General features: G+C 39.9%; 2 protein-coding genes across 5 annotated transcripts; both read right to left on the reverse strand.

Annotated features, from left to right (window-relative positions):
* Positions 1 to 5,550: 5,550 nt before the first annotated feature.
* ppp2r5ca (protein phosphatase 2, regulatory subunit B', gamma a) lies at positions 5,551 to 33,855 on the reverse strand. 4 transcript variants are annotated; one of them, XM_034137363.1, is made up of 16 exons: positions 33,814 to 33,855; positions 33,660 to 33,722; positions 32,519 to 32,669; positions 21,793 to 21,992; positions 15,804 to 15,914; positions 15,475 to 15,567; positions 15,253 to 15,383; positions 15,100 to 15,159; positions 14,844 to 14,952; positions 13,798 to 13,851; positions 13,066 to 13,236; positions 12,411 to 12,538; positions 11,570 to 11,671; positions 11,328 to 11,400; positions 9,649 to 9,765; positions 5,551 to 8,142 (listed from the first exon to the last, which is right to left on the reverse strand). In XM_034137363.1, the coding sequence occupies exons 1-16, from the start codon at positions 33,838 to 33,840 to the stop codon at positions 8,008 to 8,010; spliced, it is 1,725 nt and encodes a 574-aa protein (XP_033993254.1). In that variant the 5' UTR covers positions 33,841 to 33,855; the 3' UTR covers positions 5,551 to 8,007. The 4 variants fall into 4 exon arrangements, with proteins under 4 accessions (XP_033993254.1, XP_033993176.1, XP_033993025.1 ...); XM_034137285.1 differs by lacking the exons at positions 32,519 to 32,669; positions 33,660 to 33,722; positions 33,814 to 33,855 and adding an exon at positions 27,646 to 27,840 and having other exon boundaries at positions 9,649 to 9,730; XM_034137134.1 differs by lacking the exons at positions 32,519 to 32,669; positions 33,660 to 33,722; positions 33,814 to 33,855 and adding an exon at positions 27,646 to 27,840.
* Positions 33,856 to 49,788: 15,933 nt separating this feature from the next.
* Positions 49,789 to 52,086, reverse strand: htr1d (5-hydroxytryptamine (serotonin) receptor 1D, G protein-coupled). The gene has a single exon (XM_034124133.1). The coding sequence runs from the start codon at positions 52,065 to 52,067 to the stop codon at positions 50,922 to 50,924; it is 1,146 nt and encodes a 381-aa protein (XP_033980024.1). The 5' UTR covers positions 52,068 to 52,086; the 3' UTR covers positions 49,789 to 50,921.
* Between the last annotated feature and the right edge of the window lie 20,003 nt (positions 52,087 to 72,089).

The following is a 72,089-nucleotide window of genomic DNA, read 5'->3' on the forward strand; positions in this document are numbered from 1 at the left end:
CATAACAATAATCTAAAGTAGATAGAGTCCCTCATCTCAAGGGCATTTTATCCCACAAGACAAGCAATGATTGAAAACAACCCACAATATAATAAACACTATACAATGTCTTCCTGCAGGGAAATAACTGCTGTGTTTATCAGTGCTTTTCAAACCTCTACATACCTGATTGAAGATAATGAGAGGAGTCACATCACAGCTCGGGAAAATGAGAGAGAGAGAGAGAGAGAGAGAGAGAGAGAGAGAGAGAGAGAGAGAGAGAGAGAGAGAGAGAGAGAGAGAGAGAGAGAGAGAGAGAGAGAGAGAGGCAGAGCTGAAACCACCAGCATGGTAATCGAATCGATTACCCTTCTGCGGCTGCCACCCTGGCACTCACCTCAGATGCCCTCTCCTCCATCTCTCCGCTTCCCATCGTCACTGTCTCGTGGTCCAGTCCCTGCAGAGTAACACCCCCCCCCTGTAGGATGAAAGCAAGACTTCAACTCAGTACCTCAAACGCCTGGCTGCCTCCCATGAAGGCTTCTGAGGTGAGTAAACTGCCACGTGACTGGACTCTTTAGATTGTTTTCATTTTAAGAGGAAAACAATTCAGATTTCTGCGGTGAGTTAAAGATCAGGAGACAGTGCCTGTTTTATATATCACAGTAAGTCACAGTTCTTTCCAATTAGAGCTTATTTTTTACATAAACTTTGAAGACAAACTAATTTCTTTGTAAAGACATCACTATTTTTGCACATTTTACAAACAAGTAGAGATTTTATTCATACATTTTATTAATAGGGAATAGCTGAGAGAAAACCATGAGAATACTGAAAGCCTTTGAACTAAATGTCAGAGTTTTTCACATGTAAAGTCAGTTATAGTATATATATTTCATTTTAACTGTTTCTTTTATGCAATTTCTCACCTGATAGGCTCAGATTATGACCATCCTGGCAGCCATAACACCAGCTCTGCCAGATTAAAAAGCCTTCCTTTAATTTTTCACCTGATAGGCTCAGAGTAAATTGCTTTTGTTTTGTCAAACAAGAAGGAACTAACAACAGTGGGATTTCCGTGAGATTATGACCATCCTGTCCAAAGTTACCGGGGGGAGGGGGGGCAAATCCGGCTGCCTTAACACCAGCTCTGCCAGATTTAGAAGCCCCCTGCAATTTTATTCATCATGAATCCAGAGTAAAAGGCTTTTTTGCAGTTTAATTCGCTCCATTTTAGATGCTGCTTGCATGCAATCAAATATACCAGACTTTATATAAAAAGGAAGCAGATGTCTTGCACAACACTGCATAATGATATTCAACAATGATCTGTAGGAAGTCTGTGTTAGTGTCAAGGTGCCTAACACCAGAACAAATCATGTGCACTAAACTTTGTCAGGTTGTATTAGAGTAGCTGACACCACGTCCTACTCAAACAAGTCATTCACATTCAAATAATGAGCAGAGTCCAGAGATGATTTCTCAACATGACAACACAAAGATGTAGCCATTAATACTGTAGGTCCTTATAGGAACATACAGGTCTTTTCGACCCCACACGTGTTTCAGATCATTATCTGAAAGAATATGATTATACTCCACTGGGTCTACCAAAATAAAGTGAAATTAAAATGTGAAAGATCTTTGACAAATCCAAAACATCCTCCATCATGTAATTGCTTAGAAAATTGTTTGACAGCTCTTCTAAAATAAGATGTATTTTATTAATCCCAATTTGGGAATTTTTTGTTGTTGCAGCGGCATAAAACAAAACAAGGCATTGCACATAATAACACATTAAAAGAGTAGAAATAAACCATTCTAAAATAGAAACATCTCAAAATAGAAAAAGAAAAAAATTCTAGTCCTGTAGTTCTGTTGAATTAAAGATGACAACAGAAACAATATAGTTTATGCCGAAATTAACTTTTGTAATCTAAGAATGTGATTCTAAGTATATATGGTTACAATCAGAGCCTCATTTTGGGCATCAGCAATCACTGTCAGATACGGGAATGTAGTTTGTCTGTAATATCATCTTCAATACCTGCTGTGACCTTTGAAATGAAGGCAAATTCATAATCAAATATACTGAAAATTATACTAATGGTAGTATGCAACTTTATGGACCTGTTTTTCTCTACCACAAACTATCATGTGTTCTGCATAGTGATGAACCTTACCAGTGAATCCAGGAGAATATGCCTCCTGTTATTTGCAAAACCAATTGATATGGTATGCAGAAAAAAAAGATTGGATGTAACTACAGTTTTTTAAGGAGCCTCTTAAAATGCAGCTGGGTTTCTAGGAAGCTCTAAAGAAGAACAGGTGAACACAGGTTAAATCAGGCTAATCGGCGAATCAGGTGGACAGACGGTCAGACAGAAACCCAGACAGACAGACAATGCAATATTTTGACTGAGCTGGCTGCTACTGGCTTCCTGTGATGTTCCAGATGGTGGCAGGTTTTCCTTCCAGCAGCCTGTCAGACTTGGCTCGGAGCCACCTGTGAGTCAGGTAGGGCAAGTGAGGACAGCTTGGCAACAAAAAAACTGCGATACCAAAGCCGGAGATGCTGTGGGATTTGAGAAAGCAGCTCTGTACTGGATCAGTAAGAAGTCGTTTTGGGATTTGGTTGTATTTCCCGAACACGTCACACACGTACAACAAGAACGGCTAATTCAATGAAGCTAGACTAGAATTGTCTCTTTTTTTGTCTGTTCATTGTATGCTTTTGCCACGTATACCTTTACAGTCTTTTAAGTCACACTAGAACCCCTGGCAGTTGCCAAATGTACATATGTAATGATTGTATGGCCTTGTTAATAATATAGCTGTCAAAAGGAAACAAACATCACATAAACCACTGAGCATTTGAGTTTAATGGCCACTTACTGTATATGTAGTGATGCAGTCTCTCTGTTTGAAGCTACCCGTCAGTAAAAATGCTTTATAGGTCCCAAAGATAAACACTTAAATAAGGAAGAAAACAGAATGATGTGCTGTCTGCAAGTTCACTTTGGGTCATGGTTAATATGCGGAAAGATGGAGAGGCAGAAATTGCTTTGATAATCTTTCATCATCACCGAGGTCACGGCACATTCAAGCGTTTCAATCAGAGCAGAACGGCAGCTGCACTAACACAGCTGATTCCCCACCGGGCTACGTTAGCTCTTATAACTTTGGTGTTATTGTTATTATCATTATTTTCTTCATAATAGGTTTGGTATTGTTTAACTGTTGTTTGGTCACACTGAATAAGGTTAGGTGACCTCTGGTGAAAGTGTGACTGGATAGGACGATGAGGAGGATGTGAAATAAGCCGATGTCACGGTCACATTACTGGTGGAGGTGCAGAAAGAGACACCTTGAGGCTCGGGTTGCTGGTATAGCAATGTGATTGGTGTCGAATAAGCAGGAAATAGGAAGTAAATTCTAGAGGATAACCAGAAAATGTAACATAAAAAGCTATTTCATTAAACTGATAATAGTAATTTCACTGCTAGACTCCCAGATGTGTATATATTCACAAATAGCAAAAGCCTCTCTGAGAATGGAGCACATTGCGTTCTTCTCGGTGCCTGCAGCTGTACTGTAATTAATAGCAGAGCTCTAAAGAGTAACTTTGTAAAACTTCGTATTAACTCTTCATCAGAAGACGCAATACATTGATATACATAAGAGCATGGTAACTGTTATATTAACAACCTTCACTGTGATAAATACCATGATATTGTTATATCATGAGTCAGGAGGAATGCAAATAAACGTGTAACTAAGGCTAGATGTATCGAGTTCTTCATTCTGTAACTGTCTATAGTTAGTATGTATTGGATATATATGTTTATTGGATGGACAACAGTCTTCACAATAGGCCACAGGGCGCCACAATGGTAACTGTTGAGGACTAGTTTTGCTATGGTGTTTTTTGTAACACGTAATTGTTGATTTATTCATGGTTTTACAGACACTTGTTGCTGACATTTGTTGTGCTGCATGAAGACATCTCACAGGACTAAACATATTCAAATACCATCAAAGTTTGGTTTCCCCTCCCTCCCTTACCTTCTATTGAAGCGGAAGTGAGTGTGGAAATACTTGTGCTTCAGGCCAACTGTGTATTTCAGGGATATTTCCGTCAGCAGTGTCAGCTCAGGACAAGGCAACAGATAAATGTCTGGGAAAAAACTAACGTCAGGCTTCCCCGAAATCCGCCCCTTCCTAAAAACAAACACTTGTTTACAGTTGGCACTGCTCACCAATCCTTTGTGACTCATGGCTTCTCCTTCACCTTGTGTAACATCTAGTTTTAATTATCTCGAATTGGGAGTTAAGCTACTACAGCCAACTGTTACCGAAATACAAGGCCAATGCCATCGAAACAAAGTAACCCTCATTACAGAACCAGGAAGTAATCCATAAAACACATGTTGTAACAAAAAGAGGATGACCCTTTTGTTTGTTCCTTCTGGGAAAAACCGAATTATTCTTCTCTACCCATTAACAAGCTTTGCACACTCAAATCACTTTCTCAAATCAAATCTGCTCATTGCAAAGAAGACCGTCTATTTTAATTATTTTAAACTCCACTAAATTGTTTCATGGAAATTAAAAGCTCTCTCCTGATGCAGGCAATTATTTAGAGTATGTATGCAGCAGTTTACTTGTATTGGTCATTTATAGGTCAATGACTGAAATATGACTCAACTCAAAATATGGCTTTAACTAATAATTATTTTCATTTCGAGCCCCAATCCAAAAGATATTCAGGTACTCTCATATGACGAAACCAAAAACAGCAAATGTTCCTATTCATGATGGCCTAACCAGCGAAATGTTGTTTTATAAACCAACTCAAGACAAATTAATCTTTAAGACTATAGTCACAGTGAAAAATAGCAAAATAGTGTGTTATTGTATTCCCCAAGGGTTGGCGACATATTGGGGTTTTGTGTTTAGTTTCTCGCACTGAGACAACAATTGTCTACCAGTGAACACTGATGACAAACATCTGTCCCAGAACACAAGACAGGCTCACTGTGTCAAACTTATTGAAATTATTTTACAGTCAGATTGTGGGCTGCGGTCATATAAGACTTTCTCATTTAAGGGTGATGCTGGGAGTAAGTGAGACAGACATGGTCATTGCAGTGTGTTTGGTTATTGTGATAAGTTTAGCTCTGTTTGAGATATGGATGATTGTGTTGCTGAATACAGTCATAGATGGGAGGGTTGAGACCTGAGAGATAAATGCTTGAAGTGTGTTGTAGGTGTTATTTCTTTTCATTTTGATAATAGACTTCTGAATTTAAATTCTTTTTCAGTTATCTGGCTCCCCCTTGTGGTCAAAGCAGCCCCCGACAAAGGTGGCAAATTGATGGTGGCATTACTTCTGTTTAATGTATTACACAAAATAAAAGAATACCCTCATTGCTAAAACAAGCCGGCACCTGTGTTTCAGTAGATTGGCTGTGTTTTATATACTAAAGTATGCAAGTATGTGTCAAAATAGGACTTTAAGATGTGCCCTGCCAGTCAAGTAAAGCCAAAATGGATGCATAGTTGAAAATATATATTCAAATAATCTCTTTATTTATACTATATAGTTGTACACCACTAAAGACAGTGATAGGAGCACACAACGGGCATGAACATTTGTCAGTTATATAGAGGAGGGAGGAAACTTTGCAGATTTGATAATAAAAATAACATTTTCCAAATCCTTGTGTTGCTGAAAGTACATCTAAAAACAAAAAGTGGAGAAATAAGACGGTATGTGCCAGATTGACTTCTTTCACTTGCTATTGATGTTTTATTCTGTACAGAGGGACAATTTGTACAAAATTAATCTAGATATATAACACTACATGAAACAAGGTAAATCATATATACAATATTAAATGAATCATATAGTACAGGTCACATACAAAAGGACACTTTAAGTTATCATGTTTTGGAAATTATATGTGAAATTAAAAGATCTGCAAAGATCCTGCAGAAAGAGAACAAGCCACCAAATCATTTTTAAATCATCTCTTGTTTTCACGGCCAACTTGTTTTTCTGCACTCACCTCAAACACCTCTTGACTCAAACTCATAAAACATCTCTCCCAGCAAGCAGGACTGTTTCATAAACGCAATGACCTCGACAACAGAAATCAGTTTGGTGAATGGCATTCCTCCAGGGTAAAAGGTACATGTTTAACATGGTAGTTTTAATTTACATCTTTTTGCATTCAAGCAAATACAGTATTAATACAGTTAACAAGCCAAGTCACAATGTCAGTTTATTTTCAGCATCTGGCATTTTTGTGGCCATTTGATACCAGTCTGTTTCAGCGTGTGGGCATCCTGAATGGCCAGAACAAAAGAAATCCAAAGACCTGACATCCACGCTACTTAACCTCCAGAGACAAGACAAAGAAATACAACACATCAAATATGAAGAAATCTAGCAGACCTCCTTAGTTTAAACAATGGTACAGACTGGAAGATATCTTACCAACCCTTAAACAGCTTCCTCACTGAAACAAAATAACTCACAAACCTGAAACTAGGAATGGTAGCAACAAAAACATATTTTTGGTAGCTTTCATCAAGTGTATTATTCATTTAATGTCAGTATGTTAATAGCTACTGAGGTTGCCAGATCTTATTTTATAATAAATTAATTTCAAAATCTTTACAGCATACAGTACCAATACACCTCCATGCTCTATAAAAAGAAGCACAATGAGCAAAGGTTCTAACTTTGTAACGGCTGATAAAAATCATCAGTGTGTGGAGTTTAAGTGTTGAGAAAGTACAGATCTGTGCCTCTTCTTCCATTCAACAAAACACATATCTCTAATTATATTTCCTTTACAAAGATAATAATCACTATTCATTTTACAGTATATATATAAAAAGCCCACCATTCACCCTGAACACCCCACAAGCTCTCCTCTTTTTATTCAGTATGCAGCCGTGTCATGCATCCAATGGCTCTCCTTGCTACATCCAAGCTATTGTTCCTGCAACTTAGGTAGTAAATACATACAGCTTTCACTCAGGTTCCTCCTCATCTGTCAAACTCAAAAACAGTAAGTACCATTGTTTGAACTGTATAGTCATTACTATGGTCTGGTATTCAAATATTGCCAATGAACATAAGGAAGCAAGCATATCAAAGAGCGGCATATGGCACAAAACAATAAAATGGAAAGAGTCAAGATGTCCACAGGACAACTTCCTCTTTCCTCGCCTCCTCTCCTGGACATTGCAAGGCTAAGGACGAGCCTCAGTTTGGTCTGGCGTGCTAAACTAAAAAAAAATCTTCTATAACACCAGTGACCAAAAACAAAGGCAGGTGTTCCTGTTAAAGTCAAAGATAAAAACATGAAACAAACAAAGAACACAAATGTCTTGGCACTGACAAGATGTCCGTTAGATTTAGCAAAAAAGAAAAGAAAACGGATGACGGGAAAGTATCGTCTTTCATCTGACCAACAGGGTCTGTTTTTGTTCCCTTTGACGGAAAAGAAAACCAAGCAGAGACCAAGAGACGATCCTTAGACAGTGAGTCAGTCAGTTCCTATGTTTCCACGTCCAATCCATTGTGTTTGCAAGAAGGAATGAAGGAACCAGCGTTGTGGCATCCGTACTCCCAGGTTCCACATTTACAGGGACCCACAGGGGGAGGGCGGGACAAAGGAAGGTAATCGAAGGGGGGGGGGAATAATCGGAACGTAAATGTGGCAAGGGCTAAAAAGACACAACAAACACACTCCCACTCTTCTCCGAATAAAGACAAAAACCTGAGAAAGCAGAAATCTGAGGGAGGAAGATACAGGGCTTCTGCACTAGGGCAGCAGGAATGGAGGAGAACTGAGGATTCTGGGTAAACTGATGGTGGGAGGAGGGATGGAGAGCCCAACATGGGTCGCCAGTGTAATTCTGGTACCTGGGCGAGGAGGATGTCCATGGCTGTGGAGGAGGGGAAATGGGGGGGGGGGGGCAGTTGAACAGAGAGCCGGCAGGAGGCGGGACCTAGAGTCCATCGTGGGTGGTCAACATGTCATCAGCTCTGCGGTGGGACTCCAAGGCTTTTGTGGTGTAGATATCCTGAGGCAACTCAGATTTGCGTCGCACCATAGGCCGCTCTTTCCGCTGGTCATGCTGCAACTGTCGGGTGGAGCGAGACAAGAGGAGAAAGTTAGGCTTCATCACAACGCCTCACATTCTCATTTCCTGTCAACATGTCATATCCTCTCTGTTCTGATCATATCTCTGAGATGAGGCAAGACAGCAGGAGAAGCAACATTTAATTTACAGAGGAAAATTAATTAACAGAGGGAAACCAAGAATTACTGTGCAACTGGCTTACTGATACCTAGTTGACATGTACACAGGTATTTATTGATTATTTTTGTTTTATCCTTTTGTCCACACACAAGCAGAGGATATGGACCTTTTGTAAAAACGTTTCCAAGGTGAGGATTGTACTTAAACTTGTCTTCAGTTGTTTTAGAAACAGTTTTTGTGCAGACAGGATTTATTTTTCTTACAATGAAGGAGGAAAAACCCTGTTCTCATAAATACCAGTGTACATATGGTCCAGGCCAGAGCCAGACAATAATATTATAACAACATATAGAGGAAACAGATTTTTTTTGGATCATTCAGTTATAAAGCCCCAAAGTGTTAAAATATCAACTATGTGAGAACCATTAAATAAATCAAGAAAAGTATTACAATTTGTTTTTATTTAACTTAAAGGTGGGGTAGGTAAGTTTGAGAAACCGGCTCGAGATACACTTTTTGTTATATTCCATGGAATGCTCTTAACATCCCGATAGCAATGAATATCTTAAGTGCTTTGACAAAAAATCCATAAAAAAATGTCATCTGTGGAAGCCGTAATACTGTAAAAAGCACGCCCAATCATTTTAGCCGGCCCGGCTAAAATAACTGGATGGCCTTACCTGCCTGTCAGCCTTCCATCTGTGCACAAACTTATCTCGTGCCCTCATTGGTCATGTGCGCGTTCGTGTGTGTTGGAGGAGGGGCTCTGTAAGGAAGTGGCAGATTTTTTCCGGCTGTGTATTTTCAAATTCCAGCGATCTCGAGCTGGTTTCTCCAAAATTACCTACCCTACCTTTATTTTATTATATCATTTATTTAGGCTGTTTTTTTGTGTGTGCTATTTTTACCAAAGACACATTTTAACTACTTTTCATAATGTCAGTTTTTTTCAATGTTTATTAGATAACGCATTTCACAAAAACTGATTTGAGTTTGAATAATTGTATTATTATTACTAGTTAATTCCAATTATTAATATTGTTATTTATTTCATAATTTCTATTTTGTTTAGATTAAATGGAACACTTTGGGGCTCCATACTACTGAGACAACATGCAACGGGAAGCACACCATCAAATAAAAAGCTTGTGATTCCAGTGTTTAGTCCATTGCCAGCTAGTTTATGCGTTTATATTATAATATTAGGTTGGAAAAATGAAATTAAGAAAAAGAAACAAACGGACTACAATTCATACAGGAATTATACAGCAATGATATCTATGGAAATGTAATTTGTAGACTTTGCAAGCTTTAGCAACACACAAGCCTATCTAAAGGGATTATAGGAGGGGGGGTGAATAGAGACAGAGAGTAAGTCAGGTTTACCTGAGTCGCGCCCTCCTCAACTGTCTTTTTTAACCTCTGAACATCTTCTATCAAAGGGACATCCGTCTCCATTGCTACAGGACTATTGAGGTCAGAGGAATCAACATACATAAAGAACTATGTTGAAAAGAAAGAGAAACAAAAACAAAAACACAAAAGGATGGAGAAAGACTTTCAGTCGCATGCAAAGAAGAATGAATCAAGAGGCTCTGAAGTGATTCAAAGAAGCAGATTTACTGTAGGTGTGCGTTAGAAGAACATGATTTTTAATACTGATTTATTGAAATTATGTGTTGACTTCGAAAAAGCAACGGTGTCAAAATATGTTGTGGAACAGTAATGCTGTTACACAGATCTGTATTGTTGTACATTTTAAAAAGGAATGTACAACAATAGAAAAATGTTTTAACATGTTGGGAAACAAGGAATAGTCTACATACAAAGAGCAGGGCTCAGTCTAACAATTACAAAAACCATCCCCTTAAAACTCAGTGATTATAAATTACATATTGTTTTATCTGTACAAAAACTAAATGGTAAAAACATAAATTGCTGTTTGACAGCGGGTTTATGTGCCGGGGTATTTTTGGCCAGGCACAGTGACTTCAGGAAGTCTTTACTGGGTGACAATAAGACTCCGGGGAAGTTACTGCACCTAGCCAAGAAGTAGGATTAAATAGGACGGAGCCAGGCTAGTTTTTCCCCATTGCCAGTCTTGGGATTAAGCTTTGCTAACCCACTGCGGGCTGTAACTTTAAATGTATCAGGAGGACATGATGGTATTAATCTTCTCATCTAAGAAAGTAAATAGGCATATTTACTAAAGCTATTCCGAAGTAATACTGTACTCTAGCGGAATTTCTAAATTCTAATTTTTGGGAGGGGACAGGGTTTGTTTAACAAAGTTACTCTTGGAATTTATCATACACTTCTTTAGAGAACATTTTAGAGCCGTTTGATTCAAGCATTCGCCACAACTACGCACATTCTAAGACTACGACCACTTATCAAGCTCTTTCCATCTTTAGCAGCAGTGTCATTTGGAAAAACATTAAGTCTAGTATGAACACATGAAGTCCTTAAAGGAATAGTTTGGATTTGAGGTAGGGTTGTATGCACTTATCCTTAGTCTGTGTATTATCTACAGTCGATGGATAGATAAGCAGGTATGGCTAAGGGCAGGGAGGCCAAGCTAACGTTTGTACTGCTGTGGAAGGGAGCACAAATGGTTTTAGGCACCTCAAAAGGCCTAAGCAACACTTTAAGTGTATGCTATATTCATCATATTTTCTTTTTCGACGGTAGGGCAACCATACTCCCTTTAACAGTCACTTTGCAAGAAATGCTGTGTCTTTCCGATCCCCTTACTACAGCAGAACATAGCTTAACTCCCCTACACATACTCCTGTGCTTCTCCAAACTAGGGGCATGCCGACTGCCTTTACTGTAGGTAATACACAGACTATTACCTCATACAGCCCCCATCAAACAATGTGAACTATCCATTTAATGGGATAAGATGGAAGGGGAACTAGAATTCAACAACAAAACTGGCTTACAGAAAACACAAGACACTTATTTCATAAAGATTAGTGCTACACACACACACACACACACACACACACAGGGGTAGAAAGGGGGAAAACAGGTGGGGTTAGATGATGGCACACAATGCTCACCTGTGGATTTGACTTGGCGAGGTTCTCAATCTTAATCCAAGCCTCCTCACGTTCTTTAGATTTTGCCTTCTCTCTGTTGAACAAAGCAGCAGAGCTCGGGTCATTAATCTGCTCCACTGCGCTGATAAATGTGAAACCCAGCACTCATTAAGCGCCAGTGTTCAGGCTGATTGCAATTCTGTGTCACTCAATGTCTTTTTTAACAATAATGTCTGAGTGAGAGGAAAGTCTGCGGTGCCTACTTGTTTTTCTCAGCCCTGAACTGCTGTGTGCAATCGTCGAAGAGCTTCTGATTCATCTCCATGAAGAGCTTCAGAGCGTTGTAGATGAGGCCGTGGATGGTCCTGTGAACACACACAAGAAAAAGTCAGACGGGGGTCCAACGCGAAAACACAAGCAACATTACTGTAAAGCCCAATTTTGTACCCAGAAATTATTATCCGGAATTTAAAATAAATCTAAAACATGTGGTCTGACAATTGGAGAAAAGCTAGAGTACCTGAAAATGACACACAAACAATTAATGCATGAGCGGCTGATGGCAACACTTTTAATCCTATTTTATTTTAATTGTTTAGCAGAAATATTCAAATGTATTTTCCATCGAAGAGTCCAAAACATTACAGATATTTAGTACACAGTGATATATAAAAGTAAGTGTGGGTTAGAAATAGCATTTTGCTTCACAGATTATAAAAAACAGTTGCCGATTACTTCTCAATTAACTTTTTCAGTTATATATTAAACTTATTAAATACATTGAAGTATTTGAAAGTCATCTGTTATGCATTAATCGCAGCAAACTTAAATGTATGTATAAATATGTGATTTCTATAAATATATTTCATAAAAAATGGGATTAAAGTTTATGATAATCAGCCTTCCCATGCCTATTTTAAGTACATCTAGTGAAGTGGTTAGCTGATGTGCAGTAGAGTACGCTCTGTGACCAAGCTGACATTTCTACATACACTTGAGAGTTATCAGTTATGTGATCTGTTGTGTCAGACTGGTGTTACATGCAGTGTGAAGAACTTTGAAGGACATTGCGTGTGTATGAACGACCAACGTTTGACATCTTACTTGTTCCAGTGGGTCTTGGAGTTGCGGTACAGAGCCGGGAACATAATGGGCAGGATCTTCGCTGCGTTGTCGCTGATCAGACTCATGATGTACTCGTTGTTCCAGTAGTAAAGAGCTCTCTCTGCCACCTACACAAAAAACCCTATTAATTTATTTCCTGAGAAAATTCTCATCAGTTATATGAAAGCGGTTTCACTTCCCTACCGAACACTATGACTCAAATATGTCCATGACTAAGATAAGACAATGATTATACATCATTAAACACTAACGTTGACTATCAACATGTTATCTTGTCGTCACAAAGGGACAATAACTACAATATAGATTAAAACAACTCTACCAAAATATATTTTAAAGCAATATGAAATGGGGGGGCGTATACTATGAACTATTTTTAAAAGTAGCTTTTCAGTTTTTAGTGCTAAACATGCTATATTATGACTAAAGCAGCAGCAGCAAAGAATTAGAAAAGTCATGAGGACTAAGTAACTTACTTAAGTTAAAGTTAACATTAGGGCTATGGAGATGAAAATGTCAACTGACTTATTGAATAAGGTAAGACTTAAAGGCCAAGACCTATTAAATTAAAATAATTAAAAACTAACCAGGACATTTGACAGAACTGAGACTCAATAAAGAAAACAAAAAGTACCTGGAAGTGCGGGCTGGACACACACTTGGCCAGCTGTCTGAAGAGAGGCTCCTGCACTTTGACAAACTCAGAGGGCTCGATGACGTCCAGGATCTCCTCCAGCTCGTTGAGAAACATCACCTCCTTGGGACTGTGAGTCTTTGGCCAGTACTTTAAAAGGGCCATTACCACCTGTAGGGACGATAAAGACAGATAATTACAGTGATGAATAACTGAGAAGGGAGTAAAAAGCCAATAATCTGGACACTGTATTAATTTAGAAAGTCATAATGTAGTACAAAAAGGTGAACTTCATATTTAAAGAGATTAAAGGTCCCCTATTATACTGTTTTTCATCAATATATTATAGGTCTCAGATATATACAGAACATGTTTCTGAAGTGTTTGCCTCCAAATACCAAACAGATCACCCATTGTAACATCCCATAAACCCCTCTGTTTCAAAAGTGCTGATTCTCTGTCTGTTACTTTAGATGAAAATAATGAGCCACTCCCCACGCCCCTCTGAGAGATATTTGGTTAAAAAGAACACAATGGTGCTCTCATTTTCAGACAGGTTTTTATATAAATGGTTCAGGACAAAAAGTGAGCAAATCTTTTTTCCTGAAACTTTCAGAATATCTTTACACAGAGGGGACACGTATATGTATATGTATAAAATACAGGAAAAAGTGGATGTTGCACAATAGGTGACCTTTAAACATTATTCAACCATGTTTTCATTTGACATACCGGCTCAGTTAGAGTGCTGTCCTTTTCCAAAAACTGCACCACGCAGTAGGCCAGCTGCAAACAAACAAAAACCAATCATTTAGTGTGAAAGTATTTAAATGTATAGAGTGGCGAAGTCACGCCCATCTACTTCCGCCCCATGGGACCTTATTCCGGAAAAATAATGTATTGAAGTCAATGGAGAGAGAAAGATTATCTTTCGATCCCGTTTGAATTGTGCCACGAATTACACATATGATGTTTGTCAATCTTAAATAATAATTTCCATGTAAAAAAAGTCACAGTTTGTCGTAAAACTGTTGAAATATAAGACTATGAAAAATACGCAACTAGAAAGACTACAAATCCCAGAATCCCGGTCCCGCATGCTGGCTCTTACGGAACCGACTAACTCCCCTTATGTGTATGTACAGCTCTCAACATGCCCAGACTTGTAGTGATTTTCACCTCTTTCAATACTTTTCGCCTCATTCTGAAAGAAAGAAGTGAAATGTGCCAACGTGACGGCCGTCTTGGTGTGTGGTGCGAGACGGGAGATGTAGTTCATTGAGCGGTTTCACACAAAAAAAGTGTTACTTCACAGTTTTACGACACATTTCTATTTTTTGGACTTGTAAAATTATCTTTTAGATTGACAAACATCATATGTGTAATTCGTGGCACAATTCAAACGGGATCGAAAGATAATCTTTCTCTCTCCATTGACTTCAATGCATAACTTTTCCGAAATAAGGTCCCATGGAGCTCCCCCGGAAAGGGAGGGACTTCGCCTCTCTATGTGCAAGCAAAGTAAAGGTATGACGGACACGTAGATGCCCGAGGGACAGCCTGGGGCGGACATCAGTCTTTTTACTACAACTTGCACAATGTCTTGCTGCTCTCATGAAAAGATCAGTGTACTCAAAGCAGGTTTGGACAAGAATATTTAAATACACTTCTAAAAAATGTGACCGGTAAATAATTTATGTGCCGTGTCTTGCTTTTCATACATATGGAAAAAAACGAACCACGCACCTCGTAAATCACGTTGTGTTCAACAAACTCACCTGTGGATGGTAGACACTGAGTGATTTTACTTTGTGCAGAGGCAATAAAACCTTCAACAGGAAAATCTTGTGCTCTTCTTTTAGTGGTAAGGCAAATCCATTGATTATGCTGTGAGAGAAACACAAAAGTACTATCAGAACACCTGACAAGTAGTAGTAAGTTCCCTATTGTGAAGAAGAAGCGTTGGTGGTCATGTAAAGGTTGTATAAAAGACACAAAGACATTTCAGCTTTATATAATCGCTCAGGGCCGTACCTTCCAAGTATTTCCAGTAGTTCAGCTATACCATTATGGTGCTCCGTCTCATAGATGAACCTGAAGGAACAAACACAACCAATGATTTATATGTTGACTATCCACCTGGGTAAATATGTTTTAAAAAAGGAGCAAAGGGAGACCTGAACTGACCTATAGAAAATATTATTGATGTGTTTTCTGATGTACGCCCTCAGTCCCAGGAACTTTCCATAGATCCTGTGGAGGGTAGTTTTGAGGAAGTCTCTCTCTCTGGGATCCTCACTGTCAAATAGATCTAGGAGCTACATTGCAAGAGAAGTGTCAAGTTAACATGACAGTCACTTGATATTTTTGTTTTTTCGACTGTACAGTCAGAGTAAAAAATGTTCTTACCTGCATAACAAATTTCTGGTCGATGTATTTCTTCGCTATGTTAGGCTGAAAGTCTGGTGATTCTAGAAACCTAAGGAAAAACTCATAGACGAGCTGCAACAAAAACAAGAAAAACAACAATGAGAGGAATTCATGTTGTGGAGGAATTCAGGCGAAATGGTGCATAAGGAACAGTGTCGGTGTTAAAACCGGTGTAGTACCAAATACACATTTAAAATCTGATACAGACAAACTTAAACTTCCTAATTTCACAATTTAGCTGTGCTGGGAGGCTCTTATAAAAACTTCTCATTGTTTTTAATAGATGATGCAATGATTTAAATGTCAACCTGGAGGTGTGGCCATGCAGCTTCAAGTGTTGGCTCGTCTTCCTCTGGATCAAACTCCGCTCCAGTGGGGTTGGACGATGGAGGCAATGTTCTGAACATGTTCACCGCAAACTGGAAGAGGAGAAGTGAAAATAGTATTGAAAATGTTTATTCCATTATTAAAAGGAAACTTCCGCTTGTTGTTTTGATAACCTGGGGTCATGGTTAACGATGCCAATAGCTCTACCCAGAGTAGGTTATGACAGATTTTCACAGTTTCAAAAACATACTGCAAGACCTGGACTTCCTGTCAGATGTTTCCCACTCATTAATTAATGTTTCCCATCATGAGATATAAACCAAAAGTGAAACCACATTAAAAGACTGCATAATTTTCCTTACATTTTGAAGCATTTCAGTGCACAATGTAGAGAGTTATGTTGTGTATGTGAAAATAAAACGTATTTTATGAATACAAATGCATTTTCACAACATTCCATACAATCAAAGTAACAGCACCATTCAGTTACTAAGGCCTACAGCACAGCCTCCAAAGAAAGTTTGCTCAAAAGGTTGATTATAATGTCCTATGGAGGATTACGGCTCATTAATTCAGTTTCTATCGTTTGTGTTAAATGATCACAAACGCAGGTAAGTGCCAGTTTAATGATTTGAATAGAAAATCTGTCAATACTCTCATTGCTTAAAAAAACTATAGGTTACTAGCGTAACCCCGGTTCTCAGAGTAACATGAGTGAGATGTCTCACTATGGGATGCGCCTCCCCGCGTATGCCTCAGAAGCATCAATCTCATTACGCCAATCCTGATTGGCTGGTGATCTTGACGACTACGTCAGGGAATCCACCCACCCTTTAAGTAGCTTGCGCTACGACGCAGCATCATTCAAAATAAGCACCTCTTCTCGCTTCGCCTCAGCAAGAAGGGCTGTCTGGTGAGACATCTCACTCATGTTACTCTGAGAACCGGGGTTACGCTAGTAACCTATAGTTCTCATTCATAACATTCGTTTCAATGTCTCACTATGGGATATTGAGACTCCCGTATTGCTAGACGTGCTTATCTCGAAAATCACCAGTACTCAACAGGTGGAACTCTGTCCCAACGCGGACCCTGAGCCCTGCATGGGCCACGCTTGGAGCAGAGACATCCAATCTGTAAAAACGGACAAAAGTGAGCAGTGAAGACCAGCTTGCTGCTGCACAAATGTCCTGGATGGAAACACCCTTAAACAAAGCCCAGGACGTAGCCAGGCCAGAGTAGAACGAGCATGCAGGCCCGTTGGTGCCTGCAAACCCTGACTCGTATAAGCCAGAGCTATCGCTCCCACAATTCGGTGGGAGAGTCGCTGCCTGGTAACGGGCTTGCCCTTATGAGGGTTAGCCCAGGATACAAAGAGTTGGTCACTGCATCGAAACTCTTTAGACCCGTCCATATAGATGCGCAAGGGACGAACTGGACACAGCAAATTCGACCACTGTTCTTCAGAAGAACATAACGGTGAAGAAAATGCTGCAAGGTCAATGGGGGTGCATGAGCCAACCACCTTGGGCACAAAAGCAGGGTTAGGCTTCAGCAACACTCTTGCTTGCCCCAGGGCAAACTGAGTGCATGAAGGATGTACAGAACATTACATTAAGCTGACGCTTTTATCCAAAGCGACTTACAATAAGTGCATTCGACCAGGAAGATACAAACTTGAAGAAAACAGAATCATACAAGTACATCAGGTTTCATAGAGCCAAAACATTTCAAGTGCTACTCAACTGGCTTTAGATAAGCCAGTCCTTTATTAGTATATAAGTGCTCTGTTAGCAGTTCTTTGTTAGTAATTCTATCGCTCGAAGTGGAGTCGAAAGAGATGAGTTTTCAGTCTGCGCCGGAAGATGTGCAAGCTATCTGCTGTCCTGATTTCAATGGGGAGCTCATTCCACCATTTTGGAGCCAGGATAGCAAACCGACGTGTTTTTGCTGATGGGAACTTGGGTCCCCCTCGCAGTGAGGGTGCAGCGAGCCGTTTGGCTGATTCAGAGCGAAGTGCACGTGCTGGGGTGTACAGTTTAACCATGTCCTGGGTGTAGGAAGGGCCAGATCCATTCGCAGCATGGTATGCAAGTACCATTGTTTTGAAGTGGATTCTATCAGTTACTGGAAGCCAGTGAAGTGAGCGGAGGAGCGGCGTGGTGTGGGAAAATGTTGGAAGGTTGAAGACCAGACGAGCCGCTGCATTCTGGATGAGCTGCAGAGGTCTGATGGCACATGCAGGTAGACCAGCCAGGAGGGAGTTGCAGTAGTCTAGGCGTGAGATGACGAGAGCCTGGGCCAGAACCTGCGTCGCTTTCTGGGTCAGGTGCGGACGTATCCTCCTGATGTTGTAAAGGGTGTATCTGCAGCAGCGGGTTGTAGCCGCGATGTTTGCAGTGAATAAAAGCCGCTCTGACTGTTCGGGGGGCACTATATTTATGGCCTTTTTTTCTAACAGCGAGAAAATCTCCTGCTCTAGAATACGGGCCGACTCTCCCCGGGCTTGTGAATGCACAATGCCCGAGAAGTGAGGGGGGGTGACAGTGAATTGGAGCCTGGAGCCCCGCGATATCGTCCTCAACACCCAAGCTGAGCTTGTGAGCGCTTTCCACCTCTCGCTCATGAGTGAGAGTGGAAGTAGCCTCTGCCCTGCTGTCGGCTCTCTGTGCCTTTATTAGTTGTGTTATGGGGCCCTCTAGTGTCTGAACACGATCGTACCCCTGACTGACAACCTCATGCGCGAGGTGACAGACTCGTTGCATTGACAGACTCGGTTACCGTCCGCTTGCTGAGGGAGACGGCAGCCCCCCTCAGAACACAGTCACCTGACCTGACTGCTTATTATTTTTCTTGCCATTATTTTTGACTGCGCCCTTGGCTTCAAGCCTGGAAACGACAGTGAAATATGCTTTATTAAAGAACGTGGACATGTGCTTGTGTGACTTAAAACGGGCAGCAGAACTTGCTGTCTCCAACATAAAAAGTCCACCTTCCTCATGGCGCGAACCTGGGGATGTCGTTTGGACATCACATGAAGAGACGGGGAGTCGGGGGCATGGGTGGCCTCCGGAAGGACATTCCAGCGCAGTACAGGTGGGGCTGGAGAACGGGGAACTTCCAGCTCTTCCACCGAGGAGAGGAGGGAAGGCTGTCAGGCCGCTCTCTTCTTCTTCCTCGCTTGATGACCGAAAGTCTGGGCCGGCTGTGCCGGTGCAGCTGCTGTCGGGGCTGGGGACTTCCTTGGCCAGTTCGTCCTCGCCTCATGCCTGGGTGGGTTTTGAACCGGGGCGGGATGTGGCTTTGGCCGTTTCGGGATCTTAAATTGGGAGGGTCGCGAGGCAGCCTGAGCGAAGGTCTGTCGCGGGGCCGTCGGAGGCGGCGGCTGGACCTTCCGGGGAAGACAGAGCTGGAGAGCCTCATCTTCTCTCTTTTTGGCCTCACACCGCTGCTGCATCGAAGCCAGAGCGGTGCCGAATATGCCTTCGGGGACAATTGGCATGTCCAAAATGTCCTCTTTCTCCCCGTCTGGTAGGTTCGTCAGGTTAAGCCACCTGGCTCTCTCCTGCACTACCATCATCCCAAGCGATTTACCCGTGGCTTGGACCGCACAGCGCTGCACGCGGAGGCAAATGTCCGTGATCGCGGTAATCTCGTCCCACACAGCAGGCTCAGGTTTATTCGCCATGTCCTTGCAAAGCTCTGCTTGGTAAGCAGTCAGCATTGATGAGACGTTGAGCGCCCTGACAGATAAAGCCGCCGCTTTGTAAGCCCGTTCAGTCATTGCTGACTGAAAACGATTCGCTTTTCCGGGCATGTTCCAGCCCAAGGCAGGACGAGCAGACCTGGTGCGAGTCCGTGCTCGATATTTTATACCCGCAGCCGCAAAGTCGAGCCTCAGAGCCTCCGTCTCCTCTGGTGTGAGGGAGAGAAGGGTCCATCCTCGATAGCCGGAGTGCCGACTTGGAGGGACGGAACAATAACTGGTATGTTACCATTCAGAAAATAATCAAAAACCTTACCGTTAAAAAACGGCGGGGCAGAATCGAGTATTAACTGGTGTGCTAATATTCGAATCTATGCGAAGCAAGTGTAGCCGGCAAGCGTCCGGCGACCGAAAGTTAGCTTAGAGTGGTTCAGTCTATGGACAGTTAAGCTAGCCAGGCTACTGATAATTTAGAGATGTGCTCCGAAGCGAGAAGAGGTGTTTGAATGATGTTGCGTCGTAGCGCAAGCTACTTAAAGGGTGGGTGGATTCCCTGACGTAGTCGTCAAGACCACCAGCTAATCAGGATTGGCGTAATGAGATTGATGATTCTGAGGCATACGCGGGGAGGCGCATCCCATAGTGAGACATCGAAACGAATGTTATGAATGAGAACAGCGGGGACTATTTATTTCGTTCCATTTAATTAAATGTAAGTTGCGTTTGTATGTCATTTCTATTAAGGGTCCTATTTTAGACATTCTTAAAAACAAAATCTTAAGAGGTTAAAGTTAAACGTTGTCCTTGCAACTGGCCTCCAAGGGTTTGATCCACAATAATCTAAGTGTGTTGTGTTTCTGGTCTCTCGCAGTGTCAACTGACTCCCCTGTGGGCTCTGCTCCCTGGCAGGCAGATCATGAGACAGTGCAGGTGGCCTACTAAAACACTGAGAGCCTTGTTTGAAATATCTACAAGGCTACAAGGTAGATAGATTAGCTGAGCTGTGCTGCACTTCAACCCAGAACAGGCTTTGAAGATGACTTTGCAAAAACGGTGCAGTGGAAACTTTAAATGGAAAAGTCAAAACTGTGATTCTAGCAGATCTGCTGATGGCCTTGACAATAAAAAGATAATAGTTTGTAGTCCAGTAAGATGCTCTTCCTTTGCCATGTTTGTATTGTTATTTATGTATCCTTGCACACCAAGGCTAAAATGGGATGAGCAGAACATCTATCAGGATTGTTTTTGGTTTGATGGGATTCGCTGATGGTGAAGTTTAGTCATAAATGATTAATAAAAAAAAACAAAGAAAACAAACTATTACTTCTGCTGAAATAAAATATTGATCACAACCCTTGGACCAGAGGAGAGCCTTCCCTGGGAATTACTAGAGAAGGCAATTGTTTAAGTAATTGGTTGTAAATGCTGGATGTTGAGAAGATGACAGTGACCTGCCTTGCTGGCTTAAATAAAAGTAAGCTCTGTGACGATGTACTTATGAACAGCCGAGCGTGAGCTAAATGCTAATGTCACATGCTATACCCTATATGCACTCAATGACTATGATAGCATCCTTACGTTAAGCTTGTAATACAATGTTCACATATTGGTTTAGCATGCTAGCAAGTTAGAATTAGCTAATTTAACAAATTGCAGCTGATGCTAATGGCTCTGATTTTGCATGTATTTTTAATTAACAAAAAAGGTATTGGACAGATTTAACTGTGATGATTTCTCTAAATGAAAAGTCCAGTTCACTAATAAACAAACACTTGCATACATTAAATCTTGTAGATCATTCAAGCTTTTGCAAAAGTAAATGACATCTTGTTTCTGTTTGGCTTTAAACCATTTTATTCTGAACATTTTTTTTTTTTAAAAAGGTAATACTCTGAGCATATTCTCTTATTCTCTGAACAACTGAATATCATTTTTTTAGGCGACTGAATAGACACCTTAGGAAAGCTGACTTCTGCCCTAAGCAAGTAGCCCCCTCAAAACCTGATCACAACACAGCTATAAATAGACATTGCCCATAAGACATTCATACCCGTGTTGTGCCTCTGAACAGATGGCTGTATTGTATGATAACACTTGATCAAAGGAAATAAGAATAAGTTTTAAAAAAAGATCACAAACATCAGCTGGAACACCGAGCTCAGCTCCTACCCGCAGCTACAGCCTGACCTTATTCTTGTCCCAAGTTCCACCCTCATCTTTAGCTTCAACTGCAAACTAACTTAACCCCCTCCTGGTTTACTGACCATGTGCACCACCTCCGGGTAGATGGGCTCTGTGATGACATTCCTGTTGTGGGTGATGTACTCCACCATCTCGCTCAACGCCGCCCGCTTCACTTCCTTCCATTTCAGGTCGCTCAGCGGGTCGGACAGGAAGTCAAAGAGAACGCAGCACTGCCGTAGCTTCTGGATGAAGAGCTTCTCCTGCTCTGCGGGGGCCACATCTGAGGAGACAGAGGGGGGTGAGTGAGGTTTGTAAGTTAAGAAATTAAAGAGTTAAGAGCATTAAGACGTCACAATGCTACACAGTGGTTATTGAATAAAGTGGTCGGGAATAAAGAGAGAATGGAGCCATGTACAAAGAGTGAGGGGTCAGAAAAAAAAGGAGGGGAGGTCTAACTGTCAAGCACGAGTTGAAACCAGCAATGGATAGCAAAAGGAATGAGGCATCAAGAGAGAGATGAAGGAAGGCAAATGAGTCATGAAGACTGCATGAGCGAAAGGCTTAGATGGTCAAAGCCCAGTGGGGATACAGAGGAGAGGATGAAGAGGGAGGATGAAGGATTTGGGAACTAGGTGAATGGTCACAGTCTAGCCATTTGACACACACGCGGAGAATAAAAAAAGAAAATATATTTTTATAGAAGAACCCCAGCTATTCAAGTCTGTCATTACAATTGTCCATTGTGGTTTGAGGACTTCCTCTTTTCACTTCGTTTCCACTTTTCGAGCACTCAAGAGCCGTAAACAAACAGAGCCCACACGTCACACTTGACAACACAGACAGAAAACATCCATCTCGGTTTCTCTAAATTCCTACCTGCTCACGTGGTGCGCACGAAAAAGTCACATTGGAGGACACTTAACACAGCTCTTCAGCTACCCAAGTAATCGCTCATTAGAGCACAATTTGCTTAAATAATATCCCCATTCACTTGTTCTTCCTTTAATATGAAGCTAGTCTTTATGGTAATCTAAGAACCGCTTAGCATAAAGATTGGAAATAGGGGCAACAGGTTTGTTTGTTTGTCAGCAGGATTACAGGGAGTCAGTCTACTGACCCAAATATCATGAAACTGAGGAAATGTGTAGATTTGGGACAAGAACCCATTACACTTTAGAACTGATGAGGGGCGGACACAACATATTTTTGTTAACAATGTAGGATGGCGGATAGGCATTTTGTGCTGCATTCCTGTGGTGTGGTTCTTTCTGCAGACACAATCAGGTTTGTGGTGGTGTATAGTAAGTTGCAAATAAGGCACTTGGAATCATGCCTCAAATTTCATTCACAATAACCTCTATAATACAATTTATAGAGTAGATAGTTCTCAATTAAATAACAGACAAGTGTGATAATCTCAAGTTTTTTTTCCCTGATTTAAATGGATTTGACTATAAGCCCAACCAATCGCTGTAATGAAATAGGTGTGAAGCAGCTACATGCGACACAGATAAGAGGTCTGTCCGATCAAGTGATTTACAATGGCCCAACAAAACAAAACTTGAACGGGATTAGTTTGCTTAAATCATATTTATCTTTTCATTAGTGTCTCTATTTGAGTAGTTATAACTAGGGATGCTCCGATCGATCGGCCGCCGATCAATATCGGCCGATACTCACTCTCTGCCGATCGCATGACTTAAAATGATGACGTAAAATACATGACACTTTTCTCTGTGCGCGGCTAAACAAGCTCGCCAAAATGGCTTCACCAGTCTGGCAGTATTTTAAGGTGTCCGAAAATGACAATAAAATAGCGGTATGCAACGTGTGTGAAGCAGAAATCCTGCAGCTCCACCCGCTGTGACGGACCGGTGAGCGAAGCAAAACACACACTAAAAATTAGACCTAACACACTTAGCTATTTGATCTACCTCTGGAACAAGCTAAACTAGTTATAAATATGTTTATTCTTCACTGTCAGGTCACTCATTACTGGATCAGTGAGCTGCATGAGATACTGACGGGCTGTCAGGGGGGAGAGAGAGAGAGAGAGAGAGGGGGAGAGAGGAAAAGAGAGCGTTTCCGCTCATTTCTCCCGTGTTATTATCCAAAGTTAATGTAAACTTGAATAATTTACTTCATTTGAATGTAATAATTATGTTGGTTGTTGTTTGTGGAAGCGTCAGTGAATGAGCCCCATTAACTGAGTTTTAAACATCACTTTAAATGAAAGATCCCCATAGGCCCCGCCCACTCGATCGGATCTGCGATCGGTATCGGCCGATACTGATTCCTGCGATCGGCCCCAAAATTGGCGACCGGAGCATCCCTAGTTATAACAATCACTGCCAACACACAGCACATCTACAGTAGCTTTACATAAGAGTATGCAACTGTTCTTATGAAAATCACATTCTACTGCTCTAAATGGAGGTAGGGGAGTGCAGTGTGCAAATTCAAATAATCCTTACATGAAGCAAAAGCTGCTCTCTTCTATACCCCATAATTACTAATCAGTAAAGGGTGTGGCGTCCACAATAGGCTTGCACGCGGGCTGGGAGGCTGTGTCTGCACATGAATGAGGACGTTGGCGCCATGGGTGAAGTGAATTTGATCAGATGCGTACAGGGAATACACATAAAAAGCAAACATAATAGATGAATCCCATTTGTCCTCAATGACGGTAACCTGTGGGCAGAACACTTCCAATTACGGAGATAAGAACATTATGTTGTGGGACAAATTATGATTTATGAATTTGGCATAGGGGTTCAAACAAGGAAAAATAATAAATAATAACAATTTGTTGATGGCAAACAGAGCACTGCAAACATACTAAATGAATGCAGGAATATATATATATGAAACCCAATTATTCTAAAATAAATGAATTTGTTCTTGGTGGCTACCTTCTGTCTTGTTTAATTTGAATGAAAGTAATGAGAAAATAAACAAACTAATGCAGGTGTGTAACAGGAAGGAACAGTGCTGGAACAACTTGATAAAAACAGAGGGGGGAAATAGGCAAGTAAAGTTTACTCATGCCCCAATTTGATGAATGTACACAGAGTGACAGAGGCCAGAGAAGGCCACACACACACACACACACACACACGTGCTTGACATTCTTGCAAATAGGCAGATTCTAGGTAAGGAGAGAGATATCCTATTCAGACATAATGGAGACTTGGCTCGGGGACAAACAAACACACACACACACACTTCTTGCAGTGTCAGTTTCAAGGCGGCCAATTTATCTTGATGACAGTGAGAGGTTGGGAATTCCAGAGGAGAGGGTACGTTTGTGAGATGCCATTAACGGCCATTTCCATGAAGATTTGGGGGCTAAACGCCCTGTCACTGTCACACACAGCAAAAACACTACCAGTGCCAGCTCGCCTGACACATAAGAGATTGATGTTCATTCCACACATTTACCATTATCATAATTGTCTCTAAAGTTGACACATGCATTAGATTGAGGTCTACTAGGTCAACTGAGGTGCACCAGTTTCAACCCAGATAACTAACAGAAACAAGGGGAACAGCAACATTAAAAAAAAAGTAGAGTATAGTTGCAATTATTCATTACCATTCGCCAACACTCTTTGGCAATGAGTGTTGTGTTTTTCTCGCTGGTTGCACTGGGACATGAAGCTGCACTGGAATGTCTTTCCATGCCTTCCACCCCTGACCTGTCGGACTTACGTTGCTCCTATTACATAAGTCTGTCTGCCGGTTTTAGGGAGTTCCAGTTCTGCTAAAATATCAAGCAGGTTGTTGTATAACAAATAAAAGACCCAGTGTTGTGATCCCAAAATGGATCTTAACCACAATGTGAGGACTATTAATGGAGCCAACAGAAGCCTTAGGAGGAGGACAAGCATGTGCGTGCAACACACACAGACGCATATCTTGTCTTGTGAAGAACAGAGAGAGATTTATCTTAATGTTCAAAACAAAGACAACATATAACTGGAGTCACATTGATACAACAGTTTCTATTTTTTCTCTAAAATGGGTCAAATGAGCAGCTGCCAGTCGAGTGGAGTTAGGACTGGTTTGGCATTCTGCTTTATCGACAGCATGTTATGATCAATGTAAACATTGACCGATTACTATTTATATCCATGTACAGGGACAGTGTGTTGCAGTTTAGAAATCATATGAGCAACGAGGTTGGCCACACTCATGTATTACAGTTATTTTGGCTGCATTGTCTGCAACATATGAGAAAGCATCCAGGATATATACGGGTATAAATCTTTCATGAATCGTGTGTTGTTTGAAAATAGTTTCAAAGATGCAACATAGACACGGTCATGTCTGCAATTCGGAAGCTCCCTTGTGACTGACAATGGCAACCAAATGCTTCGCAGTGCCGGTTATTAAAATTGATGCTCTGCATTCAAAAGAAACACACAGGCAGCAATTGAGATTCACAGGCCCTGTTCACACAGTGCAAAAATGTATCTTTGGTGACAAAATGTGTCCCCCAAAATGTCTGATAACATGCACATGGGCCTACAAGCAGGCATTAGTGCACTTAAAACATATTGAGGTAAATGTAGGGGTGTGAAGCCTGAGAGGTGGCCAGGGATTCTTCTGTCTAAATAGGTAGTGTATTAGGAATGCAAATGCATGCATTAAAGGCCCCTGAGGCTAAATGTGTGATATTGAGCTATATAAATAAAATGTTCTTGTATTCGTTCAAATGCTGAAGGGCCACCTAATCATTTGTGTAGTGTGTGGAGCTCCCAGCTATACAAATCCATTACATGTTATTGGTTAAGTAGTAGTTTCAGTTCCCCACATCAAAACCAAATGGGAGAAGGGAAGTTAAAACAGTACGAGTAGTGACTCTAACATTTACACGTTCAGAGACCAGGTTTCAGTTTCAGCCAACTCTGGACACAATCTAGAAAGATCTGGGTAACAAGACATTTGGTCAGAACAGGGTCAGCGTGACAGAGAAACACAAAGAGAGGAAAGAGGCTGAGAGAGTGTGATTGTTCATCAACACTGAGTTGTCATTCAAGGCAGTGGCCTCTCTGTGGCTCAATAGAGTGTGATCAATAATTGCCTGACGCTTCATCTAACGCTGGGCTGCACCCGAGTACAGTGCTAACAGGCTGGGCCTTTCAAACATGACTGAGTACATTGTACACACATTAAGAGGCAGAGGACGATGTTTAAATCCTCAAACACTGCTGCTATGGCTGGGTCTTACTGACAGCAGCGTTATGTTGACACGGATATACTTATAAAACACATTCGGCTTAAGTTTCATGTGTGTAGCTTGGACAGAAACGTGTCTAATGTGCCTAAATGTAGCTCACAAGGGTAAAGGCTGGGAAGATGGAGGTAGGGGCTGCTTGCTGCAGAGCTGTGTCTGGCTACAGCCTACACACTATGACCAATTTGTGCCCAGATGAACTGGAGTGTGACAAAAATGCCGGGCTGGGGAGAGCAGCTAAGACGGGAATGAAGACCAAAGACGATATATCGATTCGTTTCCTCAGAGGCTTTACTTGATAATTGCACGCGTAAATAAAGAATCACACAAAAACAGTCAAACATGAAAAACTAAGGAGAAGACCCTTCCCTAGGCTCTGACCTCACTTCCTTTGACATCACAGCTTGGCGGGGGGATGGGCAGAGAGCAGCTAGCTAGTAAAACCAGATTTTTATGTAGCTGCCGCGTCCCACATTAATGCACACAACCCATAGGATAACCGTTCCCCGGTTCCTGTTTTAAACACAATAAAGCGGCTTTCCACGGCACAGTAACACTGATGTTATCACAAACGCGAAATGCCTGAATGCTGAGTAACAAGCAGTAACCAGTGGAGGGGAACAGCAGCACAGCAACACACAGCTCTCCTTAATACCCTAGCACCATACAGGAGGAATATTATATCCTTACGTACCTCTGAAGTGCATAAGAGCCACCGGCTGAAAAGGCCCATTGGAATTAGGAGCATCCACAACCATCCTGTCTCCAGATTTATTGCATGTCAACATCTAAACCTCAACCAGGAAGGCGATCCACTCAGGGCGAGAGGCCAGCCTCCATTTTAGCACAAAAGCAGATCAGAAAATGAAGCTCTCTGCTGCTGGAGGGAACTGGCTAGTTAGTGATGTAAGCAGTGAAGGAGCCAGCTGATTGGCTGAGGTCAAGCTGCTCTGGAGCAATGGAGGCAAAGGCTGCTTGCAGAGAGCGAAGCTGATTGGCTGAGAGGTGCGTCGGAGGCGGGACATGCATTGGAATTTTCGGTGTGGCTCCTCCTCGCCACTGACTGGTCTCTGGTGACGCTCTGCGAGGCAGGCCCTGCCACAGATCTCAGATCAGATTGATTTAAGTCCTTTCCACAGTTTAACCATTAGCAGGGGTTTCAGCATAATCTGATTTAGGATAAACAGCTGGAAATAACTTACTCCGAGTGTGCCCAGAGAGAGAGAGGCCCCGGCTGAATCTTCAAAGTCTCTCATTGTTTTCTCCTGTCATCTCTGCTTGGTGCTTTATCGGGAGGTGGAGGAGAGGGTCAGAGGGGGCCTCAAATCTTTGGATTCAATGAGGAACAGGAGGAGACAAGAAGAAACCGCAAGAGGGGCTGAAGACAGGCTGAATGTGGACTCAAACAACAGAGCTCTTCAGTGAGGAAAACCAAAGAAATTCAACAGAAATGTGTGTGGTTATGCACAACACAAGATGAAAGACCATGTAAATGTGTGGCACAGTCATTCTGAATATGAGCAAATAATATGAAGTCTGAGAAAGGATTAGATCCATTTTTAAAAAGACATGAAAAAGACAGTATTCCACAATAGGAACTGAATTAAGCTTCAATCAGCCCTTTCGTAACATAATAATGTATTTTGAGAGATGGCTTTCTGACTCACAATGTTCAGGGCAAAGGCAGACTTTGCTGCATTATGTTATTCTGGGTGATGTACAGTGCTTAACAAAATTAGCTGTAAACAGGAAATGAAAGCGAGGATAGAAAAATAAATTGCACGGGCACACAGCGCAGGAAACTGCTGCAGCTCAGAGCAGCATTATGCAGCATGAAAGTTCATCTAGGAACTTAAACATCTCTTTAAAGTCAAAAATATATATCATACAAATTGAATATCACAATATATATCACAATAAAGGTTGTGTATATTTAGACTGACCATTATTCCAAGAATCTACACCAAAAAAGTAAAACTCCAATGCAACAAATGCATATGATCTGCATTTCATCTTTATATAATGAAGCAGTTGTCCTTCTCATGTGATTCATCAGAAGACCCACGAAGTGAAACCACATTCCCATCACAAGGCCGACCACAGTTTTTACAACAGTGGTGTTAAAGAGCATTTTCACCGTCCTTTCACAGTCATTTAATGACAAAGGGAGTGCGCTGTTTTCCAACAATAAGCAATGTCAGGCATGTATTTCACAACTAATTAATGTTGGCCAATTAGGAAATTGTTACGAGTAAGTAATGTTTCAATTACTAAGCACTGAGTTCTATTGAAGTTTGAGGTCTGAACGCATTGTATAAATGATCAGTTTTGAGAAAAAAATATTATGTTTTATAGACATATTACCCAAAATATGTGTCTGGATTATTTGGCAAGGTTTTTTTTGTCTCAGCAGGTGTAGTTATAACTTCATTGTGGATTGAGTTTTTTCTCAACGCTTCTTTCTTTTTTCTCGAGGTTAAGGGAGGAGAGGACAGGAGAGGAAGGCCAAGTATCACTAAGCAGTTCTCACTTGGCATTCTCTCACTGAGGGGCCAAAACCTCTCCAAGAGGTGCCATTACATTCCTCAGTCATGACAACGAGCACCGGTATTTTCTAAAAGCTGCCACTTACTTCCTAAAGAGAGGACAGGCTCAAAAAGTGTACCGGATCAGAAATACTCCAGGACGACTTCTGGATTTTTATATGACAAAAAAGAGTATTCTGGCGATGTTATATTTTTTAATCGCTCTAACAAATCTCAAGTAGACCAAAAGCCACCATGAAGGTATTATCCAGTATTATTAGTGTAGTGTGATGCCATTTCTCTGTGCCATACACCTCCATTACTTTCCAAAATCATTACAAAACACATCCCATAATAGTAATTTGAACACAGGCTTTGAAATATATTTTGAGTCAGGCCCACACACACGCCATCCTGATCACGTAAACACTCACTAATGCACCAAATGTGGATTAATCTGCACTTGAACATGCTCCCCATTAATTGTATTATTGTATTGTTTATGTTTTGGACAGTCCTCCATTGAAAGTAATTGCATCAGAGTAACTTATAGAAGCAAATGTTGCATCTGCTTTCACTGGGCTGGTGGACAACCACAAAACAATAAAAACATTACAAATAAATCACTAAACATAAAAGTCCATTCGGGTGAGATAATTGCAATATAGACAGATGACAAGCTGTTCAAGGAAATTAGTGAGACTTTAATGAAGACAAAATAGTTTGTATGTGTCCCAGGATTAGGGATCCATGTATTTTCTATGAACAAATGATAATGCAGTTAAGTGCAACAGATGGAGAAGGGAAGTCAGAAAAGTATTGAGAGTTATAACATCTTGTTTTTTTTGTATTTTCAATAGATTTGTGGACATTAAAAACACATAACATACACTGCCATTATTCATCTAACAGAGAGAAACAATAGGTTAACTTTAATTAAAAAAAGGCTAGACATTAAAGGTGGGGTAGGTAAGTTTGAGAAACCGGCTCGAGATACACTTTTTGTTATATTCCATGGAATGCTCTTAACATCCCGATAGCAATGAATATCTTAAGTGCTTTGACAAAAAATCCATACAAAAATGTCATCTGTGGAAGCCGTAATACTGTAAAAAGTACGACCAATCATTTTAGCCGGCCCGGCTAAAATAACTGGATGGCCTTACCTGCCTGTCAGCCTTCCATCTGTGCACAAACTTATCTCGTGCCCTCATTGGTCATGTGCGCGTTCGTGTGTGTTGGAGGAGGGGCTCTGTAAGGAAGTGGCAGATTTTCTCCGGCTGTGTATTTTCAAATTCTAGCACACTCGAGCTGGTTTCTCCAAAATTACCTACCCCACCTTTAAAGGTAGGGTAGGTAAGTTTGAGAAACCGGCTCGAGATCGCTAGAATTTGAAAATACACAACCGGAGAAATGATTGGGCGTGCTTTTTACAGTATTACGGCTTCCACAGATGACATTTTTTTATGGATTTTTTGTCAAAGCACTTAAGATATTAATTGCTATCGGGATGTTAAGAGCATTCCATGGAATATAACAAAAAGTGTATCTCGAGCCGGTTTCTCAAACTTACCTACCCTACTGAAAATTCTCCACAATTTACTGTAAAAGTTCAACCAATGAAACAACAGTTTTCCCATTTCCAGCCAGAAGATGGCAGCATAGGCTGAGCTATTTGTCCAAGAGTGTCTGCAACCTTTGTCTGTAACATGAGCCCATCACTAAATGTTTTACTGACACTTGGAACAACACACTGTTTACTCCTCTACTCAAACATGCATTGTATTTCTATTGACAATATGTTGCCCACGGCAGCAAGTAGGACTGTTGTCTGTAGTCGCTTGATATTCAAAATTAAAAAAGGGAGATAAAGTCTCAAATTGGATCCATGATCAAGACATATACGTTGCATTTATATTTGATGCTGTCAGGGTACACACTTACAGATCGACGTGTCCTTTCTTTCTCTTTTAGTATTTGGTCAGATATAAAGGGCACACATTTGAATCCTGAAGCCTGTGGCAACAGTTTTAGCTAGAAACAAAAATCAATTTGTCTTCTCTTGTATTTCTCTCTGTGGCCTGATTCATCTTTCCAAGTTACTCACAGAAATTGTTTATTTAAATGAAAAACCAAACTTTTTTTTGTATTTATTTTTAATTAATTGTCACATGCAGTCAACTGTGACCGTGTCTTCCTCAAACTTGCAAATCCTCTGGGCTGTACACCTCAATGGTTCCTCTGTAGTGTCACCAGGCTCATCCAGGTATGAGAACAAAGCTGCGTATAGTTTACAGGAAACCACTTAAGCCAGATCCTGCCTGTAATGTGGTGTGTAAACAAAGAAGCCATGAAAGATTGATGTAGATGTTCAAACCTCAACCTCACTGTCTCGTCTCAGAATCAGCATCAGTGTGATACGTAATGATACATCAACATGGTACATTTAACAACTTACAGTATAATGATGGTTCTGTTATAGTAACTACGCTTCCAGTTATTTCTACATCTTCATCAGGCTGTATTTCCGATTAACCTTATTTTAAAGTGCAGTATTGAAGTGTATTGAAGGCCTTTCAGCTGCCTGATGCTCCAACACATGTCACCAGTTAGGGTTCATGTTTAATTTGGGCTTACATCTTGTGCCCAGATTCCACCACTGACCATTCAGTCTGAGTCAGAGTTATCTTACACGAGCGAGTCCTTCCAGGGCAATATCTGTTTCCTCCACTGAACGGCTGGAGATGCAGCTGATTGCACATCATTTGCATTACAGATAAAGCTGATGGGCAGTCTGCTTAGCTATTAAATTATGTAGTAAGCAAAGGTTAAAAAGGCAGTTGTGAGGATCCACCAAGGCCATGAATTGTTAATAGCATTCCCTTCATCCATATAGGCCAAACATGCAATCTAGATAAAGGTCAGCTAGCATTTTCCAGGAGAAGGGTGACCGCCTATCATTGTGTCGTCACAGAGGAGGGAAATGTAGTGGAGTTGCATAGAAGATAAAAATAGAGAAACTTTATATTTAGTTAGGCATACCTGCCAGTGCAGCCAGTTTCTGTAGCTCTCTGTTAGCACTGAGTGGGAAGGAGGAAGTGCTGAACCTCTTCTCCCTCTTGACGGCCGAGTGTGACCCCGGCTGCTTCACCCTCATCAACTGAGTTGCAGGAGGCACTTTTTTATTGGAGCCCTGCAGAAACAAGAGTTGCAAAGGAAGAGCTCCCGTTACTGGAGCAAGGTAGAGTGAGGTAGTTCCTGCACCCAAAGGAAATAGCACAGGAATCACTTTACTCAAGTGTCACCCTGGAGTTCAAAGGAGGAGAAGGAGAGGAGAGGGTCAGGACACCCAAAGGGAGGAGGGGGAAAACATAGGACTTGAAGGGAAAAGAGAAGGAGTGAGGCTGTTGTGGCTAGGGTCAAGTTCCTTTCCGAATCAGATCAGGTGATTCTCAGTGAAGCAACCTGATCATAGTTGGCGGTGTACTGCACTGCATCTGTTGACAGTGTTTGTGATGGACCTCAGTGGACAGAATAATTGAGCATGGATGGAGCTGATAAAGCTGTCATTGGAACAAACAGGAGGCCAAGCTGTCAATCAATCAGGTCTCTTCCAATCTCAAAGCAGGTTACTCAACATTACTGATGCCTGCCAGAAATTATAAGGACAAAAATAGCCGCTACAATGGCTCGTATTATACTCAGAGCACAAGTCATGACGGGGAGGATTGAATGCCACTGTTTTCCGAGAAACTAAAGTCATAAGATCATGCTGAAATGTCACATGAGCAACTTTGCCTTAATTCATGCTAAACATTTTCCACAAAAAGGTCAAAAGAAGTTTACAGTGAACCTCCTAAGCGCTATCAAGGCTGTTTGTTAATTAGGACACCCAGTAACACAAAAGACAAAATATATTTACTTTATAAAATTCACAACAGCATAAAAGGAGCTTGTTTCCTATAAAAATAAATGTAACATCTTCATTAGAGCAAATAAAACTTGTGTACACTGACCTTGCTAAGGGTATTTATTGCAGTACCCTGTGGTGTCTTCACAAAAGGCAGCACAGGTTAATACTTTATCTACATGCTAGTAATGCATTTTTATGTTTTGCATATATTTAAAAAAAATAAGCCAATGTAAGTTCTGTCTGGACAGAGAAAAGTAAAACAATACTTACATCTTGGTCGTCTGCAGGCCCATTTTTACTTCCAGACTTTTTAGATCTTCCAGGTTTAATTTCCTAAGGAGTGAAGAATCAATGAAACACATTAACCCAAATTATATAATGGTAACATGTAATAAAGTACCATTGCATCAAACATCCACTTTACCTTTTCTTTTTTGCTCTTGTGAGGCATGCTGAGATGGGAATCCCGGTGTCAGCAGGTCTCGTTGAAACTGTGTGTGTCACACACTGACAGCTAAAGCCTGGTGAACGCGTCTCTACCACAGACTGTACAGCTCTGCACACACTGATGTGTCTTCACTGACCATGCAAAAACCATGTGACTGCTTCCGAACCACATTCAAAATCTCAACCTATTTCCACGGTGGCTGCATAGCACAACAACTTGTTAAAAACGTACAGTTCATGATTAAAGAAAATACCGATTGTGTTCGTTGTCAGCGCCCAACTTACTGCTGCCGGTGGGTGGCTGCACTTTCTGATAGCCGTGTGTCCTCCACCAGCCTCACCGAGAGATGTGTGCCCTCTGCCGGCTGTAATGCTCTGTGAGTGCCGCAGGAGGGCAGTGTTGGATATCAAAAAGAAGGTGGATTTACAACTTCAGGGCAATGGATTGAAAGTGTTTCTCTTTAAATTAGAAGTATGTAATACAATTATACACATAAACATCTTTCAAATTAAACTGACAAATACATAGATATTGAAGCTAAAAAGGCGAATAAATTGATAGAAAAGTCAGTTTTAATAGCTTTTTAATTGTTTTGCTAAATGTTTTTTTCTTTATGGACAATAGTTAATTCTTTCATTCGGATGTGATCTTTAACTTCTTCAAATTTAAATTCATTAATGCAAAACTTTCATAAATGTTCATTCATTAGTACAAAGGTTATCATGACTTGACCTGATTTGGACCATGGTGATGTCAAGTGAATAATAACACTGTTACACATAACTAAAATAGCTAAATATATGGAAACATGTAAGAATGAAAATTAATAAACGTTCACAAAACAGTAATGTTTGATGTTTAACGCTGATGCAATGATTCAGATCCTCACATGAGCACCACAACTCCACTGATTTTGAACACCACACCAAAAGCATTGAAAAGCATATATTCAAGTTGAAACTACAAATACATTTTTGTATTGATTCAAGTGTGATACTATTTATTTTACTTCCTTAGTTGAGCTTATCAATGAGAAAGTGTTCTTCCTGGGTGATTTTCTCAATATATTACTGTTATTTTGCTGCAATACGTAACTTGGTCCATGTGGTGGCAGTGTTGCATGCTTTTCAGCTTTGTGTAAATTGATTGTTAAGAGTTTCCATTTACCTGAAGGCAGGTGTACTCTATAAATATAAATCTATAAATCTTACATTAAGTACCAAGGAGTCTGTAGAACATTCTGTCATATGAGATTGCCAAGATGCCACAATGCATCTTCCACTACCCTTAAAAAATAAGAAAACTTACACCACCCACATAATCCTTTAATACTCTTTTACTTAAAACACTTTAAATGAGATGAGGTCCTTGAATTTCTTCACCTCTGTCTGTGGGTTGATAGGTCATGAACTCCCACATATTTCTGATGGTTTAACTATAGTGTACCTCTGTGTTTTACACTTGTTTTGACATCTAAAGGGTGCACACATGTTCTTATCATGATTAAAAGAAGTAAAGATTGACTCGAGCAATGAATGGATGTGTGGGCTACAAAGAGAGTGGGATTGTTTTTCTATTCTGGTTGTCAATGCTGAACACTGGTGTGTATTGATCAGGCTGTGAGAGTGTGCTGTTCGCATTGTGTTTCCATCTCTCTGTGCATGGTCAGAGCTTCTTCATCAGCACTCAGTTATTACTGGCTGATACGGCTCCCTTCATTTCCTGTCTCTGCAACAGCAGTGAGTGCAACAACATAGAGGGAAAAAGTTTGTTGTGTGTGCGTGCATGTGTGCGTACACAGTTGGGTGGATGGCTGTGTGTGAGACAGTACACAGCGAAATGCAATAAATAATCTAGACTTTCACAGGCAGCTGTTTAATGAAGAATATCAGTGATGTGAGGGAAGATTTGTATTTCTTCCATTCTCCAATAAATACATATTGTATTCCTCCACATAAATCTGTCCAATAGACTTTTTTTGATCCACTTCAGGCTCAAAACTAATTTCTCTCTCATATTTGTTTATTTTCCTGACTCTCATCATTATATTTCTTTAAAGCTTTCTTTGAGAATCACCTGGTTAAAATTCTTTATCCTTTGCCATAACAATTAATCCTCTTTTACGCCAGAGCTGAAATGTGAGTTGCGATAACACCAGCTTGTTTTATAAGACAGCCGTCCGGCCAATGGGTCCTAATGAGCAGGGCAGCTCGACAAAAGCTTGTTTATTTGTCAGGGAGGCAGAGAAAGGGTTAAGGGTAGAGAGAAATAGACAGCTTGTTGTAGTGGAAGAAGATTGCTGGAGAGAACAAAAGAGGGTAACAGGGGAAAAGATGGCTTGGTTAACTGTAATCACTGTGCTGCATCGCAGGTGCACGATCCCCAATGATAAGACATAAATGTGTATTGATTGTGACACAATCTGTCACACACAGGCTCACACTTGCATGGGGGTCTGTTTGCCTTCTTTCATTGTGAAAGGGGACTGTCATGGCTTGGTGGATTGATTTAGAAAGGATTGTATTTCATGTTTTTCATCACATTTCGAATGTGAAAAACAGGACACCTCACAGATAACTCACAAATTCAGGAAGTAAAAACAAGTTAATGTGAGCAACAATATTGTCTTTAAGTAGGTTACCAAATGTAATCTGAATCAAAGATAAAGCAAATGGGCTAAATGACAGATGTTTCTGCCAGTTCAGAGGAACAGTTGACCTCTCAGAGTTTAGCAGTAGCTTAGATGAGAATGTTAGCATCCCTGTGTGACTGTTATTACAGTCACACAACAAACATTTTAGATAGACGATTTCTAAGAACTTTTCCCCTTTTTTAACAAAACAGTCTCGCCTCAAGATCTATTGAGTAGCTTTAGCTTTCTTCACATGCTTTTCATTAGCAGATGAGGTTTTCGAAGTAGTCGTTGGATAGTAAATGTCATGTTTAAATGTACTTTTTTTTCTAAGGGCATTAAGAACTACTTATGTTGGTTAAAAATAATCTTGCCTCGAGATCCAATTGGTAGAGATTTCCACAATATCACATCTTGATCAGCAGAAGAGTACTATTTAAAATGTCTTCTTATTACTGAATGTTAAAAGTACTTGCTGTGCTAGAGAAAAGGATCCTGTCATCAGCATGCCACTGTTAGCACGCTGCCATGCATATTATAACAACTAGGATGTTGGAGTGCTTATATTTATCATTATGGAGCACTCTCACTGAGAACAGAGACAACATCCAGGTGCGCTTGTCTTGCCTCAGCAGAGAAGATGTTTGAGGCAAGAACATCGTGTACAACTTGCCTCAGGAACATCGTCCTTTGGGATTTAACTTTCCAGTTCCTTCAAAGTGACCTTATAGTCTTTTAGCCTGTAGCTACTTTCTGCAGTCACCTTGCTGTTTCATGCCAACTCCACTGGAACTCACCTCACGCTCTGCAACCCCCAGCTCTGCTGCACCAGCTTCAACCTCTTTTCCTTTCCCCTGGGTGTTGGAGCGCTCCCCAGACTGCTCTCCCCTGTACTCTACCCTTTGCATTTTTATTTGCAGCTTTATTTCTACCTTTTACAGTAATGTTGTGCTTGCAGACAGCTTTTAACAATCACCCTGAAAACATGAATGTTTATTTCAAATCTTTTTTGTATTCCTTTGATGAAAAAGACCAGCATTTTCTTTATATTTATTAGCGTTAACAGAGTACTTTAAATGCTCTTTATGTATGCTAAAGTGTAAGTTACATTTTAGGCTGTTCAAAGGACTCTAAAATACTCTGTGCACCTCATATAAACAAGGTTCAAGGTTCAAGGTTGTTATTTTGTCATACGAACATAGCTACAGTGTAGTTATGACGATGAAAATCTTAGGTCACAGGCTCCTCCAACAGCGCAACACAATACAACAGATAAACAGATAAATATAGTGCAAGTAAATAGTAAATACAAAAAGAAAAATAGTTTAAGAAAGTGAAATAGTGCAATAAGAGTCTATATGCAAGTTATTGGAATATGATATATTAGATAAATAGATAAATAATGTCTAAATAGCAGCCAGATGAATGTTATGGATGTTGTTTCAACAGTTCAGGTGTTTAACAGTCTTATTGCCTGTCGGATGAAACTGTCCCTGAGTCTGGTGGTAAACATTTCACATGAGAGTTATACATAGCTTTCTCTTATTTTAGATTCCTATATAGCTAGATGTTAAAAGAGAGAATACAACGGCAAGGTTCTTGGAGAGGAAGTTTGTTTTTATTTTCAAGTCATTATGGTTAATGCCAGTCAAGTCATCTCTAATCCAGAAGTTAATTAAAAACAATTACGTCAACCATTCAGCTCTGACACAGACATAATAGCCATTGATTGGCTGACTTGTTACACTTTTTTTCAGTAGGCCACCATCCTCGCCTCTGTCTCGCTGAAGCAATTAAAGGTATTTTCAGAATCAGTACATTCCCTTTTGCTCCATGGTATGTGACCTGCTCATTTACCAGACAAAGGTAAAGACCCACCGTTCACAGGGCACAGTGAGGGCTACATTTTTAAATCCTGGTTATGCAAGTAATGCAAAATGGGACCTTATTTCCATTTATTTGACATACTTCAAATTGAAAAGAGCTAATCTCAAAATAAAGTTTGATCTTTCAAAAAGTTCCCCTTTCGTCTATTCAAAAAAGTATTCATTCATAACTGAATTTAAGGCTGTAACTAAAGACTTTCTTGGTTTTTATATAAAATCCTACAAGTATAGTACTAGAGGATAAGAAACATCTTTTCAACAGATTCCAATTTAAATTCTCTCATCAGCCTGAGAGCTCATGTCTGGATTGTGGTAGGTCAGAGGGGCCGGGCTTTTAAGAAGGAAAAGCCCTCAGGTTTTTTCATCTCTCTCAGAGAGCACACACATGCATACAAATGTGAACACAGCTGGCACATCAAATGCTCACACTGCATACAGTTACAGTATGTTATGGTTTACAATGTGCATGTTTTAAATAAAGCATGTTTTAGTGGTGAATCTGGCCCATACTGAGTCAATGTTGGATGAAATTGTATTCTCTGGCTAAATCATTGTTGCCAAGCTAAGACTTGTTTGAAAAGCTGAAGTCCTAGCTTGTCAACACTGATTCAACTTGAGCACTGAACTGGGACTGAGATGAAAATGTGATTTTATTTTCCTTTTGTCTATGAGGATTAGAGATCAAAGGCATGTAAGATTACAGGAGAGGAGAAAAACCAGTAGCTCTGAACTGTCAGGTAAAACATTAAAGAGAACTGTCATCCCACACGTGTATTCCCCACCTGCCAACATACATTTGCATGCAAAAAACATAAACAGGCTATACATATTAAATATCTGTGATGCAGGGCACATAAACATACATTAGAATCAATGCAGCATCATGTGAAAAGGCTCTGTTTGTTTATAATATGGTTTGCAATGTAAACAAAAAAAAGGTGTTATCATGTTTTTTAAAGGTATTTCTTGACATTTTTGGAAATGTGCATTTTTGCATTCTTGCCGATAGTTAGGTGAAAAGATCATTGCTTTTTTAATTTAATTTTCTTAATATGATGAAGTGTTCCTTGTTTGTCCAGAGTAAGGCCATCTGTTGTTCTTCACTTCGATTATATATGCTCAGATGAACAGTTTCTTGTCTGATCGTAATATTGAACAGACTTATATGAGAGTGGTACAAGTTGGCATAAAACTCTTTGCAAAAAAGCGAATAAGCACGATTCCCATTCCTCTTGAATTTAGCGGCCCAATTTTAGGCACTTAGCTTCATCCTTATAGAAACCTCACCTCCAGCCCATGATGAAAAATGAGCTAAAAGTTTTGCAATATACTAGATATAGTATCTCTGGTGAGCATCTGAATGTCCTAGCATGCCTGCAAGTATAAGAAAATAATAGCACATGCACCCACAAACATCCTCTTGGACATATCATAATCTATTTGACAGACAACGATTATGTTACAATGCAGTACGTAAAGGTACAGTGTAAACTCTTCACTCTGGCAGTTACCTCAGACAGTATCTGCTGTCATGTGTTTGTGACTGGCTCTGTATGATGGATGAGAAACACAGTTTTCAGCTACAGCTCTCATGTCATTGCGATATCGATGCTAACACTGTGGTTTGTCAGTCCTGGGTTGAAATGACTTGTTTAGAAGATAAGGTTAGCAGACTTATTTCTTCTTCTGCTGCTTATAGATGAAATCTGCAGGCTTTTCGAACACTGTGGGGGACAAGTCAATAATGTAACTGAATCCCCTGTGTGCGTGGGTCGGATCCTTCTTGTTATCTTTTGTTTTTACCTCCCTTTATCTTTCATTAAAAAAAAAAGGAAAAGGGAATGAAAAGGCCTGTCACAGCTGCAGCTGTCAGTCCAGTAAAAGGAAGAAGAACAAGTGAGGAAAGGCTGAAAGAGGCAATGGATTAAGAGAGAATCTAAATGTAATAATCAGAATTAAACATTGCAGAGATGTATTTCATGATTGATTCATTTTTAGTTGGAAGTCAAATACAAAAGATAACTTGGTATATTAACTAATCTTTTCTTATAGACTTATCTTTTCACCGACAGTTGCTGTGATTGATTGGTTGACAACCCAAAGACAGTTACGTTTTTACTTCCCACGCATTTGTATTGTTGCTTGTAACCAGACTGGAATTTTGTCTTACATAAATGAAAGGAAAAATGGGTTCATATTATGTAAGCTGTGAGAACAAAACACTGAATTTATGTTTTTACAGCTTTATCTTGGAGGCATTTGATCAAACCTCATGACAAACTGTTTCTGTTTTTCAGTTTTGAGATAATTTCTTTAAAGTGAATGATAGATATTAAGCATTGCTCTCCAGTAGCATTGTCAGACTACCAATCGACCGTTAAAATAAAATGGTTGCAGCCAATTCAGAGATACTGTCTTTTTTATCCCAGTCATTTTATTTTCTTGTCAAAACATGGAATACACATTACCTACAATGCAACTTGACCACCGGCGGCAGCAACTTGACAAGCTGTTTTCACATTGTAATACACATTGACCACAGCCATTTTCAAACATGACCTTTTGATGTGAACTACACCTCTGTAATGTTCTTGACTGAATCTTGCACAGTTGTAGTGATATCTCGATCCCACAATCTGTCCGCAGACATATAAAAACATTGTGAGGTACTCAAAACTGCTCCTGGGGTCGCGTTCTGCCACGTCACCAATCCAGAGACGACTTGTGATGGTTAAGCTGTGTCTGCTTTGCTGATGCTAAATATAAAAATGTGTTGAGATTTGTACAGCCATAGAAAGAAAGCATGACAATAAGAGTTGGTTTATCTTCTAAAGAACTATCTGTTCCGAAAACTAGTGGATCATGAGGGCTTAAAAAAAAGTCTGCTCTCTGACTTTCATCCTGCTTTCATCCGCTGCGTTGCATTACAGATAAAATACTGAAAAGCTTCTGAAATGAAATAACGCTCCTTCCCTCTGTCAGTCAGTATTCTGACCCCTCTCTTCTATCTAGGACCGGCTTTTCTCTCTCACTATCCATTTCACATTTCTTCATACTATGTCCTCTTCTGCATTCTCTCTCAGCCTGGGCTCTCTTCCTCTCTGCTGGTGAGGTATTCAGGTCAGAAAATGAGCCAGCTGCCCGGACTAATCTGGGGAATACAGGCGGCTGGAGACCGAGACAGAGGTTGACAGAAAGGCCAGCTTTTCCACATCGATAAAAGGCTGTGCTTGGGCCTCAAATCAGATAACATCTAACTTGACCTATAAATGTACTCGAGCTCCAAAGAAAAAGAAACGCAGCTTCATGGGCGGCTCCACGCCAGACACGAAGTTCAAAATAGCCTCGCAGAAGAAGACATTTGAATTTAACACCAGGACCTGAGATTGATGGAAAAGATGATGCTGTGTATTGGCAGTTTTGAAGAAAGAAGAAAGAAACCATCAACAGCGGAATAATACTTCAAAGCATTTCACATCAATCATCCGCCTGTAAATAAACAGCTTTTTGAATGGGTAATTACATAATTGCATGTTACTACATGTGGGAGTTGTGGATGGCTGATCAGGGTTTTGTTAATTCATCCTTCTATGCCTGCAATGAACTTGCTTTGGGCTCTGCTTCGAGGCTCAAGGCACACATTCAGAAATGTAAAATGTGATTTCTGCCAGGTATGGATTTGCATAATTAGAAATTACTGGGGTATTTCAAAATGTGCCGAAAACCAGACTGCACGTTTTGCCATGCCACAATAATTAGTCCCACTGTTACTTTGTGGAATTAGAACAGGTATGGAAATAACTTAACCATTTTATCTCGCCCCATGGTTGCATGGCAGCCATTTACAAAGAAAGAACATGGGGATTTAATTATGTATCTGGCAAAGTTAGACAGTGAGAACATTATTTGAGGATTGCTGGTGGTCTTTTGGTAGAGCAATGCCTTGATGTCTTGATTTCTGTCAAAAAAGTTGAATGTCGAGGGTGGGAAAAAACATATTTCCTTATGCAATCATTTATTTACTACAATAGTGCATTTTATATTTACTGTAGCTTGTTTATGACAATGTAGGATGCTTTCTGGTGTATGTAGAACATTTAAAATAGCAACTTTTAGAGGAATAAATGGAAGTTATGTTATTAATACGTCCATGCTCAGTATGTTACCAAGTCGCTTGCATGGATAAAGGCTTGTAGTCATGTTGAAATGTTTGTTATACTAAAATACAAGTGAAAATATCATTATATATTTTTCAATTCAAAACACTCAAGTTTTTTATGGCACAACTTTTAACAAACATAAGCCCATTGGTTGCCTTAGTCCAATCTTTATTCCCAGATTGGCAACTTATTAACTCTTGAAATATTTATAGAGAAAATATGACAAACTCCACTGTAGACTTTGTTGTGAGTTTTGAGTGACAAATCTGCTCCAGTGTAGGTCTGAAAAACAAGATTTATTTTAATTCCTGGAGGAGCTTTCTGAGGGAGAAGCAGCGATGAAGTATTTATTGGATCTGCCACTGGACAGCGTAGGATGGTGAGATGGTTCGGTCGGTTGCTCAGCAGAGATGTTGCAGCCCACCACTGATGGCAGGAGTCCTATCCCAAGAGCTATTCCAAGTGTCTGTAAAGAGGATGGAGACCAACATTCAGTCACAGGAATGCCATCAAATGTGTATTTCACAAACTCCAGATAAGAATTCTTCAATTTAGTTACAGACAGGAAAACATATTCTACTTATACAGCATAATAGTCGACCCAGGGTAAACAACATTTATTATTGAGATATTTCATTTATTATTCCTTCCTATAAGAGGAATTATACATACATGTACAATCATTTGTTGTTAAGATAATGTTTAAATAGTGTAAAGAGCTCTTGTGATGCGAGGGTCTGACTTTAAAATAATTGCATCTGAATAATTAATGAAATATTTTCTTCTTCTTTCGGGAGTTATTTTTATGAGAAAAGGATATCAGGGTTAATGTCTCCTTTCACAATGTCTATTCATTGATTACAGAGAACTCATGAAAGCTGCCATGTATTTGTCTTGTTGCAGCCCCAGGTGTTCAATCTCTTAGTGTGAGCAGTATGTCAATGTGGCTGTATAAGGCATCTATCTGAAGGTAATCATTACAAGGACATGTCTTCAAGCAGGTTAATAGCCCATCCTCTCCAACAAATAAACAAATAAAGGAATACAAATGATGTTCACATTTTTTGGGAATATTACTTGATTTGCTTCTATTACCAACTCTGTGTGCACAGACTTTGAAAACATCTTCTTCAAATATTTTAAAACATAATTAATTAAATAAAGAAGATTGCCATGCCTCATCCCATTTGGGTTCAACTGTGGTTCATCAGCTATAAACTAGATAGATCACCGGCTGTAACAGACAACCTCTGGGAGGTGTGTGTGTGTGTGTGTGTGTGTGTGTGTGTGTGTGTGTGTGTGTGTGTGTGTGTGTGTGTGTGTGTGTGTGTGTGTGTGTGTCTTTCCTACACCCTCCCCATTTCTCTGCGCCCCCCCCCCCCCCCCCCCCCCCCCACACACTTGAAGATATTGCATTTCTGTGCCAGGAGATCCGTGATTAACATTGTTGTGAGCCGCAGGAGTTGTTATGGAAGCCATCTTGCCTGTTTGCTCATTAATCTGTCTTTGTGTCTCTGTATCTGTGACCTGTGCATGCAGCTCGCCTTCTCACGTCACTGCATGGAAACATTTGCATGTATGTACAAAGGTATATTCAGTTTCAGTCTCTTTCTCTGTTGCTATGGTGGCTGACATTATTATTATTTTTCCAAACCCATCACCTACCTGAATTAACAGGCGGGTATATTTCACATTAGGGGTTCATAAGGTTAATCTGCCTCTCCATAGTGACCGCCCATTTCCTTTACCTGCCATGTGTTTGCTAATTGCGGAGGCCTGTTGACCTTTAGTCACCTTTAATATCCTGACCTTTTCCTGTCCAGCACCCCACAGTAGCCCAAAGAGCAGAATATGAAAGGCTTATTGTGTCAAGGCAATGTAAAACTTCATCATACTGTGCAACTTGAATGCAGCATTTCAGTTGCCTTGAAGCTCTATAAATCATCGCAACAAACTCTGCAGAATGATAATACCATTAGATAGATTAGATGATATCTGTTAGTACTTTCATCAGTCATTTTTGTTTCAAAATGAGATTTTAACTGATTCATTGATGATTGATTGACTGTAGAGTTCTTTAATTCTTCATCAAAAATCCCTCTCTTCTAACCCACATGTTTATTTTCTGCATCCAAACGCTATCTGCTTTAAGCATCAGTTTTCTTCTCCTCTCCTCTTGCTTCAAAGATTTATGAACATCATTATGAGTCTCCTCCCCGACTGTGGAAAGTACATGAGACAAGTCTAAACTGCTCTATCATAGAGCTATTTGAAGGAAGAGAAAGAGGGGAAGGAGGGACAAAGTGTTCCCAGAGAGTACTCACTGAATATTTACTTGGAGATTTGGAACTTTTAATGGAATACATTTCAAAGGATAGCGGGTCCAAGTTGATTGTAAATGCAGCTGAAGAAAAACTTTTCTTTGAAAGTATTTAAAAAGTGTCACAGACTGAAATTGGACTGAAGAGATGAGAAACCTCTGAGCAAAATACCCTCTTTATAAAAGTGCAAATACAATCTTATCAATGTATGAGAAGAAAGTGGAATTAGGAGACTTTGGTCCAACTTCTTGGACACCTTCTAATTTGAAAGAAATAGAAGGGCACTATTTTTGATGAGTGATTTCATATTGAAAATGGAAAATCAAACTAATGATGTATTAACTGAAAGAAATATTTAAACTTTAAATACAGTGAAGGATTACATTTTAAGGATTGCCATGGAAGGTAAGAAAATAATCCAGCAGCAGATTACCCCCCTGGGCTGCTGCTCTGTTCTGTGCTGCCATTCTCTCAGGCGGATGCCACTGGGACTGAAAACATAACGAATGACTGGTTTTGCAAAACAACCCACCAAGTTTTTCCTTGGTGTTGGGGCATCGTTGTCAGCTGTCAACTAAAATATTTCGCCTCCAAAATGTTTGGCTGTAGGATCTCACAAACATCTGAACTTCACACCATACTTCAACGGCTCCAGATTTGCGCTTCTGGGTTTATTTGATTCTTGCTGAATGATTTTCAGACATAGAAAACTATAATATCTTTCAGTGAAAAACTGGTACGAGTGAGTTCTGCTTTGCTCAAAGATTACCAGAGAGATTTACTCACTTCTGAATTCTACCCCTGCAGCTATTGATCACATGTTCAGTAGTTCAGCCTGCCAACCACGCTTTTCTTGCTTGGTTAACCTTCAGTCCAATCTGTAGCTTTCTTGTAGAATCAGCAAATACTCAGTGCTTTTCCCCATACTCCCTGATTTTGACTCTTTCTCACCCTGCCCCGGGGTTGTAAATTGCATAGCTGGCATAAAGGTTTCTAGTAAACTCACAGCAGTGATGACTTTGCGTTATACTTCAAACCACATGTAGTAGATGTCTAGATGACACATGGCAGAGGACGCTAATGTGTCTGAGGCTCATGCATGTTTTAAACAAATGTTTTTAAGGACCTCTGCTGCTCCGGCTTCATGCATAACAAATATGTCTTGGTTTGTGTGGAATATCAGTTGGCTGTGCATGTACACAGAGAGGGAAAAGAACAACATATTTGAAACAATCTTTGAGCATTACTTATTCATTTGTATTTTGAATGCCGCCTTAAAGGAATGAGTATACACAGGTGACACTGATCTGGGTATTGACTTAGCATATTTGTTTTAAACACGGCTATGATTCACAGCTTCCCTGAGAGTTTGGGAGATTAATTTAATTCACTAGATTGATTACTTCAGTTTATGTTGCGGGGGCGGTTTTATTTATCCTTCAGTAAGTCTCGTTGAACGTCTCCCTGGAGAAATTGATTTCACTCGTTCTGGATGAAATATATTTATGCAGTAGTTTTTGTGTGGTATAAATAATTTCATAACAATTTCAATGGAGCCTGCATGTTCTTTTCATTTCATTACCACTCCATGCTGTGCCTTACCAGTAAGGGAAAGGATTTGAAACCACTGTCTTACACAAGGCAAGAAGTCTAAAATATTCATGTTGCCTCTTGAATCATTCATGTTCCGTGTTTGCGATCATGTATGATGAGTTAGCAAAGGTGTTTTTATGAGTGTGTGTGGATTTGTATACATAGGAAGCCTATAGGCCACACTAAAAATGCATGTCTGGACGCACAGACAGAGTGCAGTTTAATTGTCTCTGTGTGAGACGACTGTCAGATTGCATAATGTGCTTGTTATTCAAAAAGTCAACTCGTTGTGGACAGCACTCTGTCTCATGTTCAGAACGACTGCATAATTTATATTCTGTATCCTCTCTTCCTAGTCTACTGCAACTCTTACAGAAAGTAAGAAAGGAGCATTTTAAGAAGTGTTGATTCATTTCTCATTCATTTCAACAATATGTTCTAAAAAAAGGTGGCAGACTTAACACCATCTACAGGAGTTGTATTTCTCTCTTCCAAAATACACGTATGGGAAGTGACTGAACTGCACAATTGATTCTCAAACATTCCCACAGGACTTTTTTCCTTATTAAAGCAGCCGAGTATATATATATATCTGTAGGGTTTGATATTCTTAAGTTGCTAAACATGTGTGATAACATGTGAGATTCGGAGATTCGGAGACAGTTTCTTCCCGCGGGCAGTGAGACTGTTAAAAAATTGAACTGTTGAAACAACTTCAAACATTCAACTGCTACTCAGTAGTATGTATCTAATACCTAATATATATATATCATTCCAATAACTTGTATATAGACTCATACTGCACTATTCCACATCATAACTTTATTTCATTTTTATAACTATTATTATTTTTGTATTGCTCATGCTCTTATTGTTATTATGTTATGTTATTATGTTGCATTGTTGGAGAAGCCTGTGACATAAGATTTTCAACTGCATAATTACTCTGTAGCTATGTCAGATTGACAATAAAGAACCTTGAACCTTGAACCTTGATATATATGGTGGAGTTGCACCGTATTGCCCTTCATCCTGACTTGGTTAGCAGGCCCGTTGGACTCAGTCTCAGGGGGATGAATTTGTTTAGTGGAGAACGAGTGGAGAAGTGACAGTCCTCTTCCCGAGAGGTTAAGTGCATCCTGACCTTTTGGTTTCCCTGCTCCAGACAGCCTAACATTTTCTGAAGTGGTCCCCCAGCCAGGCTGATACCAAGTGATACTACTTGTGGCTCCCCTTTTGTGCAGTTCTTTGGCATTTTAGTCTTTATTTGATTTGAGTTAATGGAGGAGAAAGACACATGCAGCCTGATTTAAACCCAAGATGAACCATTTGCTTGACATTTGCTTAATCAACTCAGCTGTAAAGATTATTCTATTGTGTCTTTTGCAGATATTCCTTTTTTGTTTGTTCTGCACGTGCTAGCTAGTTAAGACACCTTTGCACGCCTCAGTTCCCGAAGGCATTGATCAATAGCTTATGGGCTACACTGCAAGGGTAATGTGACCTCTTTTCACAGAGCTTGATATATTCACGGTGTAATTAACTTGGTTACATTAGCCGTTAGCTTCCATGTCTATGGATTATTTATTTAAAGCTGTCGCTGGTATGCTAAGGAAAAGTATGAATGTCTTTGCCCTTTTTTACTTCTGTAGAACTTCGTAGCCGTGCGCAACTGAGCGACAACTCTGACCGAAGGCTGATGTATTTTACATTGCAAACTATTACAATTAATCCTAAAAATTATGTTACGTATATTTCACATTCATTTTCACCCAATGTTGAGATAAGTTTCTGAACTTCATTGATGAAAATAAAACTTACCACATGTATACTACCATCTGTATATCTAATATATATGTGTAAATACTATGTAAAAAGTATTATTTTATGCTAGGAAAATCAACCAATACTTTTGACATCTAAAATGTCATCTATAACATATTTAATGCTCTATACTGTTCAATATACTGGGCTAGTGATTCAACTGCAGCCATGGTTGAAAAAGTATACAAACAAGTTGCACATTAATAATTCATTTATTTTATAATTTAATAATCAGACTGAATTGAGTCTAATGCAGCATTGACCACATCTCCACTGGTTCATTCAGCCAGTCATTTTCAGACCAGTGGGAGACACTGAGAGCAATGGTCGTGGTATCACAGAGATGCATGGTGTATGCATGTATATATAGATGTTTAGTGTACAGCTGGCACTCTGAGAGCCAGACATGAAGAATTGATGGCAGAAACCATTAGGTCACTCTGTGCTCTGCTCTGGACGTGGTAAAGGTGGACACTGAAGTGCATCAGTGGGCTGAGTTAATTTAAGTCACTCAGACTAAACTAAATCTCTTGTCCAAACAGAGAAAATATGTTATAGTTCTTTAAGTGACTTTATTCTTTCTGTGGGATTGATCAAATAATCTTTTAATACATTTCTTGGCTCATATGAGCGGCACATCACCAGCCTCTTGAACTCCTGGCACGCACAAACATGCGAAGGTTATCCAACTTCCTCTGTTTAACGCCTGATTTCTCTCCTTTTTTCTATATTTTTGAGTCTCAACGTTAATATTTAAAGTGTACCTTATTGATAATCAGGGATGTAAATAAGATATTTGCCACAAATGAATGATTAAATTGACCTGCAGCAAATTTTAGTAGCATTCCAGTCACATATTTTCATTAAAGCTCTCTTATCGTTACTCCTACTCTCGGGCATAATATATGATTTAACGTTAGGGAGTTGTCTTTCTGTTAAGTTTCTTATTTCCTCAAACAAACTCACATTCACTTCTTTTTTAACACTGTCTCTGTAGTACTTATTTCTGATTGCATTTCCCTGTGCCTGTCACACATACAAAATGAACCATGGCTTTCATGTGACCTCAACATGTTGTGGGAAATCTGTCCTGTGTGTGACCCACCATAAAAACCCATACACTACATTTCTCATCTCGTCTGACATTTATTGTAAAAATAGCTTTGAATTTACACCCCTCCTGTTCTGTCTGTCACTTGGAATGAATGTTGTAAAATGGTAATTTGACTTGTATTTTGCATTAAAGTGGCTGTTAACAGTACATCTGATGGATTCAGCAACATGTTAAGCAGTCAATTATTCAGTTACTTTTCTGCTGCCTAGACCTGAGAAAAAAAAGACATCATGGTTTCTGGGGTGTTACATTTGTCAAGGAAACATGTCTCTAACAAGGGAAACTCATATTTTGAATAGAGCCATTTAATATACAATAACTGAAATAATGTTTTTGCTTATTTGAATAAAAAAAAACATAAGCTTTTTGTTAGAACTATTCTTTGGATTATTTAAACAAACGTTATAACTTCTCACAACTGTGTTTGGCATGTACATTTCATTTTAAGTTTGCATTTCTTTGTTTGCCATAAACTTGTGCACTAACTATGCAGTGTGTTATTCATTAGCCAATCGGTGGCACTGATCAGTTTTTCATATGGAAGTAAGTAGAAGAGTCGCTAGGAAAACTGCTAATAGTATGATTTTATCCTGAAAACACTTCTGCAGAGGTTATACCATCTGTCAATGATACTCTTTTACTGAACTGTAACACAGGCATTAACATTGAATAAACCAAACACATAAAATCGCAAAAATAGATTCCAATTTGCCCTCAGAAGCCGCCACTCTGATCCCTGTCCTCATAGCAGAGCACATCATTTCATAATGTTTTTGAATGGGTTTATTTGTTGCTATGGCATTGGCTGTTACTTAAAATTCAGAGGCAGAGTGGAAATGCTGTTTCCATTTCTGTCTCTGTAACGACGAGACAAGCCTCACTGGGAAAAGCATAAATGTCAGACACTTGACAAGCCTCCCTTCCTCAAACACGCATATATTACAGTAAATTAACTACCTGTACCCACACATACAGTACACACACACCCACACACATACATACACACACCACTTTCAAATATAATTGCATGAACATGGCAACATATACTGAATCTCTGGAGTTTTGCAGTCTTTTCTAAGTGCTTTACTGTACCACAGAGACATGTTATGGGAGCAGCAGCACACAGAATAACACAGAGATTAAGACAACATATATTTCATGGCTTTTCATTTCCGCTGGATTAAATCCAGTCCTTCTGAGTTTCCTCGTCCCACACCGTCACACCAATCCTTGTTTTTGATCTCTGCCTTTGTCAAAGAAAATAACACAAGTGTCCCATTGACATTTAAATGGTCTTGAAATCCTCTTTCTTCATCTTTGAAGAAGAGTTCCACCATTCTTCGGGATCAAGATTTCCTTTTTATAGCATGCATGATTAAGCCTATATGGATGATATGCTTTAGGGATCTAAAGAGCTATGGCACAGAGCTGTTTGATATAAAAAAAAACAAGATGGGACATTTACGTGTACACAGTACTTCCATTATAATTATCATGTTGTTTGCTTTTTCTCTTTCACACTCACTGTTCTTTAAAAGTTTGAATCAGTTTTTTTCAGTGGAAGCGTCTGCATTTCATGAGTTTCTGGAAAGCTTGTTTGAATTCATCGTTGAATACGGTGTAGATAACAGGATTGATGAGGGAGTTCAGGTATCCCAGCCAGGTAAATACATCAAAAAGCACTGGATCAAACCAGCACTCTTTACATATGGCCGTGACGAGTGTGCCCACAAAGAACGGGAGCCAACAAACAATGAAAGCGCCCAGGATGATGCCCAGTGTCTTGGTCGCTTTCCTCTCCCGAGCCGCACACAGGCGTTTCCTCTCCAGCACGCTGTCTGCCAGCTTCACTTTCACGCTATTCATGAACAGAGGTGATCCTCCCCCACCTCCCACATTGCCAGAGTGTAGGTGGGCTTCCTGGTTGGAGGCAGAATTTAGAGAACAGAGAGAGGAGCCTGCAGAGGTCTGGATGAGCTGTGCTGTGGTGAAACGCTTCCCAGAAGACGACGGCGTTTTAAAGATGCGGGAGCGGGCGGCTACATAGATCCGTCCGTAGAGGATGATGAGAAGCACCGTGGGGACGTAGAAGGCGCCGAAGGTGGAGTATAGGGTGTAAGAGATCTGATCTGTATTCACCAAGCACTCTGTGAGCTCCTCGTGGGCTTTGGACTGCCGCCAGAAAAGTGGAGGCATGGAAATAGATATGGAGATCACCCACACTACCCCGACCATGACCGCTGCCCGGCGCATGGTGCGGCGTTTTGTGTACTCCAGTGCGTCTGTGATGGCCCAGTAGCGGTCCAATGCAATCACACACAGGTGCAAGATGGAGGCCGTGCAGAAGGTGATGTCAGACGACAGCCAGATGTCACAAACAATCTGCCCCAGCGACCACGTCTTGCTGACAGTGTAGACGATGCTGATCGGCATTACTAAAATAGACACCAGCAGGTCTGTGACAGCCAGGGAGCCGATCAGGAAGTTGGCAGGTGTGTGGAGCTTCCTGGTCAGATAGATGGTGGCGATGACGAAGGCGTTTGAAAGCACGGTAGCCAAGGTGACGAGGGCTAACACGGCAGAGAGGGAGATCTGGAAACCGAGAATTGTTGCCTCACTCCAGGGTGGAGCTGTAATGGTGTCAGGGTTTTCTGTGGAGTTGCTGGTAAAGTAGTCCAGTGAGCTGTTATCCAGCTCCATCTCGCCTCCGCTTCTTTTAAACCCTCTTTTTTTCCAAGGTTTAAACCAGCCTCATTACATCAGTTCAGGCATGGCGCTTAAAAAGGCTGTACAGTGACGTGGCATTTTTGGTTAGGGCTGAAGAAAAATGCTTAAGCTTGTCTTTTATGCTTCTTATTTCACATTGCAATATCCCTCGTATTGCTATTTTATATCAACCATATAACAATCATCTAGTTCCATCCACAACTAATGCTTCTGTAGTTTAAGCCGGCTAATATGTCCATTTAGTCTCTCTCATATTGATTCGCCTCACTGGTGTAGCTGCTGGAGAGAGGAATCCTAATTTGTATTCAGCTCCTGTCAGGCTGGCACTCCTTTTCTCTCTTCCCAACGCTCTTATCTCATCTCCAGCCAGCAGCCAGCCGGCAACAACACCTTCAGACCAAACCTTCCTATCTATCAAATGCTTTAATGGACTCCTCCTTTTCAATAACGCTATGCTGGGAGCTGCATGTAGGAAGATGATGACGAAAGATACACAAGGCTTGCTTGTTGTCTCTCTTCTTATCTGTTCCCTGTCCACGTGAAGCCTTCTAAATTGAGATTTGTGCTGAAACTTGGCTAGTGTCTTTGATGATATTAGAAAGCCAGAACATTACAGTTACATGATGCAGAGGAGGACACACATCCAGGAGTCCTTTGGTTGATTTTTAATCATCTCGTAGCTTTTAGCCGATCAGCAAAGCCTTTTTTTCAGGTACTAGGTGTGTGAAAGCTTTCCCTCTTCACTTTCAGAAAGCCTTTCAGAAGCAGCGTCCATACAGCGAGGAAGGATTTGTCATGGAGCTTTCTCTGCAGCACGTTCATCCTATAGGTGAGATAAATAAGAGAAGAGCAAAATAGAAAAGACAAGATTAGTTCTATTGAACTTTACCATCATCCCCTCCCACGTACTGGATACAGGCATCCACAAACTCTCCTTCTACATACAACACATAAGGGGCAATAAAGGAACCTGAACAATGGAAACTCAACAGCGACCTGTAAACAGAGCATTATGACTTGATACAGGGACTTAACACCCACTCACTTCCAGCTGTTTTGTAGATGTATCACATTTCACCAAAGTTACACAGTCTATACTAAAATTATTATTTGAGATTGTTGCGGGAATAAATTATATGTTTTGCCAGAGCGACTACTTTCCCTAATTGACAGTTCCCAGAAAAATGAAAAGCATGTTGGTTGACTAGTTCATCATTTCCTCTCTGCTCCATCTCTGTCCGACTTCCTCTGGATTTAATTTGGATGGACTGGAAATAAATATGTAAGAAAAAAAATTGAATTTCTTTTTTTAAAGCACACAAATCTCATTAACCAAGAAAACCGTCTTTCTCATTTGGAAAGCCTTATGGACTTTTGGACTTGTGATTGATAAACTCGACTTCCTTCACATTTACTGTTAATGATGCTCAGGAAATACAAAGACACTGACCATATTGCCTCCAGGTAACAGAAGCTGACTTACTTTCAAGTTATAATGAAAGAGATAAGAGCTGAAATGTGGAAATGGGGTATGGTGCACCAGTGGGCATAAGGACTGTTAATCACCATAGAAGGCATTCCCTTTCCTCCAGCTTTCCATATGTTCGGTTTGCTTTAATGTATAATTTAAGAGCAGCAGAATGGATAATAACCACTTGTAATTCAGAGGAAAAGTAAAAAAAAAAACGTAATTCAATTACACTACTACAGGATAAGTTTTGTAACCACATGTCGATGTATTCACTGCAATCTGTAAAATAGGAATAGATTAGGGAGTGTAATGTGATTATTGGAATACGGTTTGTATGAGTGTTCATAGGACTGCTTTTTGTTACACATCCACAGAGTAACGTTGAGGAACAAAGCTCTGCCACAAACATAAACATTTTTCTTTGCTTTTACACAGTCAACACATCCTTCTGTTGGCACATTACGAGTGTGACAACTGATTTCCGAGTGCATGTTTGTTCCCGATACAACTCTGCAAATCACCTGCATTAATAAAGTGTTGATAGGCAGCCTTCCCTTGTGGGGGATTATTGTGCTTCGTGACAATAAATATGCTTAATAAATAATAGAGTATAAATGAGAAATCAGTTTAGCGCATTCTATTACTGGCTCTCAGGAGAGCATTCAAATGATTACAAACCAAACTGCAGTACACGTACAAAGAAGCAGGCACAGAATACTGATGGTACGCATCCAGGCGAAAAGGTGCAGCGTACTGGAACATCCACACAAACAGTGGTCCAATTTATAACTGCGATATAAAGTTAACTAATGCTGCACAACAGGCATGGCACTTTATCATTTCATTGTAATGGCTTTACCATCACACAGTGTCAGTAAACCAGTGCTGCCTCCTAAACCATATGCATTGGTCCTACTCTGCTCTGTAAAAGTAAATGATAGGTTGAATGCCTTCTTCCCTCGTTCACAACTATTTTAAAGCAAAGGAATATGTTCTGTCAAGCTCAAACTATGGAGGAGCAGTGGTTTTTAGAGTTATTCATTTGCATTGTAAGGCAAGGCAAGGCAAGTTTATGTATATAGCACCTTTCAACACAAGGCAATTCAATGTGCTTTACAAAAATGAAAGACTTAAGAAAATGGCATTTAAAAACAGTCATTAAAAAGCAAAGATAATAAAAAATAAAAAAACATGAATAAAAGTTACAGTGCAGTGTAAGATATGAATAGTTCAATTAAAAGCAGCGGCAAAAAGAAAAGTCTTCAGCCTGGATTTAAAAGTAGTAAGAGTTTCAGCGGACCTGCATGTTTCTGGTAGTTTGTTCCAGATATTTGGAGCATAATAACTGAATGCTGCTTCTCCATGTTTAGTTCTGACTCTGGGGACAGAAAGTAGACCCGTCCCAGAAGACCTGAGAGATCTGGATGGTTCATAATTTAGCAGTGGGTCAGAAATGTATTTTGGGCCTAAACCATTCAATGCTTTATAAACCAGCAGCAGTATTTTGAAATCAAGTCTTTGACACACAGGAAGCCAGTGTAAAGACTTCAGAACAGGAGTGATGTGATCCACTTTCTTAGTGTTAGTGAGGACTCGAGCAGCGGCGTTCTGAATTAGCTGCAGCTTTCTAATAGATTTTTTAGTGAGACCTGCAAAGACACCATTACAGTAGTCGAGTCTACTGAAGATAAAAGCATGGACAAGCCTTGTATAGGATTATTAATTGAAACTATTGAAGATAAGGCTGTGGTTTGTTCATACCAATAGCTGCCTAGACTACAACTCAACAGTTAATCCATTTACATCAGTTTTTATCACTGAGCCATTTGTGTTTAGCAGTACTCAGTCCAATATCAGAATTAAAACTAAGTTGTCCAATCATAAGTGAAAGTGTGACAGGTACACGCAAGAGTTTGGCATGATTTGCTAATGCTTATTTGAGAGCACAAATTAGGCTTTTTCTTTGAAACCATGGACTATTAATTGTTGTCGAGTCCTGTCAAATAAACCCATCAATTTATAGAACAGTATCTAATAGGCTAAAAGGTGTCCAGTATTTTTTAAAGTGATGTTCTTTCCCATGTACTGTCTGGGGACTACTCAAGCAGTAGAGGCAAAGATAGACCTTAGTAAGAGTCACACAAACAGAAAATAGATACATAATTCCTCATAATGCAACTGAATTGCTTATATAATTGAACCTCCACGCTTGATTAATGCCTCCAATTTTCAGAAGTCTTAAGCCAAAATGTAGACAACCATGGTAATATCACTCAGATGAAGAAAGCTCCCTACAGAACCGCAGAAGACATTGAGTGTCACATTAAAACATTTCTCAGATCTCAAAAAGAAACCTTAACGTGCAGATGTGATACAGATAACTGTCACTGACGGCGGGTGAAGATTACCCAGGCGTGACTACCTTACAGTCACGCCTCATCGCATCAGTGGAGAGGAGATTGATATATTGATATTGACACACTCCACACAGTGAGCTTAGTAAGACGATCGTCGTGGGCAGCATTGACCACACACACACACACACACACACACACACACACACACACACACACACACACACACACACACACACACACACACACACACACACACACACACACACACACACACACACACACACACACACACACACACACACACACACACACACACACACACACAGTATCATGGTTGATAGATGGCTGAAAAGCTTATCTGTATACACATCAAACAAGTCAAGGACAAGGCTTATCTCCTCTGGGTCTGGTTTACAGCACAATGAGGTAATGAGGTTCATAATGAATGGATGAGAGGAAAAAGATTTTCAATCAAGAGCAGGCCCTGCCTAAATTGGGCTGTATAATGTTTGTGTGAAATATGTTGGCTTCTACATCTGGCTTTGAAATTGAAGATCTAATTCAGGGAGGCATCTCTCAGCCCAATGAAAGGAGACGTGCATTTATCTTCGTTTAAACAAGGGAAAAAGTTGGAACAACAAAGCATGATCACAATGATATAAAACACAAACATCTGATTGTTCTTGTGAGTCTTTCGAAGAGCATGACTGGAGAAGAAACACAGTAACGCAGCCCTGCCCAGTTAGAATGCATCACAAACCCATTCACTACAAATCCAATTCATTCCTCTCAGGCTTGGGCCAAATCCAAGCAGATGCTGCAGTGTGTGCGGTGTTTTTATGTCTTGGTGAAACAGTAATACCCTCTGAACCCAGCCGGCCTGCAAACACTGCACGGCCCCACTGGAGATAGACGAATTGATTTAGCCCAGAGAAGGAGACATTGCTACCTCTGCTGTCATGCAGCTAATATATGGTGTTCTCTCAAGCGTGCAGTAAATGGGTGTGGTTGTGTTTGTGTGTGTGTGTGAGGGGAATTTTACTTCAACATAAAGGGATGCTGGGGATTCATGATGGGGTAAATTAAAGAGGGCTTGGATAGCAGGAGTCATGGGAATAGACAGTTGCAGCTTCATTTTGTAACCAGGGGGTCATTTCCAATATTGAGTGCTTTGCCGGCTTTCATTTCCCTCTCACTGTAGGCAGCCTGAAAAGTTTCAGTTTAAGTTGAGTTTTTCTGGATAATAAAATGTTAAATTAATGAATTCATAGTTAATATTCTCCACAAAAAAAATGCTTGAATTGATTAAACGTCAGTGAACTCTTTGTAGAAGTGTCATCAACACATTTACTGTATGGATTCAGAGAAATGCTTTCACCTACACACAAGCAAACACACTCGCACGCGCACACACACACTTGGAATGCCTTTTTTCCGTCCTATAGACAAGCTTGCTCTGCCAGGGTTGTTGGCTCACTTTGCTGATCATTACAGTCAGTATGCAGTCCATGTTGCTTGTTCAACACAATGGAGTATTCATAACACCATGCAGATACTGAATTATAGATAGCTGGGCGGCATCATGTGAAGGAAAGTAAAACTATAAAATATAGATTACTAGGAATGTATGAACAGTCAACTCAGAAGTGATCTCTGTCAAAGTGCTGCCCAAAGGTTAAAGTGCAAACAATGAAAACAGACAGTGGAGAGATGGAAACCACGTCAATAAATACAATAAAACAACAGCAATTCCAGTATGCTATGCAGATTAATAGAGACACATTTCATGAATGGCTGTCATTTATACAGTGGCATGTTGGCATGTCACGCTGCATTTCAGTAAATAGCAATGAAATCCAATTGTGTCTCAAAGGCTCAATGATTTATCTTATCTCTGTTGTTTGCAGCTGCCTGGAACAATGAAGAGTGTTTTGTTCAGCCTGCGTGGGATGCACATGGCACAAGCATGCACATGTTTCACACATACTGTCCATGCACTATTTGCACCACATAATGAAACTATATGCAAACAGGAAATACAATGAATCCTCGACTGGCACTGGAGGACATTAAAGGGGCTTCACAGGTACATGCTAATTTATGGTGAATAAATAAATTGCAAGGAGGGAGCTAATGTTACCCAGCGACACATTCAAACCTCTGGGTACAAACCTCAGGACTCATTATAGAGGCTGGGAAGGATAATATCAGCTCTTCTCTAAGCTGATAGAATGGAAATAGATTGTAGGAAATAGGACAATTCAGCCTCTTGAGAAGTAAGATTTTTGTGTTAACAATTTACAGGTTGCACAGCAGTAGGTTAAAACGGTTCAAAACACAACCCATCAATTTCTGCCTAAACTTTTTTCCACACATGAAAGCCTCCTACTGCTGAGGCAAAGTTCCAATCAGTGTTCTTTTACACCACTCCACTGCAATACACTCCTCACTGTGTGTTCATGATCCTTTGAAAGATGAACAGATTATCTGTCAGTGACGTGTGCGTGCGTGTGCGTGTGTGTGTGTGTGTGTGTGTGTGTGTGTGTGTGTGTTTGTGTGTGTGTGTGTGTGTGTGTGTGTGTGTGTGTGTGTGTGTGTGTGTGGAGGAGAACAAACAGGAAGATGAGTGTCTGGTTTAAATCTGCGGTGATGAAAAAAGAGCTTGCAATCAGAACATTGTTCGTGGTAACTATGTAATGTAACAAAACAAAATATACGATTTCCCTCCTGAAACGTGTGATCTGTTTACAGAATCAACAGTATGTGCATTGTTTGTGAGAGCTTTCAACTATTTTTAACCCTGAACATATTTCATCAATTGTTCCAATAACATGAATGCTTTTGAATACAAATATACCAGCTAATTTCCGTCCACCCATCAGGTCAAATACACTTAAAGTGGACCATTAACAAACCAATGTTTTCATGCCTGAAATATTTATTTCCCCAGTAAATCTTCACAGAAACTCACAGGCGCTGAAACGCTTTCAAAAAGCTTCAATAAGTAAATATCGTTCCTATTCTTGTAACGGAATTGAAAACATCTAACCTTATACTCAAGGTAATAACTATAACCACACTACTTTTATGTTAACCATTTTATTCCAGAATAACTAAGGCCGAAAGTAATACTTGCTGTAGTAGCAGTACAGTCTATCATGTACAAATGAGAACTGTTCTCGAAAACATTTTTAAATTCTTTGTAATTTTCCAGGATTTAAATACTAACCATGACATACAAAATGGATGTTTATTTTGTTCAAAGTTGTTGCAGGCTGAGTTGTTTCTGGCTTTCAAGTCCCGGCGCTCCCCATATTAATCCCATGTGCATGACAAGGTAATTATTCATTAGAAATGTTAACATTAAGGGCATTTCCCGAAAATTCCCCACTTCAAAGGCGTTCTGTTGTCGCTACCATGGCCGTGTTTGTCATAACTCTCCACCTTAGGTGAAGGAGACGGTTACAGTTGTTGCTGTACTGCCAAAAAGACATTTTTATATGAAGACACGTAGGGAAGACTGCTGAAAACAGACAGTGATGTAGAAGTTAATTTTAGGGAGGCTGAGCAAATGTATGGGTCTGAAATAAACTTCAACAGCTACCAATTAGTCCACATATTCAATCATTTTCCTAAGTGTGTATTAATAATTCTAACATGATCATTTGCTAAGTGTGAACTACTCACATAAAGTCATAGTGACTTGAGAATGTGTTAATGGTGAGCAACTGGAATTAATGATACCTCCTGCATTAAATCAGAATGAGCATGCATTACTTATTATTTGTCCTCTTACAACCAAAAAACGACTGGCTTGATTTCCTTGAAACTTAGAGGAAGGGTGAAGAAAGGGCCAAGGAAGAACCCACTAAATGTTGCATCTGATGTGAATCACGTTGCGGATACACCGATTACTTTTCCACCCATGGACACCGCCCTGGGCCGGGGTCTGCGCTCTCCGAGTGCTCTTCCAATTATTAGGTCTTACCAACTGAAGTGTGAAATTGTAGTTTTGTGAGCATCACTTCTGGGCCGCAGAAAACACATATTTAAAGAATCACATAATGTAAAACAAGCCTGCCCACTCATGCAGTCTCTGTCTGTCTCTTCTCTGTCCTACTGTTGTTTCAAAGGACTCAGATATTCTGTCCCAAAGCCTTAAAATAGTTTTAATGACAACAAAACTAAACCGTGGTAACAGGAGCATCAAAGCCAAGCAAAATACTTTGAAGGGATAAGAAGAATAGATTCAAGATTCAAGGCTTTTATTGTCATGTGTACATAGCTACAGTGTAGATATATCAATGAAAATCTTAGGTCACATGCTCTCCAACAGTGCAACACAATAAAACAGATATAGTTAAAATAGGACTGATATATTGGTGATATGCATTTGTTAACTAAGTTTTTACAAAATCTCATCAAAACAAGCTCTGGATGCCACAATAGAAATATACAACTTGTTTGACCAACAATATCAATTTATATAATTATGATAAGTGTAAGTGAGGAAGCTCTGCAGTCGGGATTCATATGAGTGTTTGATGATGAGCAGCAGTGGTGAGTCATGAAAGTGAAGGGGCAGTGGTGTAGCAAAGGTTTGGAAACAATAATCCCTCCAGGAGGAAACAGCGGATGTTTAACGGAAGCACTGAAGAGGATAACATGAAAGGCCTATTACAACTTTAGTTTTTTAAAGTGATGATACAAGGCATGAAGAAAAAACAATATAGTTAGCATGACTAAATATAACAAGGAACAAACTGTTTTACAAACAAGATATCTCTTTATAAGAGGGAGTAAAGGTGACTTCATGGAACATGCATCAACAACATGATCACATGGAAAGGTGTACAAGTAGCAAACCACTTTTATGAAGATGTATGTGTCCCGTCTACGCTTTTTAAACTATCACTTGTCATTTAACGCCTGCTTGTCATTCCCAATTCATTACATATCAATGTACCATCACAGTTTTCTAGCTAAACTAAACTACTAGAGCTAAACTGCCTGTTTAGATAAATATCCTGTTTTGGGTAAAATACGTTTGTTTGTTACAGGAAGTAAAGTTAAACACTCAATGTGAATGAGTCAATGGTAAAAGTAAAACAATTGTAGTGATGACTTGAAAATGACTTACGAAATTGGAGAGTTATATTTGCGCCATTTGGTTAGCAAGCTGGCAACAACAGCCGGAGCTAAATACTAAAGCCAGCTGAGTTGTGTGGTAAATGAGTTTGATCGAACGTGGATCCATTGCCGTTCTCATTCATTAGGAAGAAAATTAGATGTAAAGAGAGTTTACAGCACATTTATATAATGAGACCAAGAAACCAATAGTCCTATACTGGATGAAGCACTCAATATTAAGTGGATTGAAAAAGGTGTTAGCACTTTAATTGTAACACAGTGCATCTTTACAAGACAGGGCTATAAGATGAAGTTATAGGAGGAGTTAGTATTGCACTTTAGTGGTTCATCATCCAGTCAATTTTTACAAGTACTGTAATCACATTCCCAAAAAATGACTGAAACAGCTTTGTTGGGTAAACTCCCGTATTATATCTGCTCTCTGATAACACAGAGAGTTGCAAGCAGCTATTGTCTGAGATCGCATGATGTAGTATTGTTAGATGTGCCAAGAGCAGGGACTGTCTTAGGTAAGACAGCTTTTATGTGCGCAGCTCCACTTGCTTGGAACAATCTTCAGCAAGAATTGAAACTGAGCAATCTCATTCCTCTGCATGTTTTTAAAGCTATAGGCTAAATGAAATGCTCGTTGATACTATGGGCACTTGTAAATGTCTATAACTATGTAAATGTATCCTGTAAATATAATGTATGATGTCCTTTATTGTTTTATGTTTCATGTGGAACCTATATGCTGCAGGTCTCCCTTGAAAAAGAGATCTATGATCTCATGGACCAATCTGGTTAAATAAAGGTTTGAAATGAAATGAAAATGAAACAGTTTCTGTGTTGTCTTTTCTACTTTGTGTCTGTCAATAATACTTTCACTTTTCCTCACGGTATGTTCAGACGGAGAAAAGTAATCAAATTTCATGCTAATACTGTATGTGTTGTTTTTACCTTTGAGAAGGCAACATTATTTTTCATTTAATGCACTCGTAAGTAGATATTTTCTGACAGGAAACACATGTAAATATAGCACAATGAAAAAACATTGACTTTAATTAAATCTATTAGTTAGTTGAAAGCAATATTGTAAAATATACCTATTATCATTGCTTTCAACTAACTAACCTATAAGAGTTATGTGAAATCTGTCTACATACTAGATTTAATTAAAGTAAATGTTTCAGTTTGCAAGTGCACAAACTTAAGAGAGATTTCAAGAGTTTGGTTCATATCTCTTGGATTCAAAAGAAGATGCAACATTACACTCCTGATTATAAGACATGCCTACGACGTGGTAAGAGAGAAGCAGGGCTTGTCATCAACATGGCAGGGAAATAAAACAAAAAGATTGGATGAGCATGTACTAAAATTGGAGCAGGAATTGAGCCCTGCAGCACAGCATGTTGTGAGGAAAATGATCTGCAGTGGTGAGCGATTGTTCTGTATCAACAACAGCATCAGAGGATCCAGCACAGTGATCTCAGCAGAGACATTAACATGTGGGTTGATCTATCCACTGTACGCTTTCTGCCCAGTACACACACTTTTGTGTTTTCCGTACCGTTAACATGATGGTTATAACTCCAGGCATTCAATTAAAAATGTGAATGAGTATTGTTGAAGGATTAACATTTGACATAAGCCTTTGTTTACTGACATCTGAAAGGTAATTAGGGACTTTAAAACATGAAGTGTTTAATTTCTTAAACAAGGAATACTTGAAATGTTCTTTAAAAATCAATGTCAGATAAGAATAAGTCGTTTTAGGAGTTTACATTTAAATGTCAACAGAGTATTACTGTTTCTTTAAAAAAAAGGGTTTAATGTCAAAAGTACAGACGTCCTACAATATTTTTTCTTATTTCTTTGTCTTCTACCTGATAAAATACCTTATTCTTAAAAACGCACATTATACTGCATGTAAATGACCTGTTTCTGACATGAAAACAGGTCGTAACTTAAAACTACAGTCCTTAAAGTTAGTAGTTTAGGTGAGTTCATTAGTGTTAACTGACAATTCTAATGAGATTTGTCAAGATTGTGACTTTTAATCAAACTAGTTTTGAATATTTCTGCAGTAAAGGGTATTTGGTGAGTGCTCGACAGGCAGCTGAAACTTTCATGGAGATAGAGTATGGATTTCATTGTCAATTAAGAAGGATGGATCCATATAGCATTGCAAATCCCTAGCGAAATCGTGTGGAAGCCTATTTATAAGTGAAAGAAACAGAAACTCTGAAAACTTGACTCTGAATTTGGAAGAAGGGTTGAACTAAATTAGAGGCAAGTTTCAGACAGAGAGAAGGAGCTGTCAATTAATAACACAGACTACTAAAAAAATGACAGAGGCGCTTTCAACTTTTTGTTAAGAGGATTGTCTGAATTATAACTACAGACTTTGAAACCTCTGGGTCAAATGTGTTAAACAAAAGAGACATGACCAGACTCCTGCCCAATTAAAAAAATCCACAAGTGATTACCCTATCCATTCATTCTGTCCCGGGTCAATGCTGTGTATCAAATTAGGGCTGCTCGATTATGGCAAAAATCATAATCACGATTATTTTGGTCAATAATTGATATCACGATTATTAAATAGGATTATTCATTGACTTTGAAAACATCCATTTATTGAACTTTAAAACAAATACAAATAATAATTTGAACAGTATCTTTTTAACTGTTGATTACCCTGAACGTATAATTCAACTGAAAAACCAATACAAAACAAGATCAACAAATATTTTGGAGCGCACTTCCACAAGCTACTACTGTAAACATATATAAATATGATAAATACAAATAAATTAGACCAAAATTAATTAGATCAAATATGTTGCAGTGCACTGTCACAACCTAGCAAAGCAAAATAATCGTTTTTTTCGATTATGTTGTTTTCGTAATTGTGGCAGGCCAAAATCGTAATTGCGATTAAAATACGATTAATTGCACAGCCCTATATCAAATGCAACATTTTAACCTCACCTATACGTCTAAAGACTTTGGGGTCTTTTAGTTTGATTCAGACCACAATTACAGGTGTCAAATCTCCCCCTGGCTATGGTCCGGACCAAACAGCTGACCCTTGGTCTGAAAGATATAGGTGGTCTCACTCTGGATCCAACTGAGACATGGTTTGTTTTATTTCTAGGGTAAAAATATGTTTGGGATAATTCTGAAAGTAATGGTAGACCATCTCCATGTTGTGGGAGTAGGGAAGAAAAATATGCGTATCGAGTGTATAGTAGGGAATGATAGAAAGAGAGAGAGAGAGTGGCTCAGGATGTGTGTGGATGTGCTCAGAGCAGAAACTTTTTGGCAATTGAGCAGATAATAAATTAGAAGTAAAGTTAGAAGTAAAGTTGCCAACTTAAGGAAATGTGTAGGTTTCAGTTCGTCTATAAATAAATGCTCCTCAGCAGAAAGCTCCTGTGTCCTGCTACTCAACTGCTGAAGAAGGATGGGGAAAAACATCCAACACAAGACATTCAGACAGGGGAGAGAGGATAAGAGAGGACGGGAAATCGATCTTCAAACCAATCAAAATTATGAAAAGCACCAGCTCACGTGATGATGCCACATAAGGCTAACTGTTCAAATTCTTGAGTGGGGAAGTTTCATTCAATGTTTGCAAAGTGTAAAAAATAAGCATATCACATTGCAAAGTTCAAGTCCTGATTGCGTGAATCAGCAAACTGAAACTGAACATCAGTCAGTGGTGGTGAAACAACATGGCAGCTGTCAATGGCATTTCATCGGTGCAGAGTTGTACTGTGACAGGGAATATTTAACACAATTAGTCCATGACTAATGAGAGTGACGGTCATTTCACAGTCACACAGATATTAAATGGATGATATTATGGATTTTGGTAAGTGATGTTACACTGATGGTGCTTCAAAGGATGATACTGGATACTTCAAAGTGCAAGACATTTCTTAAATCGCACAATTGTGCCACATGGAACTGTTTGTATTGGAGCTTGATTCATTAAAGAGAACTGCAATGTTATGAATAAAATAATTGTTATACATTAGTAAGAACTTTCTTAACCTAAGTAAAGTAGGTAATATAAAAGTTGCTGTAACAACAACTCTACAATCGACATACTGTGCAGTAGACGCTGTGTCATGGTTCTGGTTGTGCAACAGTACAAACACCCTGTCTTCCTTTTATTTTTACTGCTTTGTGGTATTTTTCACTTCTTCGAAAATTCCTCCCCACAGGCTTTCCGTCAACAAATTACAGACTCTTGGATAAAGCGAGACGGCTACCTCCTTCAACCGGCTTCAAGTAATGGAAAAAGGCATCTTTCAACAAGTAGTCAACCTTGGAATAATGACCACTAATTGCCTAAGTGGCCGAGCTGCTGCCGCTGCGAGAGCGAGGAGGGCGAGCTTTATCGATCCTGATGAGACACATGCTGTCATTCTCACAGTGAGTACAAATTGTCATGATCTATAATTACAACTTTCATCAGAAGAACCCGATGTTATGATTCAGTGCTAATTATATGGGTAGCCTGAGGGTTATTAGCCAGAGATTGAGGGGATACGGTAATAAAGAAAAACACAAAACCCAGAGATAATGCCAGGAGGTTAAAAAAAGAGAGAAGGGAAAGTAAAGGAACTGAGTAATGCAACAAACATTTCAGTAAAACAAAAATACATCAATCTGAGTTCAAAAGCATCCACAATATAAACAAAGTATGATTAACCTTTCCTAAATCAATACAATGAAGTGGATTTCCTACTCCGCTTAAAATAGTGTATAAAATGATGTTAATGAGAGAGAGACGGCATGTTATTTTGTGCGTGAAAGACTGCTTTCTCACACTGAGCCCAATCCCATGTGAATAATCCTGCCTGTAAATCCGATGGGATTACCATTGATTCGGTCTCATTTTCATGGATTGCTTTAATTCAAGTGTAAAGACAAAACACAACAGCATGAAGAGCGACAGGAGGATTTGATGAAAGAAGGGAAGCATACCAGAGATTGGGTTTGCAAATATTTATTTTTCAATCAAGCTGTGTTTTAGGATTAGAGCTAGACTTGAATGTAGTCATCTCTGATGCTTTGTGAGGGGAATCTCTACCTGAGTTTGAGCTGTTTTACTCAGGTGGTATTTTGTTGTTGCTGTCTTTCCTTCCTTCCTGATTATCTTGCCTCCTCATCATGGTTTCCATCATATAGCTTTTGAAACTTTTGTCTCTAGTATGATGGTAAACCTCTTTGGCTGTGGTACATTCTTTAGGCATTTCCAATCCCGACAATATCTTGATGTAATTGCTTCTATCCAAATCGACTAACAGTAAGTGCAACAAACCATAAAGATTCAAACTCAGAACAACAACAAGAATATATTATATATAGATATATTCGCTTCAAATACATCAAACCATTGTAAGCGCATACATCCTGTATGGTGGATCACTGTGTTGATTTCACTCCTTCACAATCACCTGTGTCAGGTGGATTTTCCTGTATGGTTAATAGCATTACTTCCCCTGTCAAATGCTATGGTCATGATGGACTCATACTCAGACTTAATCTCTGCTTTTCCTATTTTGCACACAATTCCACAAAGATTCATTTCTGGGGAAAGTTTGCAATTTTCAAGCATGTCTTTGTTGCAATGTCGGTGGCACATCCAAATGAACGATGTTTGGCTACCGCCGGCAAATGAGTGGGGGGAGGCCAGTAACACAGGGGAAAGCCAAATACTGTTCATTTATGCGCACCACACACACACACTGCAAAAATACAAAGTCTGTTGAAAATAGGCAAAGTTTTCCTTTGGGCTTGTCTCTTAATTGGTCTCACCTCTTTGAAATGCCAGTAGTTGTTTCCATGTTGGAGAATCAGGTAATTGGTCAGGAGTTTAATGAGTACGCCCTCAGGGAAGGAGGATCTTCCTCCCTAATGTTAGCCATTATTTAGCCTGTTTCAGTAAACTGTTCATACTGCGATGTGTTCATTAGTGTTTGTGTTTCGTTTAAGATCATACACTCTTGATGTCAAAGATTCCTGTTTCCATGTTTACTTTCTCTTACTTTCTCTGGAGGGCACTGTCTACAGCTTGCCAAGTGTATCTATTTTCCCCATGTATTGTTGCTTTTAAAACCTTTCTTTATAGTTGTGGGAATTGTAGGTTCTGCTGCACTGACATGCTGTCACACTGTCTAATAGTTTCTCACATAAGTTAGGGAATGTAGTTTGTCTGACAGTAGTCAGCAGCAAGGCAATGAGCACAATGTCAGAATTCATCTCATCATTGCACTTCCAGTATCACTTGGTCACTAATCTCATATCTACATTTCCTTGGCACATGAGAATGGCCCCCTTTGCCACTTCAAAGAGCTGCCACAAAGAAATGTACTCAGGCAGAGTTTTACAGCTGAATGGTAAAGTCTTCTTCACTGACTGCCCCACCATCTGCTCAGCTACTTTCACCCGACTCACGTGCTGCACAGTACTGTAAACATCAGTGTGCAGGACAAACAATGTAGCGAACAGACTGTTAAATTAACTCAAGTGGTTTAGCGTGTTAGCTTTGTTATGTTTTGTAGCCGTTCCTGAAAAAAGTGACATTTTGGAGGTAGGAGTAGTAACAAATGTTGAAAGTGTGGAATGAAGCTGTAAGTCAACTGCACACATCTGCTTCTTGTTCTAGTTTTTCAACACAGTCTTGCAAGTGAATTACCTCCAGTCAGATTTAAACGTCTGTCATGCATTGCCAGACCTGAGGAAACATGCAATACATTAAGAGTGTACTGTTCTAGTCTTTGGTACGTCTGCTAGAATGGAGATGCTCATATTCATCCCATTGGGAGCCTCTAAACATGAACATCCTATCTATGATGGACATTTTGATTTTTAATTGGCCAGTTGGCAGATTTACAACTCAAAATTCGTAGTTATCTTTAAACAATTGGTCCTTAAATACAGACAGTAGTCGATATGCTCTGCAATTCTAGCTGATCGTCTGAATTGACAACTGCTTCTGCTAGATTGCATCAGCTGTAGCTAGATAGCTCATAAAGCTAACATTAGCTCCAAGACATGATTAAAATGTTTTCTCCAACTCACTTTTTAGTATTTTAACCTAATTTAAACACAAGAACATGGGTCCTTCAAATATACCCCTGATGGATATTATATACAGTCTGACATCATGCTGAGGCTAACAAAATAATGAAAGATCATTTTCCTTTTCTTGCAGTATAGAGTTAGTTAGCCGGGCCCTATACTGTATCTCATGGGACTGGGATTTTCCGGCCCTATATTCTCTGAAGATGTAGAAGGAACGGTTCTTCCGTATACACGTCAGCACTCTTGGAACCATCAGGCATTTATTCCTGCATTCATTATTAAACCATGATTTGATACTTTGCAGAATGAGCTACAAATGAGTCCTCTTTGTGATATGATCTCTCATGTCCCATGCTGGGTGGGGAGGAACTCCCTCATCATTGTATAAGGAAATTATATATTCAACAGTATCATAATTTTTCAGTTTCATAATTGTTTCCAATTACCCACAATTGTAAAACAGTGTCATAATAAAGTAGGGAAAGGGGATTGCATGATATGAATAGGATTTGAATTGGGTTGAGTTTAATGGGTCGTAAATTACATATTCTGTCACACCAAGGTTGTTAAGACGCATTTGGAGAGCCGTGTGTGTGTTCATCTCTGAGTGTGTGTGTGAGAGGATGGGGGGAAAGGGTGTCAGTGTGAAAGCGAGAGAGGAAATTCCACATGTGAGAGTCTCCAGATGAAATGGAGGTATTGTGTACTGAAAGGTACTTTTCATCAGAGCACCGCCATGGTGATTCCCTTTCATTTAGCTGAGGATCTCTCACATCAGCTACTTCAGGCAAAAAAAAAATGCAACATTCACAGCAAAGATTTCTGAAAAGCTTGAAAGCACAGAGGACAGGTCTATTTTCCCAACTTGAAAACACTACATGGTTGGGCTGCTCCTCCTCACCAGCTGCTGCTAATGGCAAATATGTTCTGGTAAATTCTGAAGATGTTAGTAATTTATGTCCGCAAACGGCCAAGTCAAATATGAATATTATTATAATTTGAAAAGAGCCCACTCTCCAGCCTTATCTGTATAATGAATTCAGCAGCATGTGCCACGACTGTGAAGGGTTGGAGGCTGCAAGCTGCAAAATAATGTCAGCATCCTGGACAACCAGTATTAAGCTCATATCATACAGGATTTGAAACTTGAAACTTGAAACCCTCACAAATAGTGAGATTAAATAGGCTTTATCACGCTATAAGCTCCTCACCTGCCTCCAGCCTAACCCTTACCAGTTATCTCACAGGTCAACAAAAACAAATAAACCTGAGGGGGGAAATATCTTGTCCCCTCTCATTTTATAATTATTTTGATAGTAATTAGAAAAATCTTAAGGACAGCAATGTTACGTTTTATTGAAATGCAATCAAGAACTGTAGTGTTGTTATCGTTACCATGTATTTCCTGCCTCCTCCAGCAATATTCTCCCTCTTTAAATCAGTTTTGGCACACTGGGGCTTCATGCCGGTTTCATCCATGTGTACTTGTTTCTTTCCTCATGCCTTGCAGTTCATAACACGATTAAACTCATGAGGCTGCTGTTACTTCCCCTTAGGGACTTATACAGTATACTGTGTGTCCTCCTCATTTCCTACTTTGGGACATTTCAATCTCTTTTGGTGTCACTAAAATAGTAGTAGGACTTACATGGTGCCAGTGGTGATCACAAGTGACCTTATCGTGCTCCGTTTCATCTCTGGTGTAAGGGATTTGTTCAGGATCTTCAGCAGAAATCTTTAATCTTTCTAAGATTTTGAACCTGTGTTAGTCACATTAGTCCAGCTCTTTTAGAAAGTAAAAAGATTATACCCCACTGTTGACTCCGTGTCTTAAAACAACAAATAATGCCTTATTTTCTGCGCCCCTGCACATCGATGCGTAATTGTAACAAACAAGGTGATGTACTTATTTTAAAGAGAAAAGATCGTTAAACTTACCATGCTTTTTCTTTATTTGGTGAATTGTTGTCTTCTTTCTTTTTTAAATAAGCTGAGCACAAAAGCAAACAGGGAATCCCAGCATCGGTGTCCTTCATTTATGCACGTCCAGTACAAACAAGCGAAATAGTAGACTGGTTACATTCAGAGGGAATCGGACAGCTTCGGTAGTCTTCACATCTCATCTGAAAGGAGAGCGTTTAAGTACAATCATAAGTGATTTCAGTTGTCCGGGGAAACTTGAGCGACTCTAATTTATGACATTCAGCTTCAAACATGTATTTTCGCACAGATAAACCGCAAAAATGTCTGAAAAGTCTCAAAAGTGCGGTGTGCGTATAGCTCCATGATCTGATGTTTTAAAGCGCAGCTCATGGTGTGCTGCCCTCAGCAGCCCTGGGGAGAGACACGGGGGCTTCCCGCTGCCGACGATCCCCTCTGCTCCGGGGGAAGATCACAGAGACGTCAACAAGTTGCTTTCAAATCTGCGTTTCTGTGAGGTGTTGATGGGACTGGCTGCACGGCATCGCCTGCTTTGTGCGCCTTTTTACATACACACTAGAATACACACACGCACATATACGCACGCGCGCGCAAACAAACACACACGCTGAGTGAATTTAATCGACGGAAACCACAGGCGTGTTTCCTAGTAATCCAGTTGTTTTGACAATCCATTTCTTTTAGGGAAGAGGTTCTCAAGATCAGGTGCAGGGACCTCACAGAGGCCACGCTGCAAAGCATTTCGGGATAGGCCTACCGATATTGACTAAATACCTATACAATTGAGCTTGGAGAAGAAGCCATATTCCTTTGGATAGCACCCAAATACCAAAAACTGCCGACATGGTGCTTTAAAACAAATGTTCATGTTTTTGGTAAGTTTATTATTATTATTTTTACAGCATATGGCAGCTATGATCATCCTGGATTCCAAGCAGGATTTCAAATTTGCATTGAATATCCAATGAAACTTCCCATACCATTCCTACAGGATTGGTCCCATAGCTGCTATATTTCCCTCATGCTTCTGTTCTGCCTTAGTCTGAACCATACATCCTAGTATAGTGTAGTTGCATGCATTTGTTGCATTAAAATGTCACGACTTCTAAAGCCTCGTCCCTCCTCACACATTACTCTTTAAGTCGATACAGTGTTGATGTGATATGCACTGTAATCCTGGAGCAGCATCCTTTGGGTCTTTACTAGCTTTACCGTGAAAGTGCGTCAGCAACACAGATATTCACTGTTGCAATGCAGCATGACTACAAATTACTAGCAGTCTGCGAATGTTGCTCTGGAAGCGAAACAAAACCACTGGTACTTTTAAAGTGTTAAAACTAAAATATATAAAACATATTCCCTTTGATTTAATTTAAAACCAAGCATGAAGTAAGTAGTATCTTTTTCTGTGGCAGAGTTTGTGCAACGTATCATTTTACAGCTCATTTACATGTAAACAAGACAAAACCACAAATGATGTACAGGTTAAGATGAAGGGTTCCCTGAAACAACTCACATCTTTGTGGTGAGTTATAAATACTAACACTGCTCAGGATGTTTCAGCAGTGTGAGTTTTAGGCCAAACTAATGTCACAGATTTAAGCAGAGTGATATAGAAAACTGCAGCATTCAGCTGATATGTCCTCCTCCCCTTTTTGAGGTAAAACTGCACTACTGTTAAGTAATGAGACTGCAGAAACCTGGTTATTGCATCTATTCGCCAATTTGTTACTTATTTCCAAAAGTGGAGGAAACTGCCTGCTGAGAAAAACCTTGGAAATGTCATAAATGATAAACCCACACCTCAGCCTTATTCTCCTCCTATCAACTATACCACATTGCAGAGACATGTATTGGGGAGTAATGAGCAAGAACAAATAAAAAGAACATCAAAGATTAAACACACCGAATGTCTGCAGTATAAACTGGAAAGAGAGAGATACTGTAGCAGTTAAATCTGAGAGACCATGGCAAAACAAAGTCCCTTAAAGT

The sequence above is a fragment of the Trematomus bernacchii genome, unplaced genomic scaffold, assembly GCF_902827165.1.
Source record: "Trematomus bernacchii unplaced genomic scaffold, fTreBer1.1, whole genome shotgun sequence".
In the NCBI taxonomy this organism is placed as follows: domain Eukaryota; kingdom Metazoa; phylum Chordata; class Actinopteri; order Perciformes; family Nototheniidae; genus Trematomus; species Trematomus bernacchii.

Excerpts from the sequence above, each read along its gene's own strand:
- ppp2r5ca (XM_034137363.1), bottom strand. The coding sequence starts at position 33,840 with ATGCCTCACAAGAGCAAAAAAGAAAAG. Across the intron at positions 32,670-33,659 it reads GGCCTGCAGACGACCAAGAT|GGCTCCAATAAAAAAGTGCC; the intron begins GTAAGTATTGTT and ends TTGTTTCTGCAG. Across the intron at positions 15,384-15,474 it reads ACCAGAAATTTGTTATGCAG|CTCCTAGATCTATTTGACAG; the intron begins GTAAGAACATTT and ends CTTGCAATGTAG.
- htr1d (XM_034124133.1), bottom strand. The coding sequence starts at position 52,067 with ATGGAGCTGGATAACAGCTCACTGGACTACTTTACCAGCAACTCCACA.